Below are 72,089 nucleotides of genomic sequence, written 5' to 3' on the forward strand. Positions count from 1 at the left end.
GTAGAATTTTATAGAACAATGTAATCAAAGTTTTCAATCTGGAAAGATTTTATATAGACATGATTTCAACAGCCAGCTCAGAGCTTGGCACATAGTAGGCACTGTTAAGCATTTTCTGAGAGAATAAGCTACTGCATAGAGCCAATGAGTGTGAAAGATCTCAACCACAAGTATTATCAAAAGAAAAAGTGAAAAACAATTCCTCTAGATTGCCATCACTCCGTGATAACTGGGTCATTACTTCCTTGGAATTTCTAAAGTGGGCCTTAAAAGTGCAGCACAAAACATAAAGGCTCAAAGGGAAGCTGGCTCTTAAATTGCTATTGACCACCATCATCTAGGTGTGGGTGATTTCACTTAATCCTTTACAGATCCTTCCCTTTTTCCTAACACAACCTTCAAATAATTGAGTTGTTATTTTTATGAAGTCGATGAACTGAGAGATTGGAAGATATAAATTCTTGGATTCTACTTAGACATTCAAATTTTAAAAGCTTATTAACAACTATTGTGGTAGATAAATCATTCTTGGCAAATATTTCATCCTTTTTCACACATTTATACTTGACTTTTGACTTGGTATTGTGTAAGTGGGCTATGATGTAAGCCAAACCTTGACATGTGCTTGACTGGCATTTGTTCTCCATGAATAATCTTTCTCCATGATATTAACAGACTCCCTGGTGACCTGATATGATGGGAACAGAAAATTAACATTTATTACTGTGAGCCACTATGGCTGTGTATTTTGTTACATAACATTATTAATAAATTATGGACCAATAGGACTGTTAGAGATTCAATGTCTTTTTAGCCTCCGGCACAGTTTTGTGTAGATGCTGTAACAGAATGGTTTTCCTGCTTCTTCTTAAACTGCAGATTAAATGTTGGTTGTAATTACTACATAGTTAACATACTTCCACTACATCTGTGTTGAGGGAATCATTACACCAAATGTATATTTTAAGTTGTACCATTAAAGAAGAAAATCCATCCTTAAAAGACATTTTACATTTACTGTGATGCTGTTTGGATTACCTTCTTTTCACTCATATTCTTGGTAAATTATTATTTGGGGGGAATTGAGACAGGGTTTCTCTTTGTAGCTTTGGAGCCTCTCCTGGCACTTGCTCTGTAGATCAGGCTGGCCTTGAACTCACAGAGGTCTGCCTGCTGCTCCCTTCCAATGGCTGGGATTAAAGGTGTGAGCAACCACTGCCTGGCAGGTAAATTATGTAATATTTAACTTAAGTGCCATCCTTTCCCATTTTCCCCAAGTAAGTGTTTTTCCATCTCCTTTAATTTTTGTGAAAAATTGACATTGTGAGATATTTATATTGTTTTTCTCACTACCTGCACATTTATCTTCAACAGCCCTCTGAAAATAGGAGCTCTGGTCTCTCTTTTCAGTCTAGTGTTTGGTTTGCAGGAGGAACTGCTAATTAATATGCAGATAGAATCAATGACTACAATTGTATGTTCAGAACTCTGTCTTCAGGAAGAAAAATAGGCGTGGTTGAGACAATTCTTAGTGCCAAGAGCATATGTCTTGATTATCTATGAATTAGGGCAAGGGAACTAAAAGTGAAACAGAGATTCAATGGTTATTACAAGAGAGAACAGCAATAGAACGCATCTTCCTTTTTATTTCAAATAAAAACTTATTTTCCTTCTAAGTCCTTAAGGAACTCAATTAATAGCAATGAAATATCACACACTTTTATGCTTTTACTTTAATCCTGTAAAGGATTAAAGCTACAGAATAACTGCTGAATTCATGTCTGTGGTGGTTTGAAGGAGAATGCCCCCCATAGGCTAATAGATTTGAATGTTTGTTTCCCAGTTGGTGGCCCATTAGGAAGAATTCGGAGCTGAGGCCTTGTTGGAGAAGGGATGGGCTTTGAGGTTTCAAAAGTCCAAGTCTCTCCTTCCTTCCTATCTATCTATCTATCTATCTATCTATCTATCTATCTATCTATCTATCCATCCATCCATCCATCCATCCATCTATCTATCTATCTATCTACAAGCTGCCTGCTTGGTGTGGATCAGGTTGATCTCTTTACTGCTCCAGCATTGTGCCTGCCTGCTATCATGCTATCCACCAATGTTTTCTTTTAGAAATTACCTTAGTCATGGTTTCTTCTCACAGCAATAGAACAGTAAATAAGACAGTGTCCTTATAGTATGAGGTCAAATCAAAACAACACACACACACACACACACACACACACCCCCCTCAGGATGCTTTTCCCATCCCATTTACTTCAAAGCTTGTTAATTTCTCCATTGCCCATTGCCTAGCTGCTATAGGAGACAAACTTAGACCCCACAAAATACAAATTGCAGCTAACTAACAAGTTCTGATGTTTAAATGAATTGTAAGCAAATCTCGTCCTATGTCACAAACACATAAAATTCAGTGGAAGTAATTTGGGTCTCAGAATCACAAGATGCTGATTCCACATGCACAGCTTACATCCCGAATCAGGCCCACAAAGACACCATTTGTGCCCCAAAGCTTATCTAATCCTCTACATCCCTGTAATATAATTGAGAATGAGAGGCAGGGAGATGAAAATCCATCTCCTTCTTCCTGAAGCTATGAATGGAGCTATTAAAACATCTTCAACTGGGGATACTAAAAATGGGATATTAAAGGAGAAAGGACAAGTACCAGAAATAATGTAGTTCTTCAAGGATTAAAGAAATGTTAGTATTGCCTATCTTCCACCAATGAATTATCTATGTAACTTATCCTTGTGAGGCTGAAAATTGGAAACCAAAATTCATTCCCAAGACAAAGATTTAGCATTTGTTGAACCTTCCATGAGGAAGCTGTCATGTTTAAATGGGATAATCTGGGTCTGTCCATGACCTACTTGACATTGAATAAAATTTATTTCACCATATTGCCTTAGTTTCTTTTGAAATGAGGATAATAAGGGTTCTCACCTTGTGTAGTTATTGCAAAGGTTAAATCATCCAGTAACCATTACAGTGATTAGAATAATTATTGACATATAAAAGAATCAATAAACAATAGTTATCTCCACAGCCCTATAAACGCTATTTGGTTTTGAGTTTCATTTTATGTCATCTATATATAACAAGAGAGGAAGGAAACAGCATTTGTGAATATAAACAGGGCTAAATTAAAAAGAAATCTGATACACTGTACCTACAGTTCTGGAAACTTGCTGAACTATAGCCTGATATTTAAAATGAATTCCAAGTAGCCCTTCATTTAGTTAATGAATGTCAGACCTTGAGTTTTCAGATAGTCAGTATATTGGCTGTAGGATACTACTTTCTGAAGACATTCTCTGCCAGCTAGAAACCAAGCTGAGAGCCCAAACTTGTTTTTCATTATTTTCATGTGACATTACTTGTCAGGGGCCTAGGCTGAATCTGAACTGGCATTCTTGAAAAGAAAGACTCTCTTTACAAATCCCGTAAGCTCCAATGCAGTCACTTTAATTCACAACAGGCTTAAACCTTATATAATTGTTCTCAGCTCAATACAATCTTTAACAGCTTTTGATTTACATATTGGGCAGCTGTTTTGAATAGAAAGTTGCCTATCATGGATCCTTTTGTCATCTGTCCAAGGAATGTGTTTATAAATGGTTCCAATTAGAGTAATGAAGGATTCATGTGAGAATGATGATCAATAGGCAACCTTAGGAACAATCTAAGTCAAAGACAGATGGGAAGTGTGTCCAGACTTAACAGTGTCAAGGCAGCTCTGGGGAAGGTGCACAGTTGCTCCTGGAAAACAAATGGAAAGTTTAAGTCTTTGACCATTGGATGGAGTTTAATTCCATGACACAAAAGCATTTAGATTTTGAATTAAATAAATCATCGATCCACATATATCTAGGGCCATTCAGATTAATATGAACTGCAGTGGTCAGGAAAAACAGGCTTCAAAGTAGCAACCAGATCAAGTCTGTGCCATAATCATGGATGCAAACATTTCCCCCACTGGCCTTAGGAACAGATGTCCCCTGATATAAGAGCAACCGTGCTGATAGTGAAGGTTTTGTGCAAACACATTTTAGACTATGTCAGACACATCTGGTCAAGGGCTTTGGAATAGCTTTCTTTATTCCTTCCCTGAACTGGAACGCCAGAAGCATGCACTGCACATTAGGCCAAGAGTTGCCTTTGTTCCACACAGCTTCCACAGCTGGAACCTTTTGTTGGTTGATTCAGCCAGATCTTCTGTAGAGACTATTATATTCTTTGGCGGATTTCTATGAGTTTGCATCTTTTTGTCCACCTCAGCAAGCAGTAGGGAGTTTGTAAAGGCTACGCACAGCACCTTCTTTTAAAATGACACAGAGACAACCAGCTGGAAATGCAAAATCAATAGCGTCGAGGTGGCCTGCTACCAAGTTGGCCCTGGTGAGACGTGCTCTTTGTCATATCCTTGTTTGCTTAGCTCATTTAGGGGAAAAGCATCAAAACAGAAGTAACTTCTCATTCTTTTGTGTTGACGTTGCTCATAGGTTATTATCTCTGGCCAAAAAGAATAAAAGCAAAAGACGTTTTGTTACAAACTATAAGACCTGTATATGATGCACATTTTCATGAGATTTATTAGACAAACATCTGGCTTACAAAAGCTGGAGAAGGGACTAGTTAAAACAAAGTTCTGCCTAGATTTTAATATAATTAAGGCTGGGGTTTTCTTTCTCTTTAACCACATCAATTGAAAGCCCAATTTCAATGTTCTATAGCCTTGAGGAGTCATAAGTTAAAGGGAGGTGGGGGCCCACAGACATAAGTAGATATTCACAAATGTGCACCTAGTATAGTTTTAAACACATGCTGAACTGATTGTGTCTGTTCTGTTTCAGAGAAATTCAATGTCTGCTTCTAGTTTTCAGGAACAAACTGTCTCAAACATGAGAATAGCCTGACTCTAGCCCTGAAGCAGCCACCTAACATTGCCTTTGCTATGTCCTCCCTATGACTGACCCCATTCAGAAGGGAAGTCACCACAGTCTTTGAAACTAGCAAGCGAGTGCACTGCCTTGGTTTCTCTCGCTGTTGACCCAAAAGAACAGGACTCCAGTTTCCTGACAGAGTCTTTGGAGTGTTTTAATTAACGTTGAGCTGCAGCATCCTCTCCTGTAAGCATCTCTACCCAGTGTGTGTTGGGAAGAAATTCTCCTCTACGTTCCATTCCATCCCTATGGGATTTCTTGGGTGATTAGAAAGCAGGCAAGACCATTCTCTATGGACACTGCTCAAGCCTCCTGCCTTGATGTATACATAGAAAGACTGCATGCAAGATGTCTATGGACACACGCTTACTGTTGTCGGTATAGGACTGTCATGAATCACACAGTTTACAATCAAGTTATACGGAACCTGTGTGAATACGAGTTTTATTTTAGTTGTATCTAACACTGCTTTCTGTTTCCTGCTAAGGAGGAAGAAGAATTCATGTCAGAATCAGTATGAGATGAAGCATCAATAATGCATCAAGTTACATTTTCCCTATTTTTGTGTGGATAATCTTTTTATATGACGTATGTTTCCTGATATCTGAGGTATATAAACATTTCATAAGTTTGAAAACACAGAAGAGCGTAAGTCAGGTGAATTTTAGCTGTAACACTTACATGGAGACAGACTATTAGCCATGGACTATATTTTCTTCTCAAGTTCTGCACGTACATGTAACTTAGGACAAAAAGATCACACTGCATATGCTATTTATAACACATTCTTACAATTAAAAATAAATCAGAAACTTAGAGAAATACAGACCGTTATAACATATATACAAATCACATGTGAAGGGAAGCATCACATAGTAATATGATATAATGTACAATGTGTGAACAGTTACAGCACATATATGTTTTATGTATATATCAGAACATCATTCTATAAAAAATACTTTTCTAGTACATTGTTAGCTACACAATGTACTGCAAATATTTACAAATATGTAAATATTTAATATGCATTTATCATGAATAATTCACCATTTCTCTTTTTGAAATTTCACTATTCATAAATGCATACAGTGAATTTCAGAGGTATTAGTGTTTTTTTTTTTCGAGACAGGGTTTCTCAGAGGTATTAGAGACTTAATACTTATAAGATACTACCTGCCTCTGCCTCCTGAGTGCTGGGATATTTATTCTTTCTTTAAAATACCAGTCCACTTTAAGGTTTAATAATGGGACTGGGTTTTTTAAAATAACAATAAATAGAACCAATTCTACAATTCTTTTTTAGAGAACAGAAAGGGAAACAACTAACATCAAAAAGATACAAAATACTCAACAAAACTGAGCATCAGTATCACTCATGAGTATAGACCTTTAAAAAAATTCTAAGAAGTCCAATATACAATATGTGAGCTATCTTTGCATCACTGTCACTTAGTACCCAAGATAAACAGATTATAAAGAAAAAAATTTGTTTTTGGTTCACAGTTTAGGAAATTTTTTTTTTTATGCTCATTTGTTCCTGCTGTCTTTAGGCCTGTAGTGAGGCAGTAAATCACAGTGGAACATAAGCACTTGATGGAAGAAGATACTAACTCATAGTGTCCAAGAAGCAAAGAGTGAAAAGATGCTGGGGCCCCATATTTGATTCTAGTGATCTAACTTAAGGCCCCTCCTCTTTAAGGTCCCATCAGCTTCCAATAATGCCATGAACTGGTTACCAATGCTTACACGGGCCTTTGGAAGATAGTTAAGATCTAAACTATAGCACACAACATAAAAGAGAGGAATGATTTAAAGAATAAGGTACAAAACCACAGCAAAAAACCAAATGGTTTTTATTTTAGAAATGCAGTGGGGTTCAGTGCTCAAAAAATCAGTCAATGCACCATGAAGCTAAATGTATAATTAAAATGAGACAACCCCCCCCAAGAGTGATCCCTTCCTTGCACTATGCTAACTAGGATCAAAATGCTACTTTACAATCACTGATAAAGGCCCAGATAATGAAATCTCCAACCTATTCCTTTTGGTTATTCTATTGTCTATGTCCTTTTCTACAAAATATTTCTTTTTCTTTTTGCAGTGCTGAGAACCAGAGGAATAGATAGATATTCACGGCATCAGTGTTTGCTAGACAGTTCCTTTGCCAATGAGCTACATATATGCCTCAACTAAAGATTGTTTTAAAAATATTCATTTCCAAATCAGGGTTGAGAAAATGAAGACAGTAAGAAGAAAGAAGCCCACCAAAGGTCATCTACAGGAAATGAGAATTTATACATTTGTAAAATAGACTAGATATCACCATTCCAGAGAAAGTGTTATCTATCTTCAGAAAAAAAAAATAACAGCTTCTTTATTTTCCTTAAAGACTTATTTATGAACCAAGCTAATGAGCACTGACCTGTGTATAACGATAACAAGAAAAATGCAAGAGTCAGAGTGGATCCCGTGCATTACAAGCTCCTGGTCATAAAACTTTGACCTGACCTCTGCTACATGAAGAGTATGTGGGTCAACCTGGAAATTGTCTTTTAGTTTTTTATCACAGCAAATCTTTTTGTTAATATACTGAGAATCATTTTTCTTCTTATGTCTAAAAGTACTTGGATGCAAAATATTGACAATATTGGATAAACCAGCATAGCAGTTTTTCAGGTAGGTACGTCTGGAAAAGAAATTGATTTTTAAAAAATAGTGTACTTAGTCGAGAAATATTTTTCAAATAAACAAACGATTTTCTCCAGTTTAGCCAAGAGGAAAAAAAAATGTGCGTAAGGGAAACAAATGGCTTCTTACAAGAAAAACTTGACAAGGGGAACTCTTTTTTTTCTTCCTTTGTCATATTTTATTTTTTAATTTATTTATTTAATTTAGAAACAATCTTATTTTATCCAAATTAACCAAAAGGCAGAGAGAGAACATGCAAATTAACAAAATCAGAAATGAAAAAGGGGACATAACAACGGAAATCCAGAGAATCTTCAGGCCATACTTTGAAAGCCTGTATTCCATAAAATTTGAAAATTTAAAGGAAATGGACAATTTTCTGGACAGATATCACTTCCCAAAATCGAATCAAGAACAGATAAGCAACTTAAACAGACCTATAACCACTAAAGAAATAGAAGCAGTCATCAAAAGTCTCCCAACCAAAAAAAAAAAAAAAAAAAAAGCCCAGGGCCGGATGGCTTCAGTGCAGAATTGTGCCAGAAATTCAAAGAAGAGCTAATACCAATACTCCTCAAATTGTTCCACACAATAGAAGCAGAAGGTTCATTGCCAAACTCTTTTTACGAGGCTACAATTACCTTAGTACCCAAGCCACACAAAGACACAACTAAGAAAGAGAACTACAGACCAATATCCCTCATGAACATTGATGCAGAAACAATCTTATTTTAGATATCAATCCCAGTTCCTTCTCCCTCCCACCCTCCCATGCTCACAACCAACCCCCCTACCCATTCCCCCTTTCACTCCCCATTGAGGGTGAGGCCTTCCATGGGGAATCATAAACATCTGTCACATCATTTGGGGGAGGGCCTAGGCCCTCCTCCATGTATCTGGGCTGAGAGGGTATCCCTCCATGGGGAATGGGCTCCCAAAGTCCATTTGTGCACTAGGAATAAATACTGGTTCCATTGTCAGAGGTCCCATAGACTGACCAGGCCTCCTAACTGGCACTCACATTCAGAGGGCTTGGTTCAGTCCAATGCTGGTTCCCCAGCTTTACCACCGGATTCTGTGTGCTCTCATTTGGCCAGGTCAGTTGTGGAGCACTCTCAACAGCATCCTAAGAGAGGCAGAGGATATGAATTTTCTCCTGACAGATGCTTAATTAGGAGTAAACTTAATGGTTTTGATGATTTCCATTATGTCTGGGTTTCTAATTGAAGGGGGAAATTAAAAATGTTTCCATTTCTGCATCTGAGAATGTTCACTGTTCTTCATTACTCTTTATTCTTTTAGTAAGTCAGTAACATGTTACAGCTTCTAGCAGGACTTCAGTCTTCCCCACATCTTATTCTTTTTCTCCCATTGAAGATTGATGCTTTAAGTGTTCCAATTTCCTTGGCATTTCCTATAAATTGCTAGTAAGTCATGTGACTTCTTAATTTCCTTATAGAGGTGGAGCCTATTTCTTACACTTTGATTCGATTCTTAGTCTAGCCGATGTAATGTTTTAGCCAATGAAATGTTAACAAACATTATGTTTGGCTATTATCAAAAAGAAATGTATATTTCTGTCTCCTCTGTGGATCTTAAATAAGTGTCAGGGGATTGTGCCTGAGCCAGCCTCTTGGAGAATAGGAAATATGCAGCAAATCACAAAGTCTGTATAAAGATGGGCACTTTCTAGCCAACAGCCAAACTAATATGCTGTTATTACTTGTATAAGAGTGTGCTTCTTGGACTCACCCTCCCTGTGGAGCAGAAAGGGGTTGGGAGAAGGGGAAGAGGGGTGGGAGAGGGAACTGAGATTGACCTGTAAAAGAAGCTTGTTTCTAATTTAAATAAATAGTGATTCTTTGAAATCAGGTCAGCCCCTGTCTCTCTCTATCCATAAAAAGGGAATTATTGGCAGCTTGTACTGTGTCAGGGTGAAAACTTGTCTCAGTGTTTTCTGTGATGTAGTTTGTCATACCCAGCCTACTGTTACCATCTTCTGTGCATGATGCATTTTGCCAAGATGTCTTCATTTCAAGAAATCATGTAGACCACAAATGGAACATCTATCCCTTTCTTTCCAAGATGTGGGGAAGATCAGAGAAGAAGAGGTAGGAATATTTCAATAGGCAGAGGTTGGGGAAGACTTGGGAAAATAGTGTCTTCTGGATATGACAGGATCTTTCTCTCATAAACCCAAAGTTGTCCATACAACCATGTATCAATGGTACATGCTTAAAATACCATATAATTCTTACAGTACAGTTGACCAATGATATATACAACCCAATAGCAAATTACAATCCTATTCCAATATTGTGGGTATGCTATCTAAAACCCACTGGGAGTATTTTGTGCTTGCTTCACAACACTAAATTGTAGTGAGAAATCCACCCAGCCTCACCTGCGGTGCTTACCACGCCCATGTGGGCATGGTCACAGGCGCATAAGTGAGTGTGTGGTATTAGGTCTGGGGTCTGGGACAGGCCTGCTCTCTCTCGGTTCCATTTGGGTCACAGAGAGAAACCTAGGTGTGGATCCTCAGAGCAGGAACTTGTGGGTCATCGGTTTCTTATGTAAGTGACTCCTCCCCAAATAAATTTAACCTATATGTAACCAAGTCCCATGTATATTAATCTGCTGTGCATCTACACTAAACAAAGTAGAAAAAGAGCCATGAGCCACATGGTTCCATGATGATAATAAATTTTCACAGTTTTCATTTCACTTACATGCATTTCAATTTAGTAACTGCATCTTTACTCAAGTTTTTAACTCCTAGTTGTAGACTACATGTTGCCTACATGTGTCCAAGGGGATCCAAGAGAGAAAATCCAATTTGGCCCAATTAAAAAAATTAGCAAGAAATACTGAAAGTAAATAAATACAAACCCTGTAGGCTGTGGGTGTGGCTCAGTAATAAAAGTATGTGCTAATCATGGCGGGAGAGAAATGTTTAATACACAGAACAAGTAGGAAAAGAAGGAAGGAAGAAAAAAAGCAAAGGAGGAAAAGAGACAGGGAGGAGGGAGAAGTTCCGTAAAGAAAACCTTCTATAGCAATCTTGACAAAGAGAGTAAAATATTTCATGTTCTGAAAACTTACCATATCTCCCCATTTCCTAGCTAATCTGAAAATAAGTTTGAATTCTAGGAAGACAGTACCTAAATCAACATTACAAACGTGATAAACCTCATAGCAAACCTACAGAGAACTCTTGAGCTAAGGGATAATATTCAACTGGAAAATGCCTGACCAGAAGCAACATACTAAATGAATTACAAAATACTTTAAATGAATTAGGCAAGCCGGGCATTGGTGGCGCGCGGCTTTAATCCAGGAGGCAGAGGCAGGTGGATCACTGTGAATTCAAGGCCAGCCTGGTCTCCAGAGTGAGTGCCAAGATAGGCTCCAAAGCAACACAAAGAAACCCTGCCTCAAAAAAGAAAACAAAAAATTGAAGTCAAAGCATTTTGGGGCTGGAGAGATGGCTCAGTGGTTAAGAGCACTGCCTGCACTTCCAAAGGTCCTGAGTTCAATTCCCAGCAACCACATGGTGGCTGGTACCCTCTCCTGGCCTGCAGTCATACATGCAGGCAGAACATTGTGTACATGATAAATAAATCTTAAAAAAAAAGAAAGAATTAGGATGTGAGTGTATTCAATTGTGTGTAGCTACTCATGACTCTGGCTATATAGTTCTCCACCGAGGGACAATTGGGAAGCTGGGGATTTCAACCATCATCACCCAGTCTTTAAAACCAGGACTCAGAGGACAATAGAATACCCAAGTAAAGTATGCAGATAGCAGAGATTCATGTATACTTCATTTGAGAAAAACCTAATAGAGATTCTATAATTAATTAGTCAGATCAGGCCAAAAAGAGACGACTCCAGCCTCCACCTCTTAACTGAGCAATTGTGAGACTTCAGTTGCTGATTCAAGTCATTTACTTGCCAGTCATTCTGTTCTGCTTATCCTGTGGCAGTACTTTGGCAGGATGGGTCATTTTATGAGTGTGGTGACTCTACCATTCACTCCTGTGGAATCAGAATTTCAAGATGGCTACAGTTTTCATTGCCTGGATCTGTTTGTTAAAGAAAGTGTTAGACAATGCTACTAGTAAATCCTCTTTATTCTAATCATAGTCCTGATTGTCCTCATTATACAATGCCAGACTTAATTAGCTCATGATAAAGTGCAGCCTCTCTTTCAAGAACAGTTGTTTCCCTTTATTCCTATTGGTTCAGTGACATAAGTCCAAAATGGTGGAGAAATGAAGATAGTACATGGAGCAAGCATTGTCATCGTAGACTCATGGATGTTTAAACTTTTCATGCTAAAGTTGATGGGGACAGAAAAAGTGACACTATTCGTGTGGGTTGTATATAGATTTGCCAAATAATTGATTTTTTGATCCCTATGTTATATCTATAAAAATAAGAAATTCTTATAATTCTTGTCATTACTTTTGAAGGCCAGGTCTGAATAGAGGTGAAAAAAGAGCTATTTACATCATTTTAATGGTGGCATGCCCTCCATAGCCATACAGGAGCCAAAAGTGAACTTTCCCCCCATCTGATTTGTCATTAGATACTTGCTTTGAGTTCACAGCTATGGAATGAAGGAGCAATATAGTAAAGCAAGAAGAAAAGTACAGAGGGTCATCTCCTGCATTGTATTTAGGTTTTCCAAATCTGTTTGTTAAAATTGGACAAATGTAATTCCTCTTTTATGATAAAATATAGCTGTTTGTGCCTAATTTTACAGTTCAGCGAATCAAATAATTCTCATTTCATCATAGGCAATTCAGACCGCATAATCACAATGTATTTCACAGTTAGTGATGCACTCTGTACAAGCCCACTGGGCAGCAATGAAGTGTATGTATTGTCTGAAAATAACACAGCCTTCCACTACAAGCAAATAATCTATAGTGTAATCCTGCTATTAGCTCTTTCCAGGAATTTCAAGTGATAACTCTTGTGTATACTACCTGAGCAGTATAGATTTTATAGCATACAATTGTCCATGTAGCAAGTCATCTTATATAGGCACCAGAACCTGGTGAGCAACAGGATTTTCCATTCCTCTCCAAGGAGTATTTTCCAGATAAAGTAGAGTTAGAGGACAGAAAATAGCATGATCAAAACTCCAAATTTCTCTGGAACTGTCCTGATGTTAACACTTCCAATAGATTATATGATAGATAGATAGATAGATAGATAGATAGATAGATAGATAGATGGGGGCAATGGAATAATCATTTTACCCTCTTATTACCAATTTCTGCAATGTTCTTCCTCATACAAACTCAACAGGACCCTAGAAACCTCACTGATGCCATCCACTTGCATCAGAGCTCCAAGTAATGAACTTGGTTGTAGGTTAGTAAGTAGTAACTCTGTACTAACAAAGAATGTAATTAGAGGAGATGAGTGATAGTTAGCAAAGTTCTACAGAGATAGTGTAATAAAATACATTCTAGGAAAAGAAGGAAGAAGAGGATGGACAGACCAAAGGAGGAGATTGGAAGGAAAAAAGGGAGGAGCAAGCACTCAACTCTGAATGGAACTCTGTCCTAAAGAACGAGTTAAAGTTATTCTAATGAATTTCTCCTTGAAAAGGAACAGGAATGAACAGGAGGTGTGTGGAACTGGAGAAAGTGGTGGAGAATGAGAAAGAGAGGAAGAGATGAGAGGAAACGAACGGTACAGAATTCAAAAGTAGAGATGTAACAATAAAGAAACCTGGTGTCTTGGGCTCTTGCGTCTTCCCTTATCTTTGATTTCTCAGTGTCCTCAGTGATTTTTGCCAGGTCTTCCTTTATATTTTCTTCATCCCATTTATCCCTAGTTCCTTCTGATTGTGTTGCTTTTTTTCCCCAATAGAACTTAATGGAAAAATCCAAGAGAGGAACAAAGACATATGAAGTATAGATTGCTATTGCACCAAAAAAAAAGGTATTATAATTTCAATTTAAAAGGCAGCAGAATACACTGTTTCAATGGGTAATCCCGAAGAGGAGTGATACATAATAGCTAATTCTGTGACATATTCAGGATTACTCTAAAATTAAGCCTACTGAAATAATTCTTGTCAGTTAAACACAAAACAAAGTGCTGTGCAAATGGGAGAAGTTGTGCTGGCTCCAGAATACCCTGAAGCACCAATATGGTTTGGAGACAGAAAAAACACTACTAGAGACCAGAGCCACATATGGATACCCTTTGAGGACTGATACCTCTCAAAGATGCTCAGAGTCATGGGAGAGCACAAGGATTGCATCTTCCCCATTCTCTCCTTTCTCTCTTCCTACTCATCATCTTCATCTTCATCTTCATCTTCTACTTCTGGAAGTTCTAGAAGAAATCCAGATAACTAAGATATGAGTGAATAGCAAAGTAGCAAAAGTAGGGTGCATGTAGCCAGTGGTGAGAAAAGATTCCATTAGACATGAACTTTCTGGGCCAAGGCTATGAGAATTTCCAGTGCAGAGAGGAATGCACATGTCATACTCTTAAAAAAAAAGATTTATAATGCACATGAGAATTACAAATCCAGGCAACAGATCAGTAGTCAATTTTAAACTGTTATTATCCATAAATACTATCTTATTTTTTACTTAATAAATCAAGAAATAATGTTTTTTACAGATTGTTACAGTTATAAAATGAAACACATGAAAAGTTTTCCGTGCCTGTATACATGTGGGAAGAGGGTGTGGGCTAGTGGAAAGAAGGCTGCCCACAAAGCAAAAGAGAAAACAGAAAAGGATATCATATAAAATCAAAGAAGTTGAACTAGAACTTTCTCATGGCAATATGTTGGCCACCAATACAAATGATTCAAAAACTTTAATCAAGTCAATAAATCTGTCATTGACACAAATGAATCCATTCAAAAATAGCACCTGATGGCTGACCATATGGCTTAATAAGCAGAGACACTTGCCCCAGCAAAGCTAATGACCTGAGTTCTGTACCTGGATTCTCATACATGCAGTAGAAGGAGAGAATTGACCCCTAAATGTTAATATTTGACCTCTGCATGCATGTTGTGGCAAGCACACAACACACACAAAAGATAGATAAATGTAATTATAAAAAAATTAAATACAACACCTGAACAAGCCACTAGTAAAAGCATGTATTAATGTGAAAATAAAAGGGAAATATATAAATAAATGTAAAAATGTATATTATAGAAAATAAAGCTACAGCAATATATCACAAAGATTCTAGTCATTCATTAGATGAGTAAAATTTAGACTAACACTTTTAAGTAAGTTCCCAATAGGCACACTGCAACATAAATGATGAAAACCATCAAAGAGGAGAAACAGCCTTCATGGTAGATTCTATGCTACAAGCCACAGTGCATTGATACTTAAGGCAAAGCCCAGAAATAAAGACAATCTGAACAAAAATTTCTGATATTTCTGCTAAAGGAAAACTAAGGAGATGAAATGAGCAAATTGCGAATTTTTATGTTCATATGAAGACTTCCAACTACTGCCTGCAATTGTTCTATGAGAACAAATTAGTCCTAATAGTGATAGGATTATCCAACTGGAAGCTCACTATTGCCATGTGAGAAATCAGTCTTGATCTTAGCAACTTCACACAGCAAGTTTATTGCCTCTCATGAACTTTCTTGTTAAGGAACCTGGAAAAGGACTTTGTGTTTGAACTGTGGCTATGGATAAGTGGCTGTCAGAGATTGACTATCCCAAAGTGAGTCTAAGGGAAGCTGTGAGGGACCTCTATATCAGTTCTCTCCAGAATTACCCTCCCTGTGCTTTTTTTCTGAGATAGTTTGGGATTCTTATAATATGGTGCCTTTAGGATATAGCATGGCTTGTATGGTATACCCTCTGACATATTATAGAATGAATATAAGGCAGAAACAGCTGCAGACTTTAGAATCCAAACCTAACTAAACAGCATCCTATTTATCGAATTTTATTGATTACTAGTGAGTCACAAAAACCACCCACTTTTACATGGAAAGAATAAAATTCTATTTCAGCTGAAGAAATGGAAAGGTTGTAGAAAAAGTTGTCTCAGATAATCTTCCAATTGTTTCTTGAAAATAAAATCTGACTTAGTTGAAAACCTTATTCACAAATTTCTTATTGTCTAGAAATCTCAATAATTGATAAATCCAATGCACCATTCAACACAGACTAATAAAAGTCTTTGGTCATCCATAAAAGAAATAGTCCGTGAAATCTGAAAGCTTGTTTGCAGTTAGTTGAGGCCATAACGGCATGACCTTCAGTTTCACCTTGGCTTGGGCATAATTGGTTTTAGGGTTTATGGTGAGTTAATTATTTGCTTCTGAGATGAGGTAAATTTGCCAAACCAGTTTCACTTTTGACTCATCATTAAGTATATTTTACCCCATTACTCTCTTGGCTTTGCTTAATACGAGTCCACAAGTTGAAACATAACTTCCAAGTCAATTGCTCAATTTAAAAGGTAGAAAATTATTTTAGCAAGACAGGAGGATGATGTTGAAATGTTTGTGTCTCATTCTGTTTTATAGACACGAAGGTTCTGACACGGTTCATTCCCACTTGGCACTGAAACACTGCCATCTTCATTAACCTTGTCAAGTCTATCTGCCCAAGAACAATTTGCTATATGTTTCCTGTCTACAAATTGCCTGTGGAGTCAGGCGTTTGTAACTGAGATGGAGATTCGATATGCAGGTTGAATCAGGCTTTAGATGATACAGCTACTACCATTTCTAGAAGGCTATCAAGCCTCTGAAAATGATGGTAGTTTTGTAAGCGTCTGTTCCTTAGGCTTTTGCTACCACATTCTGAAATGTGAAGGAACACTTTCAAAGGACACAAATGTGCATACATAGCACACTAAGCAAGAATACATTCAAACGCATTGAAAGACAAGAAATTAAACTTGAAAGCAATCTTGAACCCTGGCTCCATGTTTCCTCCTTTTTGGCACAGCTTCTCCTTAGTCCCTTCAATTATCTTCTATTGTTCTTATGAGAACCACTGTTATAAATGTACAACCAGGTTTTTAACCAGTATGATATGCAACTCTAGATGTATTGCTGGTTTTTTTGTTTTTGTTTTTTTGCCTTAGCTGGAAGACTGTTGTATGTTATACTTTACAGCTGGAGTTTTTCTTTCAGTCCTCATTGTGTTAAGACAGATACCCAGGTTATTTATTGGTTTTAATTTTAAAATAGTAGGTAGTACACAATTGGTATGTAATAGCTGCTACTTTTCTCATTTTCTTATTTTCAGGTTTTGTAGTCCTTAAGCAAAACATGACCTGTTTACGTTTGGACCCAAGGGGCCTCAATCTAGCATCATTTTAACGACCATAAATTTAAATTAGGATTAATTTGGTTTGTGTTATAAGCTTTATAAGCCAAGTCCACAGTCTTTCAACTTTACATTTCAAAAGTATGACCCTAAAACTATGTACACATGGAGATTGGGAGTGGAAAGTAGGAGGAGATAACCAAGATGCATCTACCCATGCGTGACATTTTCAAAGAATATGTAAACAGTGCTTCTTGTCCAACATTTGTGTTTATAGATCTATGATGCCAATGAGACACAGATCCTTAAACCTCAGATAGAAACACATCCACAGTGATGACCCCAACAATGAATCCAAGCAGTGGTGGAGAAAATGCTATTGATGCCCTTCCCCTAAAATGAGATTGGTGTGTCTACCTTGGTTACCATTCCTAGAGCCTTCGTCCAGTAGCTGTTCAAAGCAGAAACAGGCATCCACAGCTAAGCACTGAACCATACTACTGGAATTCAGTTGTGGAGAGGGAGGGGGCATGAGCAATGGAGCAAAGATGGGGCTGGAGAGACCTGCAGAAACAGTGGACCTGACCTAGTGAAAGCATGGAGACCCTAGTCATAAAGCTGTGGAAACAGCATTGGCCCGAACCAAGCTCTCTGAATGTGGGAGCCAGCTAGGAGGCCAGGGCAGTCTATGGGACCTCTAACAGTGGAGCCAGTCTTCAACCCTAGAGCACAAATGGACTTTGGGAGCCTATTCCCTATGGAGGGATACTATTGCAGCCCAGATACAGCAAGGAAGGCCTGGTCCCTCCCCCAAACGATATGACAGACTTTGAAGGTCCCTGGTGGAGGGCCTCACTGTCCCTGGGGAGGAGTTGTGGTTTGGGTTGGGGGGGGTTGGTGGGGAACATGGAAGGATGGGAGGGCAAAGGAATGAGGGGTTGGATATGTAAATATGAGTAGTAATTAAAGAATTTAAATAAACAAGAAACACATGCTTCATTCATGCATTCCTTCATTCTTCCTAATGACTTTCTGAATCCATGGTAAGACATATCTTGTAGGATCATGTAGGTAACACTTACTGGCCCTAGTATGGGTTTTGCATGGGTTGCCTCATGATTGTGCATCTCAGCCCTCTTATTACTTGTTCCCATTCTGTATACCAGTTTTTAAAATGAAGAATCTTGTTTGCTTTCTATTGCTGTGGTAAGCTCCATGGACAAAAAGCAACTTGGAAAGGAGAGGGTTAATTTCACCTTATGGCATCATCAAGGAGAAAGGCCTCAGTACATTTAGCTGGATAGGCAGCTGGTTGTGGTGTTTCAGTATTAGTAATTACTAAGTAAACACTGACACCCTAATAACAATCCAATTGGTTTCTAAACATGAATTGAGAGATTTTTTTGGTCAGTATTTTGTGTGTGTGGGGGGGTTACTATTGAAAATTTGTAGCTTTGCTGTTGTAAATTTGTTCCTATGTGAAAGACGTCTATCTAAAGCATTAGAGATTATGTTTTCTGGAAGGAAAAGTATGAGTTACTAAATGCTGGCCCTCAGCTGTGAGCTAGCTTACTTTGAGGCCACCAGTGGCTCACTCGGTTGAGGATTAGGGTTAGGGTTAGGGTTAACAAGACATGTTAATGGAGTATAAAATATGAGTAAAGCTTTACCTTCTGGATGAAAGGACAGCTAAGGAATAATATAGACACACTGGACATTTTATAAGAGAGAACAATGAAAATGCAAAACAAGTGGATGTGTTTAATAAACATGATGTAGACTCTGAGCAAGAGAATTAAGATTCCCCAGCCCCAAGTCCTTAAATCTTATAACTACTACATTTCTGTGGTACAATGTTTCAAAACTACCCTGAAATGCTAGTTTATATGAAAGAATATTTTTCCTTTGCCCTGACTGCCATAGACATTAATCACAAGTTGGCAATTGTTGCCTCAAATGTACATTTAGTCCCTCAATTTCCGGTTTCCTCTTAAGTCCAGAAGCCCAGGGTGGGGCCAGATGCTTTCTTCAGCTCCATCTGCCTCCAAGGTCTCTAATAGATGTGGCTATTTTACAAGTTAAAAGACATTTTTGCTCCCTATTATTTGATGCAAAAATGTAAGAGGATCAATTAAAAGATTCTGTTTTGAGAACTCAGGGATCAGGCAAACAGGGCATCCTTTCCATGCACTGCTAAGGGTAGACAGGCTTTTAGGAAGAGCAATTTAAAATTAATGGGAACAAGTCTTTGATGCAGTTAAGACTTCAAAGACATGCCAGGTTTTTATTTGTAATGAAAAAAATGTTACAGTAAATAGACAGCACACATTAAAGCTTACAAAATCTCCCTAAAGGGTAGGGTTTGACACACTAGTGTGGTCAGGATTCCCTGCTCCTCTTTTTCTATTCCTTCCCTTCTTCTCTTTTCCCTCCTCTCTCTCTCCTCCCTCCCTCCCTCTCTGCCTCCCTCCCTCCCTCTCTCCCTCCCTCTCTCCCTCCCTCCCTCCCCCCTGATCCCTCCCCATCTCTCCCTTCCTCCCCCTCCCTCCCTCCCTTCCTTCCTTCCTTCCTTCCTTCCATCCTTCCTTCCTTTTCTCTGGTTCTGAGTTAATCCTGCATGACAAATCAGTAACCTGGTAAGTTTAAAAACTGAAAATGGAAACTAGTACTGTAGTTTAGTTTCTAGAGTATGTTGCTAACATGCAAGAATAGGGTTCACTACATATAACTGAGTGAACCAGGTCTGTGGCTCAGACTTGCCATCTCAACACCAGGTGGATACAGAAAGATCAGAAGTTCAAGGTCACCTTTGGCTACGTAGTGAGTTGTCATGAGATATTGTCTCAAAAACCAATCTTAATATTTTAATATTCTCTCTCTGTCTCTCTCTCTGTGTCTCTGACTCTGTCTCTGACTCTGTCTCTCTGTCTCTGTCTCTGTCTCTGTCTCTCTCTCACACACACACAAACACACACACACACACACACACACACACACACACACACACACACACACAAACACACACACACACACACACACACACAAACTAAAAATGATCCCTAATGGGGAAGGATGAAAAAGAGTAAAGACAAAAACTATTTTGAAATTATTTTTAAATTTTTCACAAAGAGAAAAATCATTCATGAATTCCTTTTTTTTTTTGCTATCAAGACAGGTACACCATCTATTATATTTGAAATAATTAAGGACAAGAATCAATTCCAAACAGAAGAAAGGAAGAGACCAAACTCCAGGACCTTCAGCCAATGCTCATTCATTTAAGGAAAGCATGTCCTTTGATTACAAACTTTGCCAACAAATCAAAGACTTATTCCTATTAATTTAATTATTCTCCTAAAAACCTACTGGCCTTTAATTTCACTTTGCCAAAAACTATTATTAATAACATTTTTGTTAATATGAACAATATTGTATATTCTTTATTTTAAATGTGCATTTGTTTTTCAAGAAGACCCATTGTTAGTGCTTTGTGGAAAGATCAAATGTTCTTACTTCTATGTTTTAGAGTAAATTTTGTATTAAGACATTTCAAATTGAAGTACTTGCTTTCTTTGATACCATCCTCCATGGTGACTAATACCCTTTCTAACTTATTTTAGTTGTCACTATAGTTGTTAAATTTCTGCCATAGAAGTTATAGATGTTCCTTTCCCATAGCTTTACTGCAGGCCTTTGATAGAATCTAAAGACAGCTCTATATGCTCAGTGGATATTTAGTCAGCTCTGTTTACTGTTTCTTCATCAGGAACAAAATAATGCCTTGTACATAGGGTAAAGTCACTACCAATCTGTCATCTGGAAATTATCTGAAACTCTGTGATTTTTTTTATATGAGCACAGATTAACTAGTTATCACAAAGTGTTGATAACTTGGATTTTGTGATGCATTTGTCATCCATGTGTATTTGTCAAGTGTACTGGATGAAATTATATTCATCAAGTTCATTCACAGACCACATACAGTTTAGTCTTCCAAAAGGAAGATCTGAATCCAAGTGTTACATCTATAAAAGTATGATTGCCAGCTGAAGGTACATTCTGCAGGATGAGGAATGAAGGAAGGGATGGGTGGAGACTTCAGTGGAAGCCATATAGAGTTTATTAGTGGGGGTCCAAAATCTCTTTTCAGATGTTGGAACTTTGGTTATATGGTTAGAATATGACAGGAAAGTTTTGTTTGATCTTTCCTGTGCTGACATGGATCTTTGTGCATATGAAGAAAGGGAGGAAGTTAAGGAAGGAAAGAAGGGAGGGATGAGGAGGGAAAATGGGCCTCATTTCAATTATTACTTACACTCAGAAAACTAAGCTTAAGATGAGATCTAAAACAAAGGTAAAAAGAAACACTGTGAAAAGAAATGGAGAAAGATATTCAAAGAAGAAGGAACTGTAAGCAATGTCCAGGCACAGAACTACCAAGGAACTTCCAAGAAGGGGAAGAAAGCTCATGTGTCTGAAGTGGAGGTCCCCAAATCTTGGACAACAATGGATGATGCTATTAGAGCTGTGAGGAAAATCAAAGATATACTCCATGTGGGGTTCTGGCACGTTATATATGTTCATTGTTTACAAATAGCACAAGGCTATTACCATAATCACCAGTTGGTATTTGATTCATGGGAATAGTCTATCAAGGACCTAGAAGATAACAATCCCTACCAATGGAGCTCTGCCCGGTGAAAGATGTGAGAACTGTTGAGAACTCTGGTTCTTAGCCTGCAGAGCTCATCATAATCACCTAAATAGTTTACTAAAGAATACTTTGAGGCCTCACCTGTGGAAGTTCCCACTTTTGTATCTCTTAGATGGAGCAGACATGGCTAGTTTACAGACAACTCTGGGAACTAACAGTATAGGAAAAGTAAACTAGACCTAGAGTGTTCTGGCCAAACGAACACAAGTCATCAGGAACACAAGTCATGAGGAAAAGTACCTATTGATATGGGGAATTTCCCTTCTCCCCTTGCAATGTGCATTATTACATAGGATTCCATATTCCCTTTATCCTCATCCTTCATGGATGGAACGCCAGCTTTAATCATCAGCATCAGTTCCTGACTTAAAGTGTCTGAGTCATTTTTAACGGCACATTTTTTTCTTTAGATTTTGAGTCCTGGTTTTTGTTGTTATTTGTTTGTGTTTTTTTGTTGTTGTTGTTGTGGTTTGGTTTGCCAGTTTCCCTTAGTTATAGTACCTATGTGTTCAAGAAAAGTAAGCAAAGTTATATTTTCTCAAAATGTGATTATGATGGGTGACACGATGAAGATCTTTCAACTGTCTGATGAACATTATGTAGATGAGATGGGCTATATAAGCCTATAGAAAACATACTAAAGGTAATATTAGCAAATCAAAATTATTCAAGAATATCTACTAAAACTTGGTAAGTGAACAAGAGGCTGTTGTACCTGAATTCAATCCTCCAACACAGAACAATGGAAACAGTATTTCAGCTTGATGCAGTCTAGAAAAGAGATGCCCACCTTCTCTACCGAAGCTTCCTTGTGAGAGGATGATATTCTTGAAGAGGGCAGAGTCTTAGATTTTCTCATCCTGACATCTACTATTGATTATCGATGTTACATTCAGAAAAAGAGCAACTGAGATGTAGTCCTACCTCCTCCCCTACTATTCCTGGGAGGAAGTCTCTAATTTCCATAAATTCTACCAAAAACAATTGGACCTCTATTATTCTTACAGGGATTGTAAGGCAGATTCTTGTTGGAAATGCAAAAGCATTATGAGCCTGCTGTTCCACCTTCATCAATGGCTTAGCTCATAAAGTTGGTATGTCATGGAAGAGAGGTTAGATCACTCACTCCTTCTAATGGCCCACAGATTTGGCCAGTAGGTGATCAGACAGGCCAGGAAACAGAACTATGACTATCTTCCAGAAGAAACTGACTTCAATTTCTATAGAATTTGGAAACATTCATTTCAAGGAAGCTACCAAACACAGCAAGGTTGTAAGGAACAGCAGCCAGCTGGGAGTTGGTGTATTTAAAGGGGATTCAGGGCAGTGTGTGGTCAGTGAAAAAAGGGAAAGAGACAGATGGAAAGGGCCCTCCTGGCATCCAAACAAGATGATGTTGTGAAGGAGGATGCAGAAGAGTGGGATAGATGGACTGTATGAAACAAATAGTCTCGTCTGTCCCTAATCAAATAAACAAGCAGACACTAGCAAAAGCTCAACAGTATTAAGGGCTACTAGGAATTTCAGCTGTATATTATTTGAGATTTTCATTGTCTGTTCAGAAATCATGAAAGTCATGAAGAAATGATGATGAATCACATATGGGGTTTATTATAAAAGGTCACAGAGACTGCTATTTCCAGTACATAGATGTCATATTTAAGAAAAATTCAAGGAATCACTATGAATATGTTCAATTAATAAAAAACAAAATTATAGTAGTATGGAAAGGTATGATTGCCACTTTGTACTAAATAGAGAATAATAAAGAGGTTAGAAATTAAGAGAAACTTGAAATTCTGGAGTTAGGGAATAAAATACCTAATTTTTGAAAATCTCTAAAGAATATAATAAATGTATTTAAAGAGGCGGAATACCAAATAAGAAAAGCTGATCTCCTGATATGTAAATTTCAGAGAAAACAAGAAAAATGAACATATCCTGTAGGAAATATGCACCACATTTAGGTATATCAGCATCCACACTGAGAGAAGAAAAGCAGAAGTAGGAAAGAAATTCCAAGAAGCAATAGCTGAAAGTTCAAAACTGTGGTGAAAACATTACACATCCAGGGAACTCAATAAAATTGACGTAGTTGAGCATCCAAAATATTCCTTGAAAAGACACATCAAGAGGAAGTGCTGAAAACTAAGACACAAAAAATGTTTGAAAGTGACAAGAGAGAAAGGGCTTGTCTCTTCCAAGGGAAACCAAATAAATAAACAAAAGAAAAGAAAAAAGTGAACAGAAGTAAGGAGATGAGAATGCAGTGAAGAGTGCAACATAAAAAATGCTCAGAGGAAACAAGATAGTTGGTGAAGAATCGCATTCTCGGGGAAGCTGTTTTACCAGTTGGTAGTGACATCTATATAGTTGCAGATTTAAAACAAAAGAAAAACTGAACAAGTTTATTATTAGCACCCTCAACCTAGAAGTGTACTAAAGGGGGCTAGAGAGATGGATTAGGGGTTAAGAAAACATAATAGAGTTCTAGAGGACCTGGGTTCAATTCCCAGCATGTGAGACATGATGTGTCTCACAGTTACCTGTAACTCCAAGGTATCCAATGCTCTCTTACAGCCCTAGCTGGTACTCACACTCACATGTGGACACACACACACACACACACACACACACACACACACACACACACACACACGCACGCACATGCATGCGCATGCACACACACACACACACACACACACACACAACTTAAAATGAAATAAATATTTTAAAACAAACAAAAAATAAATGTACTAGAGAGTTATGATATTGAGTCTTTCCAACACCAATAAATCAAGATGATATTCATGAAGTCATTTTGAAAGCTATATAATCCATCATATTAAAATAAACTACAGCTTGTTTCACAGTTTGTAATGAATGCTAAATCATGCTGTTATCATACCATGTTATTGAATGTTTTGACAAGAAGATATTTTCCTGAAGTCCAAACCCCTTCTTAAAAGCAGTAATTAGTGAATTACTAGGGTTTGTTTGAAAACAAATCCTCACTCTGAGCATCATACTCATTCTGTCCTATGAAACCACATCATTGCTGTCTGGGATTTGTGATTACATAGGAAAGAAGAGATAGGAAACATGGGTTGGCTTTTTTTTCCTTTTTTTGTTGTTATTTTTATTTTTCCATACAGAGTTTCTCTGTGTAACAGTCCTGGCTGTTCTGGAACTCAATCTGTAGACTAGACTGGCCTGGAACTCACAGAGTTCCACTCCCCTCTACCTTCTAAGTGTTGGGATTAAAGGCATGGACCATCACCAGACATGATTTATTTGTTCTTTAATGGCTTTTTCTAAGTTGTGCAAGCAAAAAGTAAAGATTGGATTTAAAGAGAAAATTTCAGCTTCTCATATCAGGAACTAAAGAATTATCTTTCTGAAGTGCAGGTGGGTCTTGAAGAGCAGGATTGTAAGATTAAAGAGCAAGTGGAAAGCTCTTCCCAATACAGTGGGAAACACCCACCAACACCTGAGTGCAGTAAGTGGCTGGATTCATTCAGTCATTTGTGTGTTTCTGTTGTTTGTGTTGAGTGAGTATGTTGTTCTGATGAACTGGAGTTCTGCAAGCAAACAACACTGGAAATATTTGCTCCTGTGGCCCTAGTATTTTAGACAGTCACAAGAAGAATGTATTGAAATATCTACCAGCTCAAAATGTGAGAATTATGTAGGGAACAAAGTCAAGGACAATAGAAAGGAAGAGATCCAGGGTAATTTGTTGAGAAAGTGCATTTGAGAAAACATTTGAAAAAAGTGAGGAAGTTGGGCCTAGAGAGTTTTCCAGCAACAGGAAAAACCAAGGCAAGTCTGCGAAACTGAAAGGGGGTGACATGTTTCTACACAGCAAGGTTGTGAGTGCAGGAAATCACTGGGCCAGATATCAAAAGATCTTACACATTTTGGAGGATGAGGCCTTAATTCTAAGACATGAGAAATGGCTGAAGGGTTTTGAGCAACTTACATGCACACAAAATCATTTTGATTGGTGTGCTCAAAACAGAGGTCTGGGTCCAAAGGCAAATGTTTGGAGGATGAGTTTGAAGTAATGACTAAGCATCAGATGTTAAGTTATTGCCTAGGGACTGGGCATAAAATATGAAGGAAAATGAGTTTCTAAAAGATGGAACAATCATGGCTCAAGGACTGAGACCAGGAATTGCTTGCTTCTAAGAGCAGTTGCAAGACCTCACTGGAAATCTGTGATGTATTTCCAGCCTGTAAATTAGCAGCCCAGCAGTGAAGAGTGAATGAAATTCATGCAATAGCTGATTATTAACTTCTAAAAAATGAGAGAGCTATTTTACCAAGTAAGGGAAATGAATGAAAATACGGTTTTAATTAGCTGACAGAAATCATCACCCAGAGTTAAGCCGCTCAATTTTGCCCTATTTCCTTTTATATTTCCCAGGCTGGCCATATTGCACAATTGTAATGTCATCTTATCTTCAATCACTTACAAAAAAAAAAAAAAAAAAAAAAAAAAAAAAAAAAAAAAAAAACTTCTTGACAAAACTACTTTTAGTAATGAATTGGTATTTGAGCCCAGATGTGTACCACAAATCATTCTGATGAAGGAGAACTATAGTCTAAATACCAGCTTGATTGGCTGAAAAGGGACAGAGAGGAAATAAAATGTAAAACCAAATAGATACTTTTCCCTACATTACAAGTTCCTCTTACCCCAAAGCCAAAAAAAAAATATATTTTTTTGGATAGAAGATGATAAGTAGGTAGATAGATAGATAGATAGATAGATAGATAGATAGATAGATAGATAATGTAAAAGGTATTTCCAGGAAATTCAGAGCTCTGGCTAATTCATAGAAAGAAAAAAAAAAACCAAGAAAGCAGAAGGAAAATCAGAAAACTTTTGTTGTGGTGAATTATAAAGAAAAATATAAGTTAGAAAAGTGTAGCAGAAAGAATGGACAGCAATAATGTAGGCATGTGGAAGAATTGGTAATGATGCATATTCTAGCAACCAGATGTGTCTATTGAGGCTGTGGAAGTATTCTGTGCTCAGCTTTGAGTAGAAAACATCAGGACTTAGAATTATAGAGGAATTAACCAAGGGGGGTAAGTAAACCTGAGCAAAGTAGAATGACAAAGAAACAGTCACTTAAGAGGCATATGGTGAAGAACTGATTAAGAGGGTACATAGATGAGTTGAGCTGTAACTACACACTGAATCGTTCTACCTTTAGGCCTAGTACTGGCTCCTTCCACTTACTCTCTTACCCTGCATTTCCCTATCAGTGTTATATATGAAGATAAGAATCAGTCATCCATAGTGGCATGGCTGTACTGAGGGGGATAATTCTTCTCGTTCTCAAGAACCTATAAATGTCAGGTATGCTGAGACATTTTCTGGGTGGTATACATCTAGTCACTGTGGATGGACAAAAAACGACAGATCAAAGAAAAGATTCCATCCAAGTCTAGGTTGGTGAACAAACAAGATTACTGGGGTCAGTTAAATGGAGCATATGTATCACTGAAAACCCTTACCCAGCATGGGTGACAGCTCACAACAGCTGCACCTCTGTCTCTTGTTCAACTTACAGGAAACTATACCACTGAAATCTCTCCTTCCCCAGCAATATTTTTATTGCCTATGTAGCCTCAGGAATGGACCTGGTGAATTTTGTCATTTTTCCTTCTCTCCATGAGGGAATGACAACTACCCTGACCTTGTAAGAGTCTACTGTGTGTGATCATAGCTAATCTCATCCAATATGGTGACAGTCCTGTTCAACATGAAGGAAATAGTCACACAGCATAGGGAAAGCAAAAGAGTGAAGTATTTGTATTTTATATTAATGTTCTGTGGAAATCATTCTGGATTGTACTATTCCTTTCTAGAATCTCCTTAGAAATATTATATATATATATATATATATATTATATATATATCTTAGAAAAATATATTGAATGTGTAAATTTTAGATGAGCTCATTGCTATAATGACCTGGGAATTTCCTATAAATAATCAAGCACATATTCTGGATAAAACAAGACAAATAAAATATTAATCCATAAAGAACCCCATGAAACAAATTCCTGGGGAGCAGAGAAAAGTAGCCTGGAACTAAAATGCACCACAGGAAGCAGCCAAAAGAATGCTTTGCTGGGAAGAGGGGTAGGGGAAGGAAGGTGTAGGTAGTAAAGTCTTTGAAGCATAGGGATTTAATGACAACTTTGGAATAAGAATGAGTCCCTGCACTTATAAAACTGGAAAATTAAAAATGATGCAAGCTCAAGGAGAGAATGGATTATAAAACAAACCCATTTAATTGTTAGCCACAAAAAAGAAGAAGAAGAAAGCTCCTCCTTTGGTCTGGAATTTGGGTAGAAAAAGAAAAATAGAAACACCCTTGAGTATTGTCAATTCAATTGTGTAATTGCAGAAAGATGGAGTTAAATTAACTCACATTGAAGACACAAAATAGATCTAAAAATGCTAACCTGCCCACCAAAATTGTATCTACCTCAAGCCAAGAAAATCTCTCCATGGCAGTCAGAGACACCTTGGGGTTCCTGATGAAAGGCCCTGCTGAGCTCCCTGCAGAGACAGGTCTTCAAAGGGACTGCAGTGATGCTCCATACCACTTCCTGCTGAAAAAGAACTGGAAATGCAAAATAATTACAACACTATACAAAGAGCCAATCTACACGAGTCTCCCATGAAACAATTACCCATAAGAAATTTAAAATATGTGTGGTAAAATGATTAAAGCTATAAAATGATGAGTAGCTGGTGAAAGCACATGTAGCTACATTTAAAAAAATAAATAAACAGATGTAAAAAAAATGTTAAAAAATCCCCAAATAGAGCTTCTATAAATAGACTAGAAACACTGCATCCATTGAACAGCTGACTAGAGCAAAATTAACGAACTGGAAGTTGGAAGAAAAAAAAATTTAAAGACATAGCAAAATCATAGCAAATCAAGGATATTTAAGGGATATGGAAAATTGCAGGACAATTATCAAACAGGATTCATTTTAAATTTCTGGAAGAAAAATAATGACAATTGTTGAGAGGAAAGAGACAAAGCTATAATACCTTTTCATACACCTTCGTAGCTACACTCTCAAGAAAAATGAAAGACCAAGACAAATTCAAATTGATAGGATCAAAAAGCTCCAGGTACTAAAGGATTCGAAAGCAGTGTTCAGAGAAGGCACATACCAGATAGCAGAAGCGATATGAAGACTGTCATATTTCCTCATGATGGGTGTTGTCCTTACAAATAAACTGTCTGCTGTCTAGTGTGTGTTTGTATGAATGTGTGTTACACAATATGTATTCCTGCATGTGTGCAGATGTGCCTCTTTGGATGCAAGAGGTAGACCTGATAATCTGACTGGCCCTGGGCTCCTCAGTTGGCTGACCCCTCCTGTAGCTCTGGGATATAGACCTATACTTCCACATGCAGCTTTTTACATGAGCACTGGGGGGTCTGAATTAAGTCCTCGAGTTTTGTTTTGTTTTTCAGCAGTCCAAAAATCTCTGCAGCTTCCAGAACATGAGATGTTCTGTGTGCATGTACAAATACTTTGTAAGGGCATGCTTTTTTTTTGTTCCTGCCTCAACTTAATGTGCCAGGCTTTGTTGACTCCCCATGGGAGAGCTGACATTTTCTGAGGAATGGATGGGGGAGATAGCTGGGGGAAGACTGCAGGGGTGGGAGTGGGACAAGGAATGGGACGGGGAATTGTGGTTGGTATGTAAGATAAGAAAACAAATAAAATTAATAAACAAAAGAAAACCCAAGGAGAAAAGAGGATGGAATTGAAAATTCAATAATCTAATTAGAAAAATCAGGAAAAACCCTTCTCAGTAAAATTGATCAAGTAGAGGACAGAATACCAGCACTTACATATAAAGTAGAAGGACTGGATCACACGGGTAAAAAATATAAATTAACATACACACACATGAAGTATGCAGGAAATTTGTGTTGTCATGAAAAGACCAAGTCTATGAATTGTAAGCAGAGATGAAGAATTCTAGATCAATGGTATAGGCCAGACCTTCAATACGATTATAGAAGAAATCATCCCTAAATTAAGGAGAGACACAGCCATACAAACACAAGAAGCACACAGAATGCATGGAAGGACTAAAAGAGGAACTCTAAATGGCACATTGTTGAAAAACTCTAAATATACAGAACAAAGGATGTTCAAAGCTGCAAGAGAAACACTCCACAACATGTACAAAGAAAAACCCATCAGATACCAGCTGACTCCCTGAGGGAAATTTGAAATGCCAGAAGAGCCTAGAGCAATGTACTCCAAATTTTAAAAGACCACAGATGCCAACCCAGAATACTCTACCCAGCAAAACTATCAACACATGTTTGAAGGAGAAAGAAAAACTTCTTGTGATATAAAAACTGTCTAAGTGGGTCCAGTCCACCAGTAAGTGGGGCTGGTTAGAGTGGGTGAGAGCTGCTTCTAGGGTGATCTGCTTGCTGCTCAGGAGGGTGGAGCACTGTGGTGGCTGCTGCACTTTTGAAGGTAAAAGTGACCCTCCTTTGCATAACTAAATTGCTTCTTCCTGCCCATCTCTGAGCATGTGGGCCACCTACTAATGAGCCTGACCATCCTTGTTGGGTCCAGCCACTGCCAGGGGTGGGACAGACACTTGTGTTTTTTGTCTCTGGAGAGCTGCTATCCTCCCTGCCCTTTTATACTGCAATAAAATATACTTTCTTTTCAAAAAAAAAAAAAAACTGTCTAAGTGAATTCAGATTCACCAAATCATTCCTATTGAGAATAATGGAACAATACTTCAGACAAAGGAGAAAAATAACCATAGTCAAGATCCTACAGAAGGAAAATAAATGAAACTATAATTTGAGACACAAGATAGGACTAAGACTACAAAAAGAAAAATAAGAGATCAACAAACATACACCTTAGAATAATAACTTCATAAACTAATTACCTCAATACTCCAATCAAAAGATGCATATTTGCTGAATGGATTAAGAAACAAATCCAAGTTGGTGGTGCCAAATGCCTTTTACCCCAGCACTAGGGAGGCAAAGGCAGGCAGATCTCTGTGAGTTCAAGGCCAACCTGGTCTAAGGGCTAAGTTCCATAACAGCCAGGGCTACACAGAGAAACCTGTCTTGAAATCCTCTTTCCAAAAAAATGAAAGAAAGAGAGAGAAGGAAAGAAAAAAAGAAAAAGACAAAATGAAGCAAAATCCATATATGCACAAAACTCTGACACACCCAATTTCATGAAAAGTGTACCATTGGACTTCAAGGCACAGGTTAACCACAACTCAATAACAGAACGTGATTTAAATACTCCACTTTTTCCTAATATACAGGTTGCCTGAACAAAAAGGTAAATGGTGTCTTCAGAATTAAATGGTATCTTTCATCAAGTGGATCTAATATATCTATGTAATATTCTACCCACACACCAAAGAATACACATTCTACTAAGCACTATATGGAACTTCCTTCAAAATAGACCAGAGGCTGGCACAAATCAAATTTCAGTAAATACAAAAAAAAAAATTCAGTTGAGGGGCATCTAGGTTGTTTTCAGGTTCTGGCTATTACAAATAATGCTGCGATGAACATCATTGAACAGATGTCCTTGTTGTATGAATGTGCATCTTTTGGGTATATGCCTAAGAGTGGAATTGCTGGATCTTGTGGTAGACTGATTCCCATTTTCCTGAGGAATCGCCATACTGATTTCCAAAGTGATCAAGAGCAAAATAATTTTAACACATAAGCAGACGGAGACTATTCCAGAGTTCCACAACTAATTCAAATGAAGAGAATAAGGAGATGTGAAGTGCCCAACCTAAACTGATACATCTGCAATACACTCTATTTAAGGCCCAGGCAAACTCAAGACTGTAAGAGCCAGAGGTCTAGTACCTCTGTTGCTATATAGTATTTCCTAGGCATGGCAGGAGATATGATTACATGAAAACTCAACAATATGGCTTCCTAGATAATACCTACACAATATAAACACTAGACAACATCACTGTATGAACATGGAACAGTTCACGTGAACCAATCCTTAGGTGAAGAGCTATAAATGGTCAATTGCTTCTGAGGAAGGGAGAATTGGTTATTTCCAGGGAGGAGTTCATGCATAAAATATCCAATTCCCAGTGGTTAGTCTAAGACACCTCAACATATAAGCAATGCTAAATGGACTCAGTGACCTGCAAATACATATAGTATATATCGTAATAATTTTATAATTTAATTATAATTATATTTGCAATTGTGCATTATATAATTACATAATACTGTAATTAATTAAATAGTAATTTAAACAATAATTAATACTAATTAAAAATACTTAAGTATAATTATTATTCTTTTGCTTAAATTAGAAATAGACACAGGAGATAAGAGATGAACTATGGAGAGCACATACCAGTTTATTATATGGCAGATGAGCGAGAGGCAAAGAGAGAGAAATGGAAGAAGAGAGCCGAGCAGAAAGTATGAGAGAAGAATTAGTGAAGAGAAGGGAGGAAGAGAAGAGAAGAGAAGAGAAGAGAAGAGAAGAGAAGAGAAGAGAGAAGAGAAGAGAAGAGAAGAGAAGAGAAGAGAAGAGAAGAGAAGAGAAGAGAAGAGAAGAGAGAGAAAGTGGGCAGAAGTCTGTCTTTTAAAGATGTCCTCTACACCTGCGTGCAGATTTAGTTCCCAGGGAACCCTGGGCTGATGGGGTACTGCCTAAGTGGATTCTGCCAGGTAACAGGGGCAGGCCAGCATAATGCCTCAACCTTTCATTGTCCCAAAAAATATCTGTCAATTTTAAAATGTTAATGCTTTCAGCCAAGTCGCTTCTAACATGAATATGCTACTAATGTGTCTAATACTTATGTTTCCACAAACTCTAAGGATTCTTGTAAGTTCCAGGGAGCCGAATTGGATCCACACAAACAGGCCAGATTCAGTCCAAATAAATATTCAACCTTTCCCTGGTCCCAGACTCCCTTCCCTCATCTTGGGACCCCTCGGGAACCTCTCCCTCATCTTACAATCCTCCCCTCAAGTACCAGGACCTAAGGAAAAAAAATTCCTAAACTTAACTTTGTCCTCTGCTCTGCCAACATCTTGCGAGGTCTAAGAGGTGCCAGAGTTCCATACAGCCTGTACTGAAATGGAGCAACCAGATACCCCAGCTAACCCAGGACGTGGCAGCATCCCACCTTTCTCAGGTCCCCCAAGGATGGTCAATGACCCCTACATCAGCAGGAAATAAGTTTTGAGAACTTAATGTCCTTATTCCCTAACTTGCCATGTCTAACACCCCACCTTTTTAATAAGTAAAGGTGGGAATGAAAGGTTCAGGCAGATACCTAGGCAGCTTAAAGGCCCTGTGTTGCATGACCATGTCATGGCTACATCACTCATTATGGGGCATGCACTCATTGTGCATGAGCGAGCCCTCCCTTATAAACCCGAAGCATTATTCTCCTCTCCGTCTCTGTTTCCTATGGTCAACCTCTCTCTCCTTCTCTTCTCTCTTACTCTCTGCTCTGCTCTCTTCTTCCATTTCTCCCCCTCTCGCTCTTCTGCCCCATAATAAACTAGTTAGTGTGCTCCTCATAGTTCCATGTCCATCTCTCAAATTTCTAATTTAAGTAAAAGAATAGCAATAATTATTTATAAAAAATTAACAAAACGAGACCATGAATTTAGAATAGGGTCATGAGAGGAGCTTGCAGGGAAAGGAAAGGTGGGAGTGATATAGATACTCCGTGCTCATTTATGATGTTCTCAATAAAAGTCTTTGCATGTATAGTGACATCTTCTGAGCCAAATAATTACCGTCTTGGGGGGGGGAGTGTAGCTGTTCTGTACCATTCAAAAGATCATCCCAGATGGACTTTTGATTATTTATACCTCACACAGAGGACCAGAGTAGAACATGAGATTCTTACCTGAAAATTCAGCTGTTCCCTACCTCCTGGCAACTACCTGTGATGTAGGGAAGGTATTAAAGCATAGGGAGGCATGGGTGGGGGCTCCATATTCACAAATAGGAGAAAATCCTCATCCCTGAAAGCACAAGGCTTTTCAGGTGTGGTGAGTTGAATTAGGAGTACCTATGCCCCTGTAAGTAAACCCACATCTACCTATACTCTGCATTGAAGACCTAAAAACTTAGTGGTTCCCTAGAGTCAATTTTGGTGGATTTTGTGCTTTATGTCTCTCCCAGGGAAGGAATTTTAGACTCTCTCTCTCTCTCTCTCTCTCTCTCTCTCTCTCTCTCTCTCTCTCTCTCTCGTGTGTGTGTGTGTGTGTGTGTGTGTGTGTGTGTGTGTGTATACTTGTAACAAGATATAGGAATGTGGCCTAGAACAACCTTGAATGTTGGTCATATCCTTGCCCCTCACTTGAGACAAGGTCTCTTGTTCACAGCAACCTGCGCTGGAGAGAGATGGCTCATAGGTTAAGAGCACTGGTCACTCTTCCAGAGGTCCTGAATTCAATTCCCAGCAACCACATGGTAGCTTACAACTATCTATAACGAGATCTGGTGCCCCCTTCTGGCATGCAGGCATACATGCAGGCAGAACAGTGTATACATGATAAATAAATAAAATCTTAAAACATATAAATCATTTTACATTCCAACCAAAGTTGTTCCTCCCACCCCCCTCCTATCCCCCGTGTATCCCCCCAGCCTATCCCACCATTCACTCCTCCTAAAAGGTAAGGGCTCCCATGGGGAGTTAAGAAAATCTGGCTTATTCGTGAGAGCAAGCCAGTAATCAACTCCCCTCCATTCCACCATCTAAACCTGTCTCCAGGTTCCTGCCTTGTGTTCCTGCACTGACTTCCTTCAGTGATGAACTGTGCTGTGGACTGTGAGCAGAAATAAACCCTTTCCTCCCCAGTTAAAATAAAAAAAAGACAGAAAAGAAAATCGGGCTTATTAAGTTGGGGCAGGACCAAGATACTCTCCCCTGCATTAAGGCTGATCATGGTATCCCCTCATTGGGAATGGGCTCCAACAAGCTAGCTCATGCACCAGGGATAAATCCTGATTCTACTGTCAGGGGCCCCTCAGATAGTCCAAGCTTCACAGCTGTCTTCCACTAATGGAGAGCCTACAGAGAAGGAGAGCAAGGAAAGAGATACCTTGATAGAGAGAGCCATTATATGGTTAGGAAGAAATCTGGTGCTAGGGAAATTGCCAAGAATCCACAAGGATTACCCAGCTAACACTCCTAGAAATAGTGGAGGGGGTACCTGGACTTACCTTTCCCTATAATCAGATTGGTTAATACCCCAACTATCATCATAGAGATCATAGAGCCTTCATCCAGTAATTGATGGAACCAGACACAGAGATCTACAACCAAGCACCAGGCTGAACTCTGGGAATCCAGTCAAAGAGAGGGAGGAGCAAATATACGAGCAAGGATGGAAACGTAAACCTTTCTGCCAAGCCACCCGAGCCCCATCGTCATGTGGTTGCCCAAAATAACTCTCAGAGATTAATATTAGGTACAAATGCTTCTGGCCAATGACTAAGATTTCTTATTTGCCAGCTGTCTTAAGTATCACCCATAACTATTATTCTATATATTTTATAAACTTATTGAGGATGTCAGCAGCAAGGGTCCTGTCTTCCTGGGTTCACATGGCAACTCTCCCTCTACTACATTTCCCAGAATCCTCTTCAACTCCTAGTGCCATCTATCTTGCTTTCCTACTGGCCAACAGAGCTTTATTCATCAACCAATAAGACAAACATATACACAGAAGCACTTCCCCTATCACAAGGAAGGTCAAGATCATGATAAAGAAATCTACAGAGACAACTCAACCAAGTTTGTGGAAACTCATGAACTCTGAACCAACAGCTAAGGAGCCTCCATGCAACCAAACTAGTTATTTAGTATTATTGTTATGATTATTTGGACAGGCTAAGACCTTAAGAAGAGATCAGAGGATAACTTTTGGGAGTCAATTTGGTCCTTCCAACATGGGTTCTGGGAATCAAACTTGAGTCACTACTGGCCTACACTGAAGGATTACAATAAATACATTTATGGTCAGATAAAGTATTTTCCAGCATAATTGTTAGTCATGTGACTTGTTGCAGAGAGAAAGGGTATCATTAATTTTATTGAGTGGCTAAAAGTCTTTTGTAGGGATTCCTATAAAATGGTTTCTATATTCTCTTTTAATCTTTATATTCTTAGGGCATCAATACAATGCAAGAATGGAAAGACTCTCTAACTCAAATATAGACATAACATACATGAAAATATCCACAGGAAGCCATATATGTATTTTAAACAACCCTCACATAACTTCCAAGATATCAGAGAGATAGCTAATGAGAAAATAAAGCCTAATGGTTTTCTCATCTATGTATGAGTATGCATACATACATACATACCTACCTACATACATACATACACACACACAAGCACACGTGCACACTGGCATACACATACACACACGCCAGAGCACACTAACACATTTTTTGTATAACAATGATTTTTTGAGGTATGTGCATTTTCCTTCATTCCCCCTCCTGCTCTTCTCTCCCCTGTGATGTCCCAACTTCAACTGCTTGCACTGTTTTGATCATTATCATTAAAGCATCCTGGCTATTTCTACAGTGAGACATTCCATAAGTACCACCTTATAGACCAGTTCTTAGCTTTTTCCTCCTAACATTCCACTGTAATTCAGAGACATGGTGACTCAAATTTCTTTATTACAAGAGACGCACTCATTTCACTTCCCTGAAAGTGATAGCTCTACTCCCTTCATTCTGTGGGAACATAAAACCTGAAGTGATATCCTCACTCTAGATCATCTGCACTCAACAAGCTTCCTATGATGTCACAATTATTGGACCCTCAGAAGCTCAGACTGGAATGCATCTATCTCTGTGGCTGTTCAGGAGGGATTATGTTAAAATAGAGTATTGCCTTAACCTTGGGAATGCATAGTCAACCAAGGAATGTATTCATCTGAGCCAGCTATTTTCAAACTTGCCCTTTTATGTATTTGCCATTGTCATAATACATCACAAGGCCAGATCTAACCACTTCCTCTGGCTTTTCCAACTCAAGAACTGAGAGCTAAATAAATGGGGTTTCCTTTATTAATGGCCTAGCCTTAGATACTATATTATAGCAACAGAAAACAGACTAAGATAAGAAGAAACATTTGTCAGACATTCACTCATGTGGATGTTTTCTTCTAGCCCTATACACCTGAGTACTCTATACCTTAGCCCTCTACCCCTGATACCTCTACACCTGAGCCCTCCTCACCTTAGCAGTCTACACCTGAGCCCTCTACACCCGAGCCTTTTATACCTGAGCATGCTCTACCCAAGCCATCTACACGTGCATGCTCCCCACCCTGAGACTCCCTCACTGGTGCCCTCCTCACCTAAGTCCTGCTTACCTGAGCCCTCTACCCATGAGCACTCTACACCTGAGACCTCTATACCTGAGACCTGTACGCCTGAGCACCTAATTTCTCTGCTGAGGTGATGCATTATTAGAAAAAAAAATAATTTCATGGAAAATCATTGACTCTCAATAGCACACCAAAGATATGTCAAGATTCACACATAGCTCTTCTCTAGGATGTTTGGGGACCCACATACTTTCATCTGACACCTACAGCTCAGGTCATCAGAATAGGAAGGGGATTTAGATAAGCACTTGTACAAAGCAGTGACTGTCCAAGCCAACAGCTTCAGCTTGGTCAAGTGTTGTTAGTTTTGTTAAGAGGCTGTTGATTTTGTTTTTGAAGAATCAACTCTCTATTTTGTCTGATTCTTGGCATATTTTGTTTTCCTTTATTATTTTCTGTTTTGAGCTCAATTCTTTCTGGCTAGAGATTTTGTATGGCTTATCCTTTTTTTTCCAAAGAGCTAATGTACTCTCTCAGATTATATGAGCATTCTCTGGTCAGCTAACATAGACACTTGTTCTAAATTTCCCTCAAGTACTGCTGTCATTCCCTGCCATAAGTTTTGATATGTTGCATTTTTATTTTTATTTGAATTTGATTTGAGGAATTCTTTAATTTCTTTCTTGATTTCTTTGCTGACCCAATTTCCGTGAATATTCTTAATTTTTCTTGCTATTGATTCTGGTTGTTTTCCATGATAGTCAGAAATAATACAAGGAATTATTTCATTTCTCTTGTCTTTATTAAGACTTGCTGTATGTAATTTTATATGATCTACTATAATCTGGATCTCTTTATCTAGTAAAGTTTGTTTTAAGCAATTGTTTGCCTCTGTTTTCCCTGCATAGTCTATGTTCATAATATCCTCTTGATGGATTAGTCTCTGCTTGGTATGAAATGACCTTCTTACCTGATTAATCTTCATCTGGTCTACTTCCAGATATCAGAACAATGATGCTTCCTCTCTCATTTCAGTTTCTTCCAATTCCTCTTTCTTTGTATCATTTCACCCTAATGTTATATTTGTCTGTGTTAAACTGTATTCCATGGAGACAAAAATTAGAAGGATCAATTTTTGAAGGAAACTTAGTCTATGTTTCCTAACTGTGGAAATGAAATCATTAATAATGTTATTACTGAAAGATGTATGGTGATTCCTGTTATGTTGACTTTTACCCAACTACTACCCTGGTGTTATTCTTTAGCATGTCGTCTTAGTTAAGGTTTTTATTGCTATGGTGAAACACCATGACCAAAAGCAACTTGAGAAGGAAGGAGTTTATATCAGCTTAAAGGTATAGTCCAGCAAAATTGGAAGTCAGGGCAGGAACCTACAGACAGGAACTAATGTAGAAGGCATAGAGGAATGCTGCTTTCTGGCTTACTCCTCATGGCTTTCTTAACCTGTTTTCTTGTACTACCAAGGATCACTGTTTATGGGTGCAGACATTGCCAACAGTGAAGTGAGCCCTCCTTCTTCAGCCATTAATTAACAAAATGCCCTATAGCTTTGACTACAGGCCAGTCTTACACAGCCATTTTCTCAATTAATGTTCCCTCCACTCAGATGACGCTTGCTTGTGTCAAGTTGATAAAAAAAAATTAGCCAACATGGATGTTTTATCTTTCTTTTGATTCCAGTAGATCCCATCAATTACTTCTGCAGTGCTCACTTAATAGTAATGAATTACTTTAGTTGCTTTTTGTTGTTATTGTTGTTTTCAAGACAGGGTTTCTCTGTGTGACCTTGAAGCCTATCCTGGCACTCTCTCTGTAGACCAGGCTGACCTTGAACTCACAGAGATCTGCCTGCCTCTGACTCGTGAGTGCTGGGATTAAAGGCGTGTGTGACCAACACCCAGCTTTAGCTGCTTTTTTTATCCTGGAAATTTTTTCTTTCTTCTTTAACTACAAGTAGCCAGTTTTGATGATTTAGCAATCTGTGTCTGCAGATATCTTTCAGAGCTTGTCATTCCAAGCTTTCCTCTAACAAAGAGGAAAAACAAAGTTTCTGTGATAATCTCTTGTTAATCAAATGGGTCTGTCTTTATATGTGATTGGGTGTTTCTCTTTTCTAGATTTAAACATACTTTATTTTTTCTGCACATGTAGTTCTTTAACTATAATTTGGCATGGGGGGTTCTTTTCTGTCTATGTCTGTTTTGATGCCCTAAAGTCCTCCTGTGTATGGATTTCCATGTCTTTCCTTAGATTTGATAGATTTTACTGCTATCATTTTATTGAAAATATTTTCTATGACTTTAGCATGAAATTATTCTTTCACTCCCATGTTTCATAGATTGTTTTTTCATCACTTCCCATTGATAGCAAATGTTCTGTTTATATTTCTTATTAACTTATCCTTGTCCGTATCTTAAAGTTCCAATTCTTCTACTTGTCTTCAAGCCTTAACACAGTGTTCTTTCTCTTGGTCCTGTCTATTGGTGAGGCTTTCCACTTTTCAGTTTTATTTTTAGTTTGGTTTACTGAATTTTTCATTTGTAGTGTTACAGATTTATTTTCTTCAGTATTCATATTACTTTAATCCACTTTATTATTCTCTGTTAACTTTCTCACTTCATTCAGATGCTTCTTTGTATTCTCTTTGAATTAATTCAAGATTTTGTTCATATCCCCCTTTATTCTTTAAACATACTCTAACATTTCTTTTGACTATGTTGTGCTTTCTTTCTCTTTCTTTTATTGTTGTTGTTAAATTTTTATGCTGGGAGATCATCCAATTCACTATCACTGGAAGCCAATACTGTGGGATTCATAAATTTTGGAGAAGTCATATGGCCTTTGTTTTTCATATTTATTATGTTTTTGTATTGGGACTTTGTGTCAGGGATTAGGTTATTGATTTGATTTTTTTCCCTTTAAAATTACTCTTATTTTTTTTCAGTGAAAGTGTTTGAATGTTAAGCTGAACTATGTTGTTATTGTGTTAGGACTGATTTGATATTTCTATCCACTTGACTTAGGAACTAACTCAGTAGTCAGACTCTCAGCCCATTTGTTTAGGATACCAGGCTCAATCCTCAAGACTCTGCTTAGTATAGAATACTATCAGTTGCTATCAAAAGGTTGTTCCTCTATGGAAAGAATAGTCAGCTGAAATATCAATTGCCTCTTCAACTCCAATCATCTTAGAATATTAGTAATTCCACCCCTCTGGAGGTTGTACAAAGGAGAATCCCAATACCATGCCAAGCTGTTCTTTGGGAAAGCCTATCCAAAATATAAATAGATAAAAAGAAAGGAAGAAAAGAAAGAGGGAGAGAAGGCAGGAAGGAAGGAAGGGGAGGAGAATGGAAGAGAGAAAGAAAAAATAAACAAAATAGGTAAATCTATATCTGACCTTATTAATTGACATCTTATATTAAATAAAGGAGAAATAGAGATAAATGGATGAGAGTTGGGTGTGGGTTTGCTATCTAAATGTGATCTCTCACTTTTGTGGGAGATCTCTCCAGCATTGACTATAATCTCTCAGTGTAGGAACATGGTTGGAGCCAGAATTGGAAGTAGAACACAAACATAGTTCACAAAAATATCCTGGAAATCAATCCATGAGTATAACCAGTGTATGCAAATTCACCTTCCAGACTTCACATTGAAGAGATCAGCATCAGTGACCATATCCTACAAAGGACTGCACTGAGCAAGAGCAATATTCTCAACTTTACTTCTGAAGGATAGCCCGGAGGCATAGCTAACTTTATTATTCATAACCTTACTATTGAAAGTCCAATGGTCTCTCAGAAGTGTGAACAGCATCTTCCATTAGAATTTCAAATGATGGGCCCTCCCCCACAAAGAAAAAAAAAACTAACATCCAAGATTTATTTTTGTCTCCAATTTTCAAAGGTTTTGATTATAATGTGACATGGCATAGATATTCAATTTGGGGTACTACATTTTAAGAATTCCTGATCTATTCAGGTCTTCCATAATGCCTGTGTCTGTTAGTAAGTTACACATTCCAGAGTTCAACTTAAACTCCTGCTGCTGACTTTGAGCCTTGCTCATTTTCCTTCTATCCTCTTGAATTTCATTGTTTCACCTGCTATATATAGATCCTAATAACAAACTCTAGGCCATGCCACTTCAAAGCAAATCATGGTGGTGCAGCAGAAACCTGGCTGCCTGGATAAAACCAGCATCGGATGTTCTATTTGAAAACAGTTCCATCTTTGATACTTTCTTTTACAAATCCAACATCAAAGTGAACTCCCAGGTACTGCCAGATTTCTTCTTTCTAGTAAGAGATGAAACAGATCCCTGTTGTCATTCTCTTAATGTGATAATTAGACAGTGTGATAATACAGCTTTCCTGGTGTTTAGAATCCTTGATCATGTATTGTAGCTATAAACACAGGCCACAGACTCAATGACTTAATTACAACCTTGATGGTAGACTGATAGAGAAAGCCTCACACTATCCTCAGGCAAGGAAGGGAGTCTTTTGAACATATTTTAGGATCAATCTACAGCAAACATTTAGAAAAGTATTGAAGTGTTGATCTTAAATTGTGACTGTGATTCATGCCTGACATTTGCATGACATTAGCATGTACTTTCAATTTGTTTTCATCACATCATATTCTTCAACTGGCTTTCAAAGCTCAGAGCATCTTTGCTCAATGAGTTAACCTTTTATTCTTCTCTTGACACCCATTTATTTACTAAACACCACTAAACCTGAGAATTTCCAGAGAAAAAGCAGTTTCACAATTTTGAGCCCAATTTGAAGCGAGCTTTAATTAAATACTGGTCAGGATGATGGGCTCTGGCCAGGACAATTCTGGGGTTCCCAGGAAATAACAATGAGTCATATTTTACAGAGGCTTATAAATACACACACACATAAGGCTACGTATTTCCCATCAGGTCCAATCAGGGCAAAATATATATATATGTCCTGATGTACTTCCTGTCTGAAATCCTCCCACCTACATCCAGTAGGGGGTAAACATGCATCCTGATGTATTTCCTGCCTGCATACCTCCACCTACATGTGTTCAAGCATCTCTGGTGTAGATGAGTCAAACAAATTTGTTTAGGGGAGTGAAAACTTGTGGTTTGCTATCTCCCAGTCAAACATAGCCCCCAGTATTCCAGGAAGTCATCTGTCCTTAGGCAAGTGGTGCTTACAAGTTAACTTTAGCCTTACTGACACAACACCTTCTATATAAGACTTTGACTAGACAATAATGATGTATAGTTGCATTAAATGCAAGCAAAGTCTTAGAAGTATCAAACATAAATGTAGTAAAGTATTACAGGGGCAACCAGGAAAAGTTTATAGTTGGAGTCAAAGAATAATCGAATCGATCATGTAGTATTTTAGTGTCATTTTGTCATTTCTGTTGCTGTGCTGAAATGCCCTGGCAAAATGGCACCTTAGCGGACAAAGGGTTCATTTCATCTTATAATTCTTGATTATAGTCAATAATTGTAGGGAACTCAAGGCAGGAACTTCAAACAGCTAGTCACATCACATCTATAGTCAAGAGCAGAAAGAAGTGAATGTATATATTCTCACCTGCTTAAAGTCAGCTCGATTTCAAAACTTTAATTTTGAATATCTGATAAATTTATTTACTTTTTAAGAAAATTTATTCATTTATTTTACATACTGCATTTTTCCTTTCCTCCTCTCCTTCCATTTCCTCCCCTACCTCCCCTACCCTCAACCCCTAGTCCACTCCTCCTCTGTTCCTGTTCAGAAAGGGGCAGGCCTCCTATGGGTGTCAACCAAGCAATGGTATACCAAATTGAGTTAGGACTAAGCTCCTTCCCTCATATTAAGGCTTGGTAAGACAACCCAGTACAAGAAATAGCTTCCCAAAAGCCAGCAAAGTGTCAGGGACACACCCCACATCAACTGCTAGGAGTCTCACAGGTAGACCAAGCTATGTAACTGCCACACATATGTAGAGGGCCTAGGTCCATCCCATGTGGGCTTGTTAGCTGTTGGTTCAGTGTCTGTAAGCTCCTATGAGTCCAAGTTAGTTGTCTCTGTGGGTTCCCAAGATACTACAATCAAATATTTGTTGGTGTTGTTATTATTATATTACTATTATCACCATTATCATCATTTTATCATACTGGAAATTTGTTTCAGGTCTGCCAGCAAGCAAGTTGGGTATGGTTCCTGAATGACAGAGCAGGGCAGTTGACATAAGTTTTGCTGCCAACTGTGTCACTTCCCTTCTTCATGCAAATAAGAAGTACAAATTAACAGTGTTTTATCCAGTGTTTTATAAAGCTCTCTATCCTCTTTAACCATCAGGGTAAGGCAGACTCTGATTTGCATCGGTGTGATGAGGCCAGGTTTCAATTGCTTTTGTAACTCCACAGCTCCATGTGAGCTCAGACTCCCCACTTAGGCTTTCATGTGAAACCACAAAACAGGTTCCATGAAGGGTCCCTTTGCAGCATCCGATCAATCAGTTCCATTTTAGACTGCCTTCCAAGTATAGCAAGGCAAGTGCTGTCTGCCTACATTGCTGTTTGTTGAGTGTTTATGAGCTTCCTTAGTGATTACCTAAAAAAAAACTTCAAAACATGCAAGGATGTCTTTTCTTGTGAATAGTTGCTCAGTGGTACTAATTCTCATGGTGAAAGAGCATCATGAAGTCAGTGTTCATGCATGCTTCTCTGATTTCTGTGATGAATGACAATAGGGAAGCCCTATCTAATAGACAAGCCCTATCTAATGCAGACCAGTGGCTTCAACGAGTCAATTCCTCTTGTAGTCACACTCCATCTCTTGTTATGTCCTATGATCCAACAGAAATAGATCATAGAAGTGTAAGTGTAACCACAATCACCTCTTTCTCTTTGTAGAGGTCATCCATTTAAATGCATGGGCTCAGTATTTCTTCTCACTTTAATAGACTGTCCTTTGATGTCTCTTTGTTCTTGGACAAAGCTCTCTGATCTGATAACTTGATTAGATCATGGATAACCAGCATCCATTTACCATCACTAACTGTCCCCCTTGCAATTTAAAAATTACTCATGATAATCTTTAGCTTATTTTGAAATGGGAAACAATGTATATAGGGAAACATAATGTATCGAAAGAAAAGGAATCTTCATAGAAGGCAAAATGCATGCTTTCCCAAATGTTATCAATGCTTAAGCTCATATGAAAGATTCTTTAAGCTATTCACTAGGCAACCAGCATCTTAGAAAGAATTAGTTGAAGATGAATTGTTTTATGACAAAGATTTGGTTTGCAGCTTAAGCTTAGTAATTTTTTATGTAAATGTTTTCAATGTGCACAGGGTGAATGAAGAGGTTTATTAACCTGGCCTAGGGCAATGTACTAGTACCTACTGGTATGAGTAAAATTTCTACTAAAGTCAGCACAAATACTAAAAGAACTAGTGGAGAAGGGGAAAGGATCAGTCATTAATTAGTTGAGAATAAATAGGGTATCTATAAAAGGCTGACTTCGTTGTTTAAAAGTGATGTGCAAAAATAGGCTATTTACTATGGTGGCAGTCTCTCATCTCTCAAAAGCCCCTCATGCAATTTCATCCATGTCTGCTGTTTTGTGTTTTGTCTTAAACCACGACCAGCACTCCATAGCAATCCAATGAGCAAGAACATCTTTGCTTGTTTTCTACTTTATGAATTCAAATGACTGAACTTTTTCACATGTGGGAAACACATGACAAATCAAGGCTAAAACTGACCCTAGGTGTTCGTACTATTCTTATAGAGTGTTTCTAGGGTAGTCTTAGGTATGTTTTAATGCATAGACATCTCCTAGTGGTCCCTACTACATGGCAGACGATACAGGGATACAGGTGCATACAAAATTACTTGTGGTTACAGATGCTTCATTGTACAGCCTTATCTATCATGTATCCTACAATTGGTAAAGGGCTGAATTAAGTTAGCAGTGTATTCTGCTGCCATAACCATGTGCTGCTGTTCCTACTTCCTCCTTCCCTGCCATGTTCTTTTCATCCCTAAGAGACAGGCTAACTACAGTCTCAACAATAATAAACAAGCCCTTTTGTTTCTTTATGGAGCACTTTCATTTCATGTGTGTATGTGAATATATATATATATATATATATATATATATATAATATATATATAAAATCTTAAATATCATATATTTAAGAATCTATGATTCAGAGAGTCAAAGTCATTTTGAGATTCTGTTCATTAGATTGAAAATGCCTAAGCAATGAGAACCAAGCAAGCAGAATAATGGTGAAAGCCTGTGATTTCAGCACTGAGGATGGAGCTAGGACAGTTACGAGTTCAAGGCCAGCCTCAATTACTTAGGAACAGAGGAAGACTGTCAAAACGGGGGAAAGGGAGAGAAAAGAAAATGGGAAGAAAAGAAAGAATAAAGTAGGGAAGGAAACAAAGCAAAAATTAACAAGAAATGAGAAAGAAAAACACTAACAAAATAAGAAAAAACCTTATATGCCATTCTTTCTAAGGAATAATAGAAGATAAGAGGGAGGCCTTATTTATTACTCCAGAAAGGAACTGCTTAATTGCCTCTAACTGACACAGTACAAAGCAGGACTCGGCCCCTTGATTGTAGTTACTTTTGCCTTTTTAAAATTTCAGGGTATTTGGGAGTTAAAATGAAGTAGATAATAGAGTTGAAGAAATACATAAGATGAGAAATAACTTACAATATATCACTTGAATTCAACTTTACATTCCTGGTAGTAACAAAATATAGGCTAAACACACCAGGTAATGGGGAACAGAATGATGAATTGCGAAGACATTGACATAACTTAATTCTTGTAGCAAAATCTTAACATGAGAAATTTCATCCATTTTAATTTTCCAAAAATAGTAAACAACTTTCCTGTTCAAGGAATGTAAGACGCTATCATGTGCACTTTTTCTGTTTGTTTCTTTGTTTGTAATAGCCAGTGTCTGTGGAGATATATTATTATGATTTAATAAAGCTTGCCAGAAGTATTAGAATGCAAAGCCAACCACACTAGTTAGTCATAGGAGCTGGGAGGTGGTGGCACACATCTTTAATCCCAGGATTTGTGAGACAGAGGCAGATGGATCGCTCTGAGTTCAAGGCCACCCTGACCTACACAGATTGAATCAGTCTAAAAGAGAATTAGAGCTCATGCCTTTCATTCCCCCCTAGAGAGGTATACAAAAGACAGGAGTCCAGTGTCTCAGGCTGCATTCTGAGATTTAGTCCCTAGCCACTTTGAGGAGAGGCAGCACTCTGAGGTTTGGAGGAGAGCTCTTGGAGACAGGACCAACCCCTTTCAGTCTGAGGTAGAAGTAAGAGCTAGAGGTCGGCTGCTTTGCCTTTCAGATCTTCCGCTTGAAACTTGAACCCCAAAATCTGTCTTTGGGTTTTTATTTTTCATGTTACAAGTATCTTAATATATAGCCTTGGCTGTCCTGAGACTCACTATGTAGACCAGGCTAGTCTTGAGCTCATAGAGATATGCCTGATGCTGGGTCCTTCATCAAAACTTTACATTTTGAGTTTTACAAAATAAAAATATCTATTCATATGTTAAGCATGATTAATGAAGACCCAAAACAAAGACAAGGTTTGTAGTTTCAGTGATCTATCTGATATGACTTGATTCTTGCCTTCTTTCACTACTAGTTTTTCATGGATGATGCTAAAAATAAAAACACTAGATTTATGAAGTTATCTCAAGTTCAAGACATGGCTTGGAACTAAGGCTGGATTGCTTTCATAACTTTGTTAAAAGAGCCAGTAACTTTTTATCCACCTGTTTCTGTGATGTTCTTTGCCAAAAATTCTCTGCATGAGTCAGGGGTTATAAAGGAACAGGCCCTACTTCCCTCCCAGTCTTATTCTCTGCCCCACCTGCAAGTTTGGCTCCAGGCAAACTAGATCACTGAGCTTCACCCAAGGTACTGAGTTCTTAACTCACCTGGTGTTTTGAGCCCTCTGGTTTTGAATCTCTGCCATTGATAGATTTTTATTCTGTTTTCCCATCCATCACCTGCCACATGTTTTTGGACTTTGCTTCTGACCCAGCTGTCCTCTCCTCTTTGAATGAGTCCTTTAATTCCTTTTCATCCATGCTCTAGGAAGGCACAAGGGAGATCACATATGGAATTCTTACCATCTGATCAGCAATCTATCTCCTTGGTATTTATTTTTAAAAATAGTTAAAATCAAGATTCCAAAGAGTTGCCAGAATTCTCAAGTTCACTTTGTTTATATCCATCTGTTTATTTGTTCATTCTTTTTTTGTCTCTCTCTCTGGAGATAAAAACAGCTTATGCAATTCCTATTGGCCTTAAATTCACAGTCTTCCTGTCCCCGCCTCCAGAGTGTTGGAACTATAGTTGTAAGCTATATGTGTAGTGTATTTCTTTCTACTTAGTCCTCGTGTGAATTCCCCTCCCAGGAAACTGAGGATTAAACCTCGGATGGTACACTGTTGCACCATTAGTAAGATTCTGGATAACACTAATTGAAATACCCATGAAAGTAGGAGTACATAATGAAAATCTTGGGTATAAAGGGAATTACTCAAGATTTACAAAGAAAGATGATCTGTAGTTGGCACAAGATTGACAGACACAGCATGGGTAACTTGTGGACACTATGCTCAGTGAATATGAAGCCAAGTCAAAGATCAGCACTACCTGATTCAATTGTTGTAAGTTATCTGAAATCCACAGAAATCAAGAGTAGAATGCTGTGCCCAATGGCTACAAGGCAAGTAGAAGGAAGTTATGCATGAAGTTTCATGAAGTTTCAGTGAAGCAAGATGAACAAATTTTAGAGATTGACTGTGAAACATTGCACTTAAAGACAACAACAATTTACTATACATGGTAAAGAGGATAGATCACATGTGATATAGTGTTTCTAACACTATAAAATGGAACAAAACCACTTAGAATGATTTGTCTGTTTCCTTGACAAGACAGCTAGCACTTTCAAAACAAAGACCATACATGTCTACTTGGCCATTCTCTCTCATAGTGTGCTCAGCTCTTCACATATCAACACAGTGTCTGTAAGTCATTTATGCTTTTGTACAGCTGCCCTCTGTTTACTAATGAGATGGCCTTTGTTTCAAATCCGGAAGAGATTATATGTATTGCTTTGTTTTGCCAGATGTATTTGTTCATTTTAGGGGCTCTTATTTCTGACAAATAATTGCACATAAAAATAAGGAGTGGGAGGAACATGAAGAGACTGAAGAGGATGAGGAGGAAACCCTTCTCAGATATTGAGTGAAAAAAAGAAGTGATCATGTTAAGAGAAATGAGAAACTGAGCTCTGATAAAGAACACTTGCAATCCCAGCACTAGGAGACTAAGGCAGGAGGATAACAAGTTGGAAGAAAGTAGGAACTAAACACTGAGAATCTGTCTCAAACGACACAAATATGGACAAGATCTAAGAATCCGGCTATAATACATTCTTATTAAAATATCATGATAGTGTAGTAGTACAGAAATGAAGCATGGAAGTTCTGTGGCCAAGATCAGAGAGTAGGGTCAGCATCAATAGTGTATACCTACTTTAACATCCTTGATGCCAAGGAATGTCCACTTTATCTTGAGGCCCCAGTTCCCACATGTGTTTCAGAGAGAGTTGCTTATGCCCATTCCCCAGCTGTACTTTTGGGGGAGCCCCATGGAGTGTTTTAGCCAGCCAGTAAAATCTCCATTGCCTTTCTGAGCCTGAATCACGCAGGGATCTCCTTTAGGCAGCCAAGTTCAAACATGATTCCTCTCTCTAGGGGAGTTTTACTGTTGTGTGGCCACTGAGTCACTTCCTCCCCTGCCATGGCGCTACTTCAAACAGACCTCCACCTCCTCTGCTCCTAGTGGAAAAGAACCATAGAATCTGCTGAGTGGAAGCAGTTCCCAAGGAGCTTTGTCCTGTTCATTTAATTGGTTCTTTGTTCATTCTATGCTATAAGAAGATGTAAATGCAAGCTGAGGAGTACATCTCTTTATAGAATGGGAAAAGAAAGCTTGAGACACACAAAGGAAAGGAAGCTGGTTACCAGAGAGTTCATTTTCAGATACCTAAACCACATGATCATTTTGTTCTTGTCTTACAGCACTGGGATATGCCTAAGAGTTTTATGTTGAAGGATATGGTCAGTTACACCATTTACATCTTGCCACCCCAGGAAAAAAATCTATTTCTAAAGTTATCCAGGTCCATTTTAAATATGGCAACATAAAATTGTTTTAAATTAAGAGAAAAATCTCACTTGCTTGAAAAGCTGGTTCTAATTGGGAGTAGATTGCTGTGATCCTTCCTGTTTAGTACACGGTGAGTGTGTGCTTATTATTGGTTATTTGTGGTAACGTTTATTAAAGGTACCTTATATTCTGCCTGAGTAAAAATCAATATTAGCTTAAAATAGGCCAAGAAAGAGATGTAAAGGGGGATCCTTTAAGTTTGTTTTTCTTTGTTTTATTATATCACCCTAGGTAGGAGCTGAAGAGCTGAGAAGTTTACTCTATATAGGTGACTTCATAACACAACTCCCCTAAACAGAGGCACAGAATCCTTTGGGGGTGTAGGAAAAGTGCAAAGCCTTCTTTCTGATGTATTGATGTGGAACACAATATAGTGCTAAGTACAGATAGGAAAACAGAATGGCATGTCTGTATGCTATCATCATTCTACACCATTAGAACAATAAAAGTGTCTTTGGGGAAGTTCATTTAGAACACATAGTACACAATTACTTAACAGTCTACAACATACTCTAGACTCAATTACTTCAGATACAATCCAGAACCCAGTTCCATTTGAAGCTCTAGAACATGTCTTCTAGGATTTCAAAGTTCTTCCTCAAACTATTATGATTTCTCTCTAGACAATTAAACTATTGTTGATTTCCTTCAACCTTCTTGATGCTAGGACCCGTTAATACAGTTCCTCATGTTATAGTAGTCCCCAGCCATAAAGTTATTTTCATTGCACTTTATAAGTGCAATTTTGTCACAGTTATGAATTGTAATGGAAACATGACAGGCAGGATATTTTATATATGACTCCTGTGAAAGGGCCATTTGATCCTCCCTCAAAGGGGGTTGAGACCCTCAGGTTGACAATCACTGCTCTAGACACTTACTTGAAAGAGAATTCTAAATATCAGCTTCTGGATCCTTAAACCATTTTTCTTTACCTAGGTTCATGTATGAGTTTAAATTTCTCAAGGAATAAATATAAAACTAACCAAGAAGTTCTTCTCCAGATAACACCCAACTTGGATCACACACTGTCTTCTGTTATAAGGAGGTCATTTTCCTCTCTGCATTATTGTACTAACTGTATTAAAATGAGCAATGTCAGAGAAATGTTTATGGGTCATGTTAATGGACGCTGGGACTCAGTCTCCTAGGATACTGACCTATTTGTTGCTTATCTGTATCCTACTGTCTTTCATCAGCCAATAAATTGTTGCTAAGGAAATAAGAATATAGCACATTCATCCATTTGTTTCTTATTCATAACTAGGTCCTTCATCACTGTTCTGGCTACTAAAGACAACCACAATTCCTTCCTTATAGAGAAATAACAATGTGGGGGAGAGTGGAGGTAGTGGGAAGAGACTGGGGAGAGGAGAGGAAGGGGAAAACTGTGGTGAGGTTGTAATATGTGAGAGAAGAATAAAAAAGGAAAATCTAGAAAATTCAGTAGCTTTTCAATTAAAAATAAGAAAAGAACTAACAAGTTAGAATAGTCAATCCTCATGGAAAAACAATAAATGTAAATGTCTCAATTGGTAATAAACTTTCATTATGGAATTCTGTTTACAACTTTTATTGGGAGGAACTTCTTCCTAACTGGGAATTCTAATAGATAAAGATAATAAAGAAATAAAATGTTTGGGAAAATGATTGGGATGATGTTCCTTTATCCTCTGCATGTACTAAAGCAAGAATAATGCACCTTGGCCATATTGGAAAACTACAAGTATAAGCTAATAACTCATTTGGATAGCTTGTGTTGTGGTTATCTTATGTAGAGCTCTCATAAAAGTGGCCATTTTGTACTCCAAACTCTCCCTGAATTTTCCTGCTGTCAATGAAATTCAAATCTCAATTTCCATTCTATGAGCAACAAGGTTTGGCCTCACAGCCACTTCTGGCTCCTCAACAAAGATATTATTCTTTCTTTATTTTTATTTTTTGAGATTTATTTATTTGTATTTTATGTGCACAAATGTTCTGCCTGCATGCATGTATGAGCACTACAGGTGGACAGTGCCTGTAGAGACCCCTTGAACTGGAATTCCAGAAGACCATGAGCTACCATGTGAGTGCCAGGAACTAAACCCATGTCTGAAAAAGCATCAAATATCTCTTCTGTCCCTTCTTCTATTTTTAAGAATGTTTTATTAGAATATATTCATTGCTGAAAGCAGAGAACTTCATAATAGCATTTTGTTCAAGCATATCCTGTACTTTGACCAGATCCGCTCATCACTACCATCTCTTACCTCTTCACTAATCCAACAATGTCATTCCTCTTCCTAAATAACACTCCTTATTATGTGTGATATATGTGTGCTTATGTATGTGTATATGATTACACACATATATATAAATATATGTATTTATGTGCAAGTGAGTAAATCTTAGGTTCTACATAAAAAACATAAATATGATAATTTCAACTTTTGATATAGGTTAATGATTAACATGATCATTTAACATTTCCTATTAAAAATTTTTTACTAAACCCATTTTTCTTAATTGACATCACTTTTTTCTTCTAAAGAAAACAAGTCCTTGCCAATATTTTTTGTTTATCGCCTTTTAATGATAGGCATTCTGACTGGGGTGACATGGTCTCCCATTGTAGTTTATGTACATGTTTCACCGATAAACATTTTCCATAATTTGAGAAATAGCTGTTAATTTCATTTGTTCATTTATTGATTAGATGGCAATTTTGTGTTCACTTTTTTAATTCTTTATGTATTCTAGCTATTCACTGGGTGTCAGATATATAGCTGCCATTTTTTTCTTTCATTGAATGGGCTTTCTCTTCACTCTGGTGATTTTTCTTTTGCTATGCTCAAACTTTCAATTTCATTTAAGCCCATTTATCAGTTTTTGCTAGTATTTCCTATATAGTTCAGAAAATCCTTGCCAGTGATTGTTGCTATGCTTACCCTAACATTTGCTGAGTTTCAGATTTTACAGGGCGGCCTGTGATGATACACATTGAATTCATTTTTGTAGAGTATATGAAAATCTAGATTCACTCCTCCATACATAGACATCCATCTTTACTAGCGTCATTTGTTGGAGAAGCTGTCTTTTTTCAAATGTATGTTTCTAAGATATTTGCCCAAAACTAGGAGGCTATATCTGAGATTTATTCTGTTCTACATATCTATTTATCTGTCTTTATGACAATACCATGTTGTTTGTGTTACTAGTTCTCTAGGTTAACTTGAAATCAGGGACAGTGATTGCTTCAGCATTATTTTTGCTCAAGATTGATTTGCAAATGCAAGCTCTTTTATGCTTCCATATGAAACGCATGGTTTCTATTTCCATGAATGGTGTCATTGATATTTGCTGACTAGTGGCCTAAATCTATAAGTCCCTTCCAGATACATTTTCAAAACATTAATTATTCAGATTCTTGGGGTCTTTCCATCTTGTATTGTCTTTGGTTTCTTTCACTGTTTTAACATTTCCACTGTAGAGATCTTGTGCCCCCTTGGGTTAATTGCTAGGAATTTCTTTGCAACTTAGATAGGATCATTCCTGACTTGACTGGGGAAGAAGACCAGTTCCCTAGGGAAAGACGTATTCTTTCTAGTTTGTGAAAGTTTGGAACTAAATAACTGACTGGGTTGGTTCAAACCAGGTCTCTTGCTAACAATTTCAAGTCAGTGAGCTGAGCCAAACAGATAACTGGTTTAGATGCTGGTAAGCTCGTGACAAAGAGATCATAAAAGCTATCTGATATTGAGATGGCTTTCCCAGATTTCTAAGACTAATATAACCTTTCTGGCTCCATACAATAAAAGACTAAAGTTTCTCCAGACTCCCCTCCTCTCCTTGCCTGTCAGACAAAATAGATAGACAAATAGGGATAATCCATTCTCTGTGGTTCTGGAAGCTGCAAATGGTGAGCATCTCCACAGGTAAGGGAGTTTGTATATACACAGCCATTTCTCAACTCAATGTGTCAGGTATGTCACAAAAACACTGCACCTTTAGTGGCTCCCAAGAATTACTAAACAGCCACAAAAACATATTCCAGGGGGGAAAAAAGCAATGTATATTTGAATTTCTAAAGCCATGTTTCCAAAGAAAATTATGTTATTCATGGCCAGGTAAGAATAAAAACAGCTATTAGTACATTTCTTGCTATAAAAAAATACCAAAATCTGGCTCATTTATTTAGTCTTGTAGGCTCTAAGTTATTTTGTTTTAACTTATTTTTAGAGAATGAAATTCCAGGGTTAGGCAGTTATGTCTCTTTAGATCCTGGTAAGGACCCTGTTTGGCTACATCACAATACAACAGAAACTCAGGGAGATGGTTGCATAGAGAAGGAGCCACGCATGTGGAGTAGCCTGGCTTTATTACATCCTACTTCTCTAATAATTAGCTGAACTACTTCTGGGATTAAATTAATCTGTTCTAGGGCATTCCTCATGAACATACCCATCTCTTACACTTCTTAAACACCCAAGGTTCCAACATATGACCCTTTGGAACAAAAACCACATCAACTCATTACTAACCCTCACAATTGGGGCAATAAGAAGAAAGCCTAATACAGCTAGTATAATTTGCAAGTTCCAAAGACAATTTAAGACCCACTCCCTAAGTGGCTATCTCTACATTAAAAATACCCATAAATACCCATAAATTGCATTTTGGGCAGATATTTGACAAATTTAGAGCATAAAGTAATGTAAGTTTCAAAGTGCATCTCTCCTCTTATGAGAATTAATAATAATAATGCCCTTAATCGAACTAGTTACCATCAGATTCTTTTTTCCTTTTTAAATTTAAATTAGAAACAAACCCATTTTACATGTCAATACCAGTTCTCTCTCCCTCCCCTCCTCCCCTGCCTCTCACTAACCTATCCCATCCATTTCTGTTCCCCAGGAAGGGTGAGGTCTTCCATGGGGGAATATTCAAAGTCTGACATATCATTTGGAGCAGGGCCTATGCCCTTCCCTGTGTGTCTAGGCTAAGAGATTATCCTTCTATATGGAATGGGCTCCCAATGTCCATTCATATACTAGGGATAAATACCGATCCACTGCCAGAGGCCCCATAGATTGCCCAAGTTTCCTAACAGACACCCTCTATCAGGGAGTCTGGGTTGGTCCTATGCTGGTTTCCCAGCTATCAGTCTGGGGTCCATGAGCTCCCCCTTGATCAGGCCACCTATTTCTGTGGGTTTCTCCAACCTGGTCTTGACACCTCTGCTCATCACTCCTTCCTCTCTGCAACTGGATTTCAGGAGTTCGGCTTAGTCTTTTGCATATAAGGTAGTCATCAATCTTGTTATAGGGGAAGGGCATTTAAGGTAGCCTCTCTACTATTGCTAAGATTCTTAGTTGGGGTCATTCTTGTAGATCTCTGGACATTTCCCTAGTGCCTGATTTCTCTTTAAACCTACAATGGCTCCCTCTATTATAGTATCATCTCTTTTCTTGCTCTCCTCTATTCTTCCCCCGACTCAATCTTCCTGCTCTCTCATATCCTCCTCTCCCCTCCTCTTCTCCCCTTCTCTTTCTCCTAACTCCCCCTCCCCTTTCCCCATGCTCCCAATGTGCTCAGGAGATCTTGTACCTTTCCTCTTCTCTGGAGGACCATGTATGTCTCTCTTAGGGTCCTCCTTGTTTCCTAGCTTCTCTGGTGGTGTCGATTGTAGGCTAGTACACCTTTGCTCTAGGTCTAAAATCCATATATAACTGAGTACATACCATGTTTGTCTTTTTGTGACTGGGTTATCTCACTCAGGATGTTTTCTTCTAGTTCCATCCATTTGCCTGTGAATTTCAAAATTCCTTTGGTTTTTTTTTTTTCCTCTGAGTAGTACTCCATTGTGTAAATGTACCACATTTTCTTTATCCATTCTTCAGTTGAGGGACATCGAGGTTGCTTCCAAGTTCTGGCTAGTACAAATAATGCTGCTATGAACATAGCTGAGCAGATATCCTTGTATACACTTGTATATACCAATGATTCTGCTCTAACCCTTGAGCCTGTGTTCAGATTTCACCTTTCCAATATGTGTTAGATCTCATGGAATTATCTTTTTGGTTGCTGGTAATCCATTGATTATTTTCCATTCTTCCTGATGAATGGTTATACTAGAAGGAAAATACAAAGGCTCACAGCAGCAAGTTGTGATAGCCTTCTCACCTGTCACTAGATATAGAAGGCATCTTTGCACAACAAAATCAATATGTCTGTCAGTCAGCAGGATGGGACATTTTGAAAGTCAGTTGCTAGGCATGTTCTCTACTAACATACTCCTCTTTCTAGTCCATGGGTAGCAAGACACTTTGTTTCTTCTACATCTGATCCTTTAATAAAAACAACAGACACAAGAGAGCAAACAGAGCAAAAAAAAAAAATCTCCTACTTTTCCAAAAGCGTAGGAGGAGTCTATATTGCAATCCAGACAAGAATTAAAAATTTTCAACTGACCAGATATCTCAACCTAATACTTCTCTGGAGTCTCCAATTCTGAGTGATACAGACACTTGGTTTTTAGAAACCTCACCTTGGTTAAAGAACTCATCTTTAGAAAAATCCCATCTCAAAGAAAGGAAAGAAATGAAAATCCCAGGATAGAGCCTAGCTATCATTGAGAGAAACCCGACACAACAGAAACAATTGAGTTGTTTGAAAGGATGGTTTGAAAACCAAATACACACAAGTGTTCTGGCCAGCAGGGCCCTGAACAAAATTCTTAAGCTATTCTCAAGGAAAAAGGAATTCTCCAGAGGTCACACACATATGGATGCAGTCCTCAGCCCAGATATTTTCTTCCAAGTCATGAGTTAATGAGCAATTTTGCTGTGAATATTTGTTGGATATTTAGGAGCTGTTAAATGTCTTAAAAGAACTATTTCATAATAACCTAAAAAATAAAGCAAAAATGAAAGTAGAACTTAGAATAAGAAACTTAATTTATAAAAGCAGAATATGCCTGCTGAGACCACCACAAGTTAATAATTAAGAAAATTATGTGCCAGATATCCCATTCATCTTCTTTTCATGATCCAAGTATCTTCATCATCATGCATGCTGAAATAAGCAACAGTACAGGAAGGACTCATTAATCGCCCACCTGCTTTAGCATTTTTACTGTCACTGGGGCATCTTATGGTTTTCCATCAGTTATTCTCAGCTATATCTTTGCAGAGCACTGCTGAGTCTGACAGCATTCTCTAATTGGCAGCATTGGAGTTGAATTAAACATAGAAAAGACCAGCTGTTCCCTTGGGGCAATTAACAAATCCTAAATGGCAGGAAAGCAAGAGACCTAGAATTGATAATTCCCTTCATATGTTAGTGTCTGGGGATTATTTGTTATTAAGACTTATTGAAAAGGAAGAATTGTGTCTTTCCCTGTTCACTTAGCCTGTTTTCTCTTTGCACGTTCCTCTGTAGAGCCCATAAAATGGGCCTGAGCAGGTTCCCATTAGCTGTGGTCAGTTCTAATTCCTGGTTCTCATGCACTAACTGATGTGTGTAGGCTCCCAATCCTGGGAAGAAAATACCACAAAACTATTCTTTGATATTGCTTAATTAAAACAGAAAATGTAGCCTTCAATTTACATAGCAAAATTGTGATAATAATTTACCTCATGTGGATAAATTCCTTCTCTACAGGATACTTTGTCTCAAAGGTTATTTGTAAATATTTTCCAAATGTTCCATCTGAAAATGGTCATAAAATATTTTAGACTTTTTTCTTATATTTCAACCAAATCTGAAGTGTGAACTCAAAAGAAAATTTTCTCAGGATTCAGAAGTCTGCATATATGCCTTTCACACAGAGCCACCCTCTGACTTCCACATATATGGCAAATCCGGAGACTTTGGTACCCACACCCCCCCTCCCCTTTCTGGCCAGCCAGCAAGTACTTGAATGAGAGCAAACCCAGATTGAACTTTTTCATTCAGGACAGAATTATAGTGAGGACCATTCCTATCTTGGGTAAATTAACTCTTTTGCCTTCCATAGCATAGTGGTGAGAAGACACATGAGTTGTATAAAGAATTTAGAGAGATCAGAGTTTCAGGCTTGGTTGAATACTTCCAGAAAATATTTTTTCCTAACTCTCAAAATAATGTTCTAGAGTACTAGCTGTGTTGTGCCAGATGGGCTTTCCTGGTGAACTTCACAAGGTGAGGAAGAGTAGAAGCTTATATTTTATGTGTTCAACAGTCCCAAAGAAAGGAAATAGTTCCCATTTCATGGTTTGGGCAACAGGCTTAGGTATCTCACCGGTCCTATTTTGGTCATACAGAGGGTCTGTTCTAATATACCAGTCCGTAGTTCTCTTTACTGATTCAGTGAAAACAGCTTGTTGGAACCTTGGTAGGCAGTTGGATGCCATGTTGGTAGACTCCCCTGGGTGATTGGAGAGTCACCTCAAAGGAAAGGTCTCTGCCAAACAAATATTTAATAATTATCCCTGTCAAAGGTGAGAGATGTGGGGTATCTGTACTGTCATAGCTACCAGCAATTTGATAAGTGTTTTTGTTTTCAGGAAAACTTCCTCTCAAAGTACTTGCTACCTACTTGTTCATGGGTTAAAATAATTTTATCAACATGAAGAGAATTTTCCAACAATCATACATTTTTGGCTATTAGGAAGACAATATACATGGAAACAGAGAGGGGCTCTGAAGGGATGTGGGCAGACACCCAATGGAGTATGATAAGCTTTTCCTTCATCTGTGATGAAGGGATGCTGGTATTAATGCACCAGTCATATCCAAACCACATCTAATGCTAATGGAAGTAGGATGCTAATTAGATTAACTAAAACTAAGATTCTTTTGACAAGAACAGGGAGGGAATGCTTCTTTGGCATAAAAAACCAAGTCAGCCAGTTGCTCTGTTAACTGAAACTTGAAGTTCACTTTCTCAATGCAAGTCCATTGATAGAGAGGAACTTAAGAAACGAACCCCCTGGTTTGACACTGATGGGTATTAGAATCCTATCCTCAGCACTTAAGCTGGGATCTTTGAGTGTCTTCCTTGCCTTCAAGTGCCAAGAAGATGGAAGTGGCACCCTATACAACTGACCCTAAGATCAGGACGTAATTGAACCGCCACTATCCAAGGGACTAGAAAGAATCTTTCAAGATTCAACAACTGTAACTGTTACTTGATGAGATAAAATCATTAAAGGAGAATTCTACTAAAGGGATAAGACTCTGTCTTTAAATGTCTATGGAAAGAAGTCTGCCAGACAAAAAAACTGGGGGGGGGGAGTTGTGACCAGATGTTTGCTTTTGTCATTACTTGGTGATGAGTATATTTGATTATTGACAGTTCATTCTTCAAAAAAAAATTTGTGTTGCCAGTATCTCTTCCAAACAGGGATCATTATATTAATAGCAGAAAGACATTTGCAAGCTATCAGGCATTAATGAAGTTAGGGGGAGTTTCTCCTGCGGTAAACACAGTCATGCCAAACCTGCTAGCTGTTTGGATTTCTGGCTGCCTAATAGATCTTTCCTTTGTGTAGCCTGTGAATGTTGGCACATGGACTTCTTACATCAGGCTGGCTCCAAAGGGGCTCACTAAAATTGACCCCAATGTCTCCACATTTTACCTGCAAATACATACAACTAAGTGTATGTTTATTTCATTGCTGTGTTTCTGAATATGCACGTTTTGTTTTCTTTTAATTTAAAAATAATTCCCTTAAAATTGGGGCATTTTATATGCATCCAGTTTCCTGGAATCTGCTGAGAACACAAAGACAATGTTCTCCTAGCACTGAACTATATTTTTCTATTCAGGTTTTTCCAACTCACCTTTTAACTCAAAGTCTCCATTAAATTCAACAGGATACTTTACCTTCTGATACTTTTCCAGAGTAGCTGATTATTCTTAATATAAAGAACTTACATTATTTCTTCTTCTTCTTCTTCTTCTTCTTCTTCTTCTTCTTCTTCTTCTTCTTCTTCTTCTTCTTCTTCTTCTCCTCCTCCTCCTCCTCCTCCTCCTCCTCCTCCTCCTCCTCCTCCTCCTCTTCCTCTTCTCCTTCTTTTTCTCAGAAGGAAAATGGGTTGACTCCATCCAAAATATTATCATTTCAATATCTACAACAGACCTGGGAATGGTATGAAACTAGAAGTCAATTGGCCACAAGCTAGTCACTGGGGAAAATAGTATTCAGGGCAACATGTTGTCTTCTCTTATGATAGCATCCTGGAGTGGAGGGATTAGGGAACCATGCATTGTTCACATCAATGGCTATAGGCTTCTGGCATACAATGGAAGCATGAAGATGTGGCTGATCCCAATGAACTGTACTTGTAGGGTTCTTACCATAAGTACTGTTCTCTCTAATGAAAATCTCAATACCTTGGAATACATTTTCTGGTTTGGGGTCATTATTCTGCTTAAAGTATGATGGTCCACCTTGCTCAATGACAAATCACCATGCTCACACCTGACATGTTTAATTTATGAGTCATTGGTAAAGGTCAGTAAATGCTAAGGTGACCACAAGACTAGAAACCCAAACCTATGTGCCTACTCAAGAGAGAGAATTCTTTAAATGGAGAGCATATTGTTCAACCAGAAGCCTATTTCTCTGTTAAGCAATATTTTCTTGGACATTAGATAGATTCAAGTTTGATAGTATAGGTCCCAGGAGAGGCCAACAGGAAAATGCTTGAATCCAAAACTGTGCCTTTAGCAGCCAGCTCTAGGCAAAAAGAAAAAAAAAGGAAAAAAGAAGGTTTATCCCTTAAGCAATTCCAAACTTGGCAAGAGAAGAGTATGGAAAGGGGAATGAAAATGTTTGGGTATTTTTCTTCTCTTTTATGTGTTCTGTCTTATTGGCATCTTTTTGCCAGAAGATATTGGAAAGCCAACAATGTGCAATGCAGAATGTTAAAAATAAGCTCTGTGTTGAAGCAATCCATGATGCCTGCCATGAAAATGAGATTTCCCTAGTGTGCCAGTTCTGAGAAAAATCTGAAAGCAAGGTGCTCCAATGCCTCTGTTACATATAAGAGCATGAGAAAGCAGTAGGGGAGAAGAGAGTACTGTGTTACTACAACAGGGAAAGGGACAAGATCTCCTGAGCAAATTGGCAGCATGGCGGGAGGGGAAAGGGAACTAGGAGAATGAGAAGGGGAGAAGAGGAGGGGTGAGGGAGACATGATGGGACAGGGAGGTTGATTTGGGGGAAGAACAGAAGAGAGCAAGATAAGAGATAATATAATAGAGGGGGGCATTATAGATTCAAAGAGAAATCAGGCACTAGGGAAATGTCTGGAGAGCTACAAAGATGACACCAACTAACAATCTAAGCAGTAGTTGAGAGGCTACTTTATATGCCCTTCTCTGATAATGAGATTGATGACTAATTCATATGCCATCCTGTAGCCTTCATCAAGCAGTGGGTGGAAGTAGAAGCAGACACCCACAGCTAAAGCTTGAACTGAACTGGATTCCAATCCAGATGCAGAGAAGGAGGACTGATGAGCAAAGGGGTCCAGATCAGGCTGGTGAAACCCACAGAAACAGCTGGACTGAACAAGGGAGAACTCTTGGTCCCCAGACTGATAGCTGGGAAACCAGCATGGGACTGATCCAAAACCCCCAAGTGTGGGTGTCAGTGAGGAGACCTTGAAAATCTATGGGGTCTCTTGTAGTGGATCAGTACTTATCACTACTATAAGAATGGACTTTAGGAGCCCATCCCACATGGAGGGTTACTCCCTGAGCCTAGACACAAGGGGGTTGGCCTAGACCCTATCCCAAAGAATATGACAGACTTTAAGACCCCCTATGGAAGGCCTCACCCTCCCTGGGGATCAGAAAGGATATGAGATAGGTAGGGCGTTGGTTGGGGGGGGGTTAAGGGATGAGGGGAGGGAGAGGGACCTGAGATTAACATGTAAAATACTTTTCTTTCTAATAAAAAAGGAAAAAAAACCACAAAGTGGATGGCACTTATGGAATGACAAAAGAAAAGAAAGAAAGAAAGAAAGAAAGAAAGAAAGAAAGAAAGAAAGAAAGAAAGAAGTAGACAGAATTGGCAGGAAGAATGAGAGCCAGAATTATAGATCATGTTCTAATATTCAACATGATAGAGACTGGACTGTGAGAGGAGAAAAGCATTGAGGCCTATGAATAAAGACACTTGTCTGTGAAGAAATCAATTATGCAAGGTCCAGGGGATCTGGGTTTCAGTAGATAATTTTCTTCATAGTGTATCCTGGTCTATAGTCATGAGTTCCCAGCTTTTGGTCAATGCAAGATAAATCTTCTCTCTCTTGCAACACCTTCCTCTTTTGTTGAAACATTGAGAGTTCGAAAAATGGAATGGTATACAGGATTAGCCACTGTCTACACCCATGCTTCTTTTTTTAATTTTATTTTTTTTTTACTTTTTTTGTAATTATTTTTTAGTTCAAATTAGGAACAAGCTTGCTTCACATGCCAATCCCTTTTCCCTCCCCTCCCCCCAAACATCCCCCAACCCCCACCTGCCCCCTACTCCATCCACCCTCCACTCCCCAGGCAGGGTAGGGCCCTCGACGGGGCTCCCCAAAGTCCACCACATCATCCTGGGCCAGGCCTAGGCCCTCCCCCATGTGTCCAGGCCAAGAGTGCATCCCTTGACATGGGCTCTCAAAGTCCCTTCTTACACAAGGAAAAAACATTAATCCACTACCAGGGGCCCCCTAGAGTGCGGAGGGCTCCTCATTGACATCCATGTTCAGGGGTCTGATTCAGTCCTGTGCTGGCCTCCCAGACAGCCGTCTGGGGTCTGTGTGCTCCCCCTTGTTCAAGCCAGATGATTCTGTGGGTTTCACCAGCCTGGTACCGACCCCTGTGATCTTCATTCCTCCCTCTCTGCAACTAGATTCTAGAGTTCAGTGCAGTGTATATCTGTGTACATCCATGCTTCTTAACTAGTGTAGTGGAACATGGTCTACTCAATATTTTACTGGCAACATACCTTCAAGGCCTATAACATTTGTAGCATTAGAAATTAAAAATGAATAAATATAAATACCAAAATATAGTAAAAATAACATCCTGAAACGTATGAGTTGATTGCGTCTGATCCAGCATCTTCATGAATCTGATGGGCAGAGACAGTGTTGCTCTCTTAGCTCATTTGTCAATTGAACTGCTCTAAGATGAGGAGTAAAAAAAACAGTATATATTTATTTATAATATATATATACATATGTGTGTACATATAATTATATATATACATGTGTTTTCATGTATTTGTATATGTGTGTGTGTACTGGAAATTGAACAACCCAAGGTCAATGTGTCAGAATGTGTGAATTTTCTACAGGACCCTCCTCTTCATCACACACATTCAAGTTTCCTGGATTCTCTTATGATAGAAGGAAAAATCTAACTCTTTGGGGCCTTTTCACAAGTCATTGTAGCAGTGATTGTAGAAGCTTCCATTTTCATGATCTAATCATCTCCCAGTTTGCTTGTGTTCAACATTGCACAGTACACATTGATTATTAAGTTTGAACAAATAAACACTATTGGGGGAGCCTGAACAGTATATGCATATGTTTATAGGGCTTGATGATGAAGAACAGAAAAACAAGGAGGAAAACTGCAGACATCAAGAGCTAATAGATTCTTATCTCTGACAATGAATAACTAGAATACAGATGTGCTGGGAATTTCAGATATTGAGAATCCCACTAGAGGGCCAGCTGAAATCCCAGCCATGTGCTTTAAAGGGCAACTAACTGAGGTAAGAAAATATTGTCACACATGCCCACCTAAGTCTCATTTCCCAGTCAGCACAGCGGTGGTGGTGGCAGCAGCTGGGTCTATTTCCACATGTTCCTTGTCAGCTTGCAAGAGCCAAGGTGTTTTTTTAACACATGTCCCTTCCTTCCTCCCTCTACCTTTCACCCTCCCTTCTTTCTTTTTTTTTTTCAGAAGCAGGGGACTTACTATACTGCCCAGCTGGCTTCAAACATGTGAACACAATAGGGTTCCTCATGTTCTTGTTTGCTGAAAGCCTGAGCTACACATTCTTTATTCATAAAAGGCTCTCCTTAAATATTTTGGTGGTAACCAACAACTCCCTAATTGGATATATGACCCACTCAACAATAGGGAAATAATGCCAGGTACTGGAATCCTAACCAATTGCCCAGGACTAGTGAAATCATGGATCTGGAAGGAGAACCCACAAACACGATTTTACTAAACCAACATAAACCCTAACTGCATTATAAATATGTGTCCTTATATCCACAGACAGGTGTAGTCTTTATCCCTCATCAAGTTTGCAAGAGATGAAGACAATCACAGAAAACCACAGCCAATCAAAATGTAGGATTGTAGAGCCTAGTCCCAGTGGATGGATGGATATCAACTCCCACATTCAAGACTTGGGAGCATTCAGAAAGGGGGGCAGAAAGATTGTAAAAGACAGAAGATCATCGACTTTGCTGTGAGAGTATGACTTTTGGGAATGTCAGAGAAGCTATAACCATGAAGTCTCACCAAAACTACTACCTAAACAGGAGCTGAACATGGACAACATGGCAGAGAAGGCCCACAGGGCTTCACTCCTACACAGAGAAATACAGGCAATTAAGGAATGCTGAGAGTGGCAAGGAGAAATTGTCATCTTTGGGGAAAGGCCCACAATTCTTTTTTTTTTAATTACCAAGTAGTTAGCCCAAGAAATGTAGGAAATGGCAAGAGAAAGACTGTATATTATAATCTCAAAAAATAAGAGAAATAATTTTATAAATGCCAAACTTGTCAGTGCTGGGGACCCTTGAGAAGAAAACACAGGATTTCAAATTGCCTTCACTTTCATCCCTTCTTCAGTGTGAGCAATAATCACTGTGAAGCTTTTGAACTTGCTAGAGATAGCTTTCAAAGTAAACATCCACAGTACCAACCTAGGCCAAAGGACGTCAGATGGGAACAACAGCATAAAGATGCCCTAGGTTCTGAAACTGGTGATGGAGACACCCCATTCTCTCATACCCAGCTGATAGGACTATAAAAGTGTATAGACACTGTAGAAAATAGTTTGACCATTCCATCTCAGGGCATATACCCCACTCTCACAAAATTGATAATCAGATGCTGGTAGGAACATACATGCATTCATATTCATACACTCCCTAGCCACAATAGCTAATGGGTAAACAGGGTCCAGACAGTTATCAGTGAAGGAATAAACAATTCAAAGTATGTGTATATAATAGAATATTTTCAGCATTCAAAAGGAATGACATACTGATATATCTGAAAACAATATGCTAATGAAAACAAATAATGCAACAAAGGCTGTAGGTTTATCTAAAATAGGTAAACCTATACCACCAAATAGCAATCTAGTAGTTTCCAGGGATTGTGGAAATTAAGTATCAAGTACATGATTTTGTTTGTTTTTCTTTTTTTTTTGCAGATTTTTTTTATTTGAGTTAGAAACAAGATTGTTTTACATGACAATCCCAGTTCCCCTCTCCTTCCTGTCCTCCCCTACCTGCCCCCCCCCACAACTAAAATCCTACCTATCACATATCCTTTCCGCTCCCCTTGGATGGTGAGGCCTTCCATAGGGTGTCATCAGAATCTGTAGTAGCCTTTGGGATAGGACCTAGGCCACCCCCGTGTGTCCTGGCTCAGGGAGTATTCCTTTATGTGGAATGGGCTAGGGATAAGTACTGAATACTACAGGAGATCCTGTAGATTTCTGAGGTCTCCTTATGTAAACCCATGTTCCTGGTGTCTGGATCAGTCCCATGCTGTTATCCCAGCTATCAGTCTGGGGAGCAAGAGCTCCCAAACGTTCAGGTCAGCTGTTTCTGTGGGTTTCACCAGCCTGGTCTGGACCCCTTTGCTCTTCACAAAATCAAGTATCAAGTACATGATTTTGTTTTCAATGCTGAATGCCTGGAATCTAGGTATAGTGCTGATAGATAAGTATTAGCATGCATGTAATCTCTAAATTTCCCTTTGATCTTACTTCTGTGTCTTTCACTTCACTAAAGAGAGGTCTAGAAAGAGAAGCTTGTGTTGAATGAGGTGGGGGTAGACAGACAGTTGTAAACTGACTGGTGCTTTACATGGGATGTTAGTCTCATTCCTAGTTGCTAATTCTGGGACCGATTGGAACTTAGTTGTTCAATAGGAGCCAGAAGCAAAGGGAATGCAAGGAAAGTACAACAGAGAAGAAGGCAACAAAGGCAGACACAGGTACCACTGTCAGTGCAGAACAGCAGCCAACAGTGGGGGGGGGGCACAACAGATGAGACTCCCTCATAAACTCCCTGGATGAACAGGTACAAAATGCAGACAGCTTGTTTACCAATGGTTCCCGTGAAAAACAGGGACAGAGCTATATAAGTAGTCACCTAAGGGTGGGATCTCCCATGAGTTTTAGGTGTGTTCTTAGTGGTTCATGTATGTGTGGCTGTTTTGTCACCTGTGATATGCTTTTCCAAAATTCTCACCATCCTGAAGGTGGCTATGAAAATACATGGTCAACCCTCATGTTTTAGTCAATCCTCATGTTAAGTTATGTGTTATGAAAACCCATGAGGTAGGAAAATACTATGTAGAATGTGTTTAATACACAGCTCATCAGTAAGTTTGCTTTGGTGATGGTGGACTTAGGTAGACCAAGGCAGAAATTAGAAGGGTAAAGTTGGGGAAATGAAGTTGTTGAAGGGGGCTGAGGCACAAATGTGTAAAGTCTTCCTAAGGATGATGCAAAGGACAAGGTACCTCCTTTTCAATGAAAGAATAAAAAAGGGGCAGGAGGCATGGAGCCACTGAAATAACACTCATGTCCATGTGGCCAAGATGCAGGGAGGCAGCTGGCAGTATTTAAATGCAGCACAGAGCATAGCTTATAAGGCTTCTCAAGGAAATGGAAATGATAGGATTTGGAAGAAGTATGAACAGCCTGGACTCCTCTAACAGAAACACTAGAGTGACCTCAGTTGTTCCCTCCTCATCCCAATTGTGGGCAGGAAGAAGATCTACAAAGGAGAGACATACTCTCCCACGACAGGTGGGGTGGTTCCCATGGTTGCTATTCTACACTAACATCAGCATCTCTCCCCACAAGGCTGTCTTCTAGTTGTGCAGCACTGCAGAGCTCCTGTGGCATCAAGGTCAGGCTTTAGCAGGAATCACCTTATGTAGCAGTAGCTGGTGTCGGATTGTCAGGTTCAGTCAATCTGTGAGAAATGTATGCTCCTGGTCTTTATGAAATAAATAAATACTCTCTTTTGCCAATTGACTTCTCTTGACCCTGACCCTGGTTAACTATGTGTGTGCACATACATCCATATGCATCTGTATCCATCAAGTACTCTATGCAAAGTGTCATTCCAAACCATTGTTGGACATTTATACACATGTGATGAGATCAGAAGAGTCATCATACAGATATTTGAAAATCAAGGTAGACTGGGTGAACATTTTCCTTCATGCCTATTTTTTTTTATTACCACATACTGAGAAGGCACAGTAATTTAGCCTCCACCTAAGACTAAGAGCTAGGACTGAAAATGCCATGTGCACATTGACTCATTTCACCCTCTTTGAAGTAGTCATACAGAGCAGATGAATAACATACACTTTGAAAAGGCTGTAATTAGTGTTATTGTAGAACACGGCAATAGATGACTTAACTGTCTACTGTGCAAATACACAAGAAGGCAATTCCAAAAGCCTGATATTTGCTTAAATTCAATAGTTGCTTGAGGTTATAGGTGGGGGCCAAAAGGAGGGCTACTGACTTGATTTTACCAATATGAAGGAGGTAAACAGAAAAGTACCTTTTAAATTATTTATCAGTTAACTCGAGAACATTTAGAAAAACTCTAAATAGTTTTTCCGTTGTGTTTGGTAGACTTACTCAAAAAGATCCCTTTGTTTCTCTAACATATTTTTTTCTGGGTTTTTTCTTTTTTTTCTTTTCTTTTTTTTTTTTTTTTTTTTTTTGGTTTTGCAAAGCAGGGTTTCTTGTAGCTTTGGAACTAGCTGGAACTTTCCTGTAACTAGCTCTTGTAGACCAGGCTAGTCTCAAACTCACAAAGATCTGCCTGCCTCTGTCTAGCGAGTGCTGGGATTAAAGGAATGTACCAGCAGCACCATCACCACCACTCAGCTGTTTCTCTAACATATTTTGACTGATTTCGGTATACCCATAATAATATTGAAATAAAGTCATTATAATGGCAGGCTAGCTTCTGGTTATCCATTTCCTTACAAATCTTGACTAGAAAACATCCCTGAACAATCAGAAACCAGGTGGAGTGAAATGACATTTTGAACCAACAGAATGTTTGAACAGACATGTCCGATTCCTAAACATAAATATTTAAACAATTGCACCAAAAGTCACAGGGGGTTGGATTAAAAAAATTATGGCAAATGACAGAATACAGCAAAGGCCACAGAATATATGACTTCATGAGTAGTGCTTTCCTTTCCTTTCATTAGACACGGAGTCTCATTTACATGTCAGAATTTGCCTCAAATTTGTTATTTCCTATGGTACAGAAATCTTAAAGAAGCAAAATTGATAACGTCACTTTGAAAGATAATTTTGTTTACCTTGCATTTCAGCACTACTGGAAAATAAAATCTGTCATTTACAAATCTTGATTTGTTTTTATATTGAGTGAACAAAGACTATTGCACTGTTTCTTACTAGCATCACTGGAGAAAAGAGATCGGGCTCTCTCTCTCTCTCTCTCTCTCTCTCTCTCTCTCTCTCTCTCTCTCTCTCTCTCACACACACACACACACACACACACACACACAGACTTATTCTATAGTTAATGAGCTACATAGTTGTTTGAGTCTCCACGAGCCTTGTTCTAGTATGTTATATACAATTGATAATCACATCACTGTCTGTGGAATTTCACAAAGTGACAATGATGTGTTTGCTGTTGAGTTGACTGTACCAAGGCTCCAAAGATTATCTCTGAGTTTTGGAGGACTTATATAATTCGGCATATAATTTGATTCAGAGGTATGATTTATCATCATACAATCATATACCAAAAATTGGCAAATTGAAAATATATGTGGGATCAGAAGCCAATACGCAATACTTTCCTATTATAGTTGTACAGGTTGTACTCAATCCCTTCGACACTGGATTCTGGCATGTGCTATAGTGAACATATTTAAAAATCCTCCTAAATTGTTCAAAGCCCATGAAACATAGCTGTTATCAGTAGTCATTTGTAACTCAGATCTCGTGTAATTTGGTGTCTTCTGATAAATCTTTTCCTTTCTTTGTGGGTTGTTCTAATCATGCTTCCCTGCACACTTATTTTCTGGGAAAAAAGAAAAAGACAAATCCTGATTTGAAATGCTTGCTAACTTTCACAATGTAAATTTTTTGCCATGGGCACTTTCAACTTACCACAACCAACACTTGGCTCTCCATAAATCAGTATAAGTTGTCCTGGACACATCACTTAATTAATGTCATTGTTGCTGAGAGTCAGTCAGGATCTTGAATGCCTGAAAGGAATGAGCATGTGCAATATGAGTCAAGTAATACAGAAGTAAAAAGCAACAGCAAGTTAGACATCCTGGCCAATACAGATGACCCTGTATAATTTTTAGTGACTATCTTTGTCTTGCGCAAGCTGTGTAAGAGCTGTTCTTTTCCCAAGATCCCACAAATAGTACAATTTTAGAGCCACAGGGGCCTTTAATTCACAGCTAACCTTTCATAAACAAATATGCTTAGAACCAGAGAATATAAGTGACTTTACAAGATACCTGTTAGTTATGGGCAAGCCAGCAGAAGCAAGAACACAACTTCTGGGAGAGCTGGGGCCTCATTGTCAATAATTAGAGAATAAAAGCCCCACATAAAATGAAGTCACTCAGAAATTCCAGGCTCAAAATTTTGAGAATTTAATGTCATTTATCAATCCCACTAGAGCTAAAAGCAGAGGCAATGAGAGAATCAGCTGTAAAGGCAATTCGAGAAAACTAAGAGCAGAGAGTGTAGGAGGTGAACTGAGGGCAGAGACATTTTCAAAAGTTTGTCTTGTAACTTCTGGCTATATTTTTATGAAAAAATGCATTTTTACCTTTCAAAGATTGCTCATAATATTAAAAGACATAAAAATCAGGGAATATAGGACCCAAGAGACAGCTCAGTGGGTATGGATTCTTGCTGCCATTTCAAGACCCAAGTTCATTTCCTAATATAGCACCCATGTTGTCTATTCACCACTGCCCATAATTTCAGCTCCAGGTGCTCCAATGCTCTCTTATGACTTCTACAGGCACCAGTATACAAGTGAAAGAGTGTCACATAGATACACAAATAAATAAAAATAAACATTTGGAAAAATGGGGAATCTATTCATGAATTATATTTATGCTTAACTTGGCCAAATAATGACTAGGGTGATGTTTTTGTCTTTTTATGACTTTTTTACATAAGTATATAGTATATTTGTAAATTTTAAAGTTTTATCACTACTACCACTAATTTTTTTCAATGACTAGAGAAATTGGGGCATACATTTTCATTTAAAAGCCAGTCAGCTGCCGATATAAATGAAAACATCTCAGCATAATTCAGAATTTTGTATAAAAAAGGTATGTTAGACAAATTCAGCACATAGAAAGTTTGATATTGAAACCTGGGCAGCAGGTGATGTGAATGTCACCAGGAAGATGTGTATAAGTCACTGTTTCTCTGATATGACACCAGAGGAAACAAATACCCAGTCCCAATATACCTATTTTCAGCATGATCTTTCTGTCATGTAAATAATGACAATTGTAGTTTATAATTATACATTTGATTGCATCTTATCTAACTATCTAGATCCTAAGTTCTTTTATGATCAAGACCTGTTGCCTTTACTTCTGCCCCCTTCCATCTGGCTCAAATTCCAATACTTAACTCACATGAGCATTGACCACATTTTATCTCCATGTAGGGGAGAGATGGGTTTTCCACAGAAGAGAGTCTAAGGATGTCTCAAGTCCTGCTTCCTTTCTTTCCTTTCATTTTTCTTTTCTGTACTAAAGTGCCTGAATAGTTTGGACCCAAGAATAACCTTTTTCAAAGGGAGTCTTTTATGGAAACATAAGGGTTGGTTCATTAGAATGGCACAGATTTGTAGACATTGAATTTAAGGAGAAGCAGGAAAGCTGCCAAGCCTGCTGTATTTTCAGGAGAAAATGCTTATGGTCCATGGTCCTCTGTGCCATGGACTGTGAATTATCTGTGGGTACAGGTTATAGGGGATAGATTCCACTTCAATGTAGGATGCTAAATGTTGGGGTTACCTAAATGAGCAAATTGTCTGACTTGAAAAATTATCTGTTCAGATGTATACTGTCTATTCAATTAATATGAAATTGTAAGATGAATTTCTATATTAAATGAGTCAGACTACTTGAAAGACACTGAAAGGTCCGAGGCAAACTTCCAGACTCAATATTTTATAGTTTTTCCTCTGAGAAGCAACACATAGTTATCTAAAGTGGCCTGTTTAGAATCTCAGCATCCCAACATAAGAAGATCCCATAAATGAGAATGTTGTTTTCATAGGTGGCTTTTGAATGCAAACTCTTACTAGCCACTTGATCTTGGACCAGTCAAGCAAAGGATGACTTGAAGTTTCCATTAACAACCCATGTAGGGAAACAGAGGGGCAGGGACACAGTCCCTACCATGTACACCTTAAGGCCACATGGTTTGAAATTCAGTTTTCTAGATATAATAATGGCAAAAATGACCTTGTGCACAACACGTAACCCTGAAAATATAGCCTATCAAGTTCATGCTGGTCAAAAGAATTACTGATTCCTTTCTAAACCATTTAAATATTCCCATGAGTTCAAATGAATAAAGTTTATAAATGGACTTAAATTTTTATGTCAGATTTCACATTGAATAAATTTTTTCCCAAACAGTTCTTATGTATTTGTAGGGGTGGCATGGCAGAATCAGACCTTAGGAAGTGCTTGTTGAGTCTTATCAGTTAAACTCCAAGGTACCAAAGGAGGTTCTCTGTTGCTGAGTTTCACCACACTTTGTCACCAGTATGTCTTTTACATAAATCTTCAGGTTTATGCCTGTGGCATGGAACCTTGGCTTAATTCACAATACGCTCAGTAACTTTTTATTATAGCGAAGGTTTTTTAATAGTATCTGCCCTCCGAGGTTGCATGCAGGATGGGTAATACAAATTTTATTCAACTGTCATTCTTGTCACATCCAGTCTGTAGCTGATAACTCAGAAAACTTCTCTTGACCACAGGACTAACTCCAATCTATACTTGAGGCTAATTCACAAGTAATGGCCATTGCAGGGGTACAAATTTAACCATCTCAGTTCAGATTAGGGCATGCCTGCCTCCCTCCCTCCCTTTCTTCTTCCCTTTCTTCTGAGTGTATGGGGGAGAGGATTCACATCTACCACAGTGAATATGTAAAGATCAGAGAATAATTTTTAGGAGTCAGTTATCTTCATCTGCCTTGTTGGGTCAATGTCTCTCCTGGAGTGTGTACTCCAGGCCAGCTAACCCACTGAGTTCAGTCTGAATTTCCTGTCTCTGCCTCCTATCGCACCATAGGAATTCTAGGATCACCGGTGTGTGCTTCTGTTTGTGGTTGATTTTCATGTGGGTTCTAAAGATTGATCCTTATGCAAGAAAAACCTCCCATTC

At 38.3% G+C, this 72,089-nt stretch overlaps 1 long non-coding RNA gene across 1 annotated transcript; it reads right to left on the reverse strand.

Moving 5' to 3' along the window:
- Positions 1-3,456: 3,456 nt before the first annotated feature.
- LOC118239077 lies at positions 3,457-55,163 on the reverse strand. Its single transcript, XR_004770549.1, has 5 exons — positions 55,108-55,163; positions 47,077-47,232; positions 28,172-28,309; positions 13,892-14,009; positions 3,457-4,524 (listed from the first exon to the last, which is right to left on the reverse strand). It is a non-coding gene; the product is annotated as an uncharacterized LOC118239077 (long non-coding RNA).
- Positions 55,164-72,089: the final 16,926 nt, after the last annotated feature.

The sequence above is a fragment of the Cricetulus griseus genome, chromosome 6 (genome assembly GCF_003668045.3).
Source record: "Cricetulus griseus strain 17A/GY chromosome 6, alternate assembly CriGri-PICRH-1.0, whole genome shotgun sequence".
NCBI classification, from domain to species: domain Eukaryota; kingdom Metazoa; phylum Chordata; class Mammalia; order Rodentia; family Cricetidae; genus Cricetulus; species Cricetulus griseus.